At 32.7% G+C, this 60,948-nt stretch overlaps 2 protein-coding genes across 4 annotated transcripts; both read right to left on the bottom strand.

The window, feature by feature from the left end:
- Positions 1 to 596: 596 nt before the first annotated feature.
- Positions 597 to 7,512, bottom strand: LOC139095478 (lysosomal alpha-glucosidase-like). The gene is made up of 4 exons (XM_070646834.1): positions 7,339 to 7,512; positions 6,991 to 7,184; positions 5,148 to 5,679; positions 597 to 4,060 (listed from the first exon to the last, which is right to left on the bottom strand). The coding sequence occupies exons 1-4, from the start codon at positions 7,388 to 7,390 to the stop codon at positions 2,145 to 2,147; spliced, it is 2,694 nt and encodes an 897-aa protein (XP_070502935.1). The 5' UTR covers positions 7,391 to 7,512; the 3' UTR covers positions 597 to 2,144.
- A 6,028-nt stretch (positions 7,513 to 13,540) lies between these two features.
- mbl (muscleblind) lies at positions 13,541 to 48,081 on the bottom strand. Of its 3 annotated transcripts, none has more exons than XM_070646847.1 (8): positions 47,252 to 48,081; positions 42,548 to 44,032; positions 30,663 to 30,836; positions 29,342 to 29,545; positions 21,955 to 22,164; positions 15,517 to 15,558; positions 13,957 to 14,080; positions 13,541 to 13,883 (listed from the first exon to the last, which is right to left on the bottom strand). In XM_070646847.1, exons 2-8 carry the CDS (start codon positions 42,734 to 42,736, stop codon positions 13,843 to 13,845), a joined length of 984 nt encoding a protein of 327 aa, XP_070502948.1. In that variant the 5' UTR covers positions 42,737 to 44,032; positions 47,252 to 48,081; the 3' UTR covers positions 13,541 to 13,842. The 3 variants fall into 3 exon arrangements, with proteins under 3 accessions (XP_070502948.1, XP_070502949.1, XP_070502950.1); XM_070646848.1 differs by lacking the exon at positions 21,955 to 22,164 and adding an exon at positions 19,668 to 19,859; XM_070646849.1 differs by lacking the exon at positions 21,955 to 22,164.
- Between the last annotated feature and the right edge of the window lie 12,867 nt (positions 48,082 to 60,948).

Raw genomic sequence — 60,948 nt, 5'->3', positions numbered from 1 at the left:
ATATCAAAATTGAAGAAAATCGAATATTTTTGATCAAATTCCTAAAATACGGCCTGTAAAAAATTCAGAATGACCCCTCAGTTAACCTCAAAATGTTCACAAAATATATCATAAAAGAATATAACAATAAATCACTATTCTAGGTGATTTAAATGGATTTTTTGTTAGTTAAATTAGAAAATTATGAATCTAGTCCTAACTACTAAAGCTACACAATGCCATAAACTAGTCTCAATGACACCATTATGTCGCCAATTCATATGAAATTTATTGATAAACATTTTTCAATTAAACGATTTGGCGCCAATAATTCAATTTTATGTCACTATGTCGCTCAGATTCATAAACAATTTAACAATCAAAATTCCATTTAAAGCCACAAACAACAACAAACAAAATAAAATCTATAATTAAGTAAAACTTAAATAATTTATCGGAATTTTGAAAATTTCGTTACTCGATATCACAAAGAATTAAAAAACAAAAAACACATTAATGATAATTATAATGATAAATAAAATATATTTATTAAAATTAATGAAATTGAAAATTGGAACAAAAGAATATAATAAAAATTGAATTTTAAACAGGTGCGACTGTTGCACTCAAAAAATGAGTAAAATATCATGACAAATTGAATCATATTTGAATTGAATAAAAATGTCGGTGAGCTCTGAGAGATTATACTCATCCTGGTAATGAATAAAATAATATTTACCTATTTATATAATGTAAATAAATTAAATAAGAATGAAAAAATGAAAAATCTTAAAAAAAAAATTAGAATTTAAATGAGATAAAAAATATTTGTTGGTCTAGTCTTTCAATGATCTTAAAAAAAATATTATTTTGATGATATATTAAAAATGAAAAAAAAAAAACATTTATAAAAATAAGAAAAAAAAAATGATGATACACACTATAAGAATTCTCTAACCCTAGAAATTTCATTTAATTCCTTTTAAGAAAAGTAAAGTGAAAAAAAAAGAAAAAAAAAAAACGATGGAAAGAAGAAAAGTAACTTGAAAAACAAGCACATTCAGTCTGTTTTATATTAAAGACTTTAAGTAAATAAAATTAAATGAGAAAAGAGAAAAAAAATGAATTTTTACTTTATAGAGTCGTTGTTAAATGATATCTAATAAAAAATTATGTTTTCAGATATTTTTTCATCCTTTTGCAGCTTTGTTGGTGTGGTTCATGGCTCTATACACTTTTGGTTATCTTCTTTTCAGTTCATCTAGTGTTACTTATCATCTATTATGCTTTAATGAACCTACTTAGTGTCTATCAAGTCCAATTAAGCTCTCTTATGACTACTAAGGCCTTGCTCAACTAGCCTCAAAACAATCTCAAGCTTACTTAATCTCCAACATGTCACTTAATCATTTTATGAACCTAATTAGCTCTTATTAACTTCACTCAGTCTCCACTAGTCATTTTTAATTGTTTTCGACATTTTTTGATCTTTTTTAGCCTCTTTTAGCCTTACTCAGTCTAAATGTTGTCTTTTGTATTTTTCTTAACTTTTTTTGATCCCTTTCAACTCTTCTTAGCATCAATTAGTCCCTAGATGACCTGTTTAAACATTTAAAACATTTTATGATCATGTGTAGGTTCATTTACCCTTATTATGTGCCCATAGGTCTTCAAAAACAATCTCATCACTACTTGACCCTATAAAACTCCCTTTAGCTTCACTTAATCTCCATCAAAAGCAGGTTTTTATTGCATCCTAGGATTTACTACCTTATTAATAGTTTAATCTTATTTATACATCAGAATATAGTCTGTTCGAGGTAAGTCTATCTTAGGATGTCCTAAAAAATGAGGGTTAATGACACCTAGGGCAAGAATTTCCAATCTCGGTCTCGAAAACTCATCAAAACCAATACTTTGGGTAGTCTAATCTAAAAACTAGCTTAATTAGGTCTCTAAATCCATCACCCTTGGTCTTTCATGAGTCATGACCTTTTTTAGTTCCATTCAGACCTTGTCATCCTATTTTGTCTCTTTCTCATTTTCACTTATCATTCCTAAGTCCTTCATCCATCCTCGGATCACATAAACTCATTTTACCTCCCCTCATTCTCTTTAAGAACTCCTTATCTTCATAATTACTGTACATCATAACCAAACAATCCCTAAATTAAAATACTAAAAATATCATTCCAGTCTACATTGCAAATATTTAAATCCAACGATAAATAATCATTACGATACATTTCCTTAAAATTCCCCAATCCATAAATTTTGGCAAACCGAAATTCACTTGAGGCGAACGGTTCCGGTCCACAAATTTCATTTCTTCTCTCACTGGGATTTTCGTCTGTAATTACAGTTATGTTGAGATGAGTTTCAGATGCTTCAAACTTTAACTCCATCCCCTTCACAATGATTTGCTTTCCTTGTGCATAACATGTGAAATTTTTGGTACACGAGAGAGCAACGATGAGGAGATTTGGTTGTAATCTTGCTTCCTCTGCCGACACTGATTCATGTGCAAGATTAAGTGCAATAATGTGACCTGCACGAATGAAGATTGGAATGTCATGCATAACGATTGAAAAGTGAGTTGAGTTTTGTGGCATTTCTAAGCCTGACCACATATCGAAATACTTTTCTGGAAAATATAGATTGACTTGAACAGTAAGTGGTTCCATTATAGGTGCAATCATAAGTGAGTCACCGAACATCAACTGATGGTTTGAGATTAATACAATCTCGTCGTCGAGAATTTCTGGATAGACATATCTCAATGGTCTTAATAAAGGTATGTCCATTGACATACACATCCTCATATAATTTAGTAATGCATATCTCGTACGTATTGCATGTACCATAATTCGTTGAGCATATTTTGTAAATTTTATTGGAATTCGATCCGAATTAACATAAAAGAGTGGCATGAAAATGGCAAATTGATACCATCGTATGCACAATTCTTCAGCTATATTGTCAATATTATTATTATCATCATCAATATTGATGCCATGACCCCAACTACCACTACCACATACTTCAGCACCATAAAATGACATTCCAATTAAAGAATAGAATACTGATTTATTGATAGTTGACTGAAAATTTGTCCAACTTGCTTTCTTAACTCTCATCAGCATTCCACACCATTCAGACGATGTTTCTCGATATGAGTCTGCAATGCATAACTTTTTACCATCATCATTTAAAGTTTGTTGAAAAACTTCAATCTGTTCTCGTCCATAGTTATTTAATTGATGGATTAAAGGTTCTCCGTTCACAACTTTTACATTTAATGGAATCAAGTTTTCAATTTCAGTCTCGATATTTTTTGGCTTAAATTTGAAATCGTCAATACTGCTAACTCCATTATGATATGGTAGATTTTTATATAGGAAAATGCCATTCGATAATTTGTAATGATGCTGTTGCTTTTGAGACATGAGTATTTCAGCAATTTTCGATGATTTCGTGATGTAATCAAGGTACAAAACTTTTCGATTTTCACTATAAAAACCAATAAAATTAGTCTTTCCATCGACATCCTTAAGAAATAATTCATCGCTCTTGAATGCATCATGTCGTTGTTGCTGTTCTGTCTCATCATCAGTTATCACCTCAATTGCGTTCAAACTCATGTGAATGACTAGCTTTTTATTATTTTTTCTTAGCTCTTCAATCTCATCACGATAGATGTTTGAAATAATGTCTGTATTATTTTGTGACATAAGGAGTACCGTGAATTCACTATCAATACAATGACTGTCAAATGGAATTATCTTTGAATTGATTAGCAATTGACTCAATTCAATTTTTGTACTAGTTTCATTGTATGGTAGATTTGTGTGACAATAATGCACGCCAAAGGACCAAAAATCATCTGGAAAGTAGAAGCTTTTTACAAAGGACTTTATTTGCTTGTAGACATCAGCGTATGTTGGACCAGTGAACAATTTCATTTTGAATGATGCACTGTAATATTGTTTTATGATGATTGTATTTGATTTTAGTATTTGAATCTCCGTTGGACTATCAATTGACTCAAAATGTAATCCATGGTAGTGTTTGGTTTTTGTATCTACAAAAATGGAAGTAAAGGAGAGATTAGAATATGTTGGAAGCGCTTTTGGGTTGATTTAATGATGATCAGAATGAATCTAAACATCTAACTAAATAAGGTCTTTAAATCAGACTTTGTGGATGGTAAGAGAACTCGTGGTAGACCGAAGAACTACTGGAAGGCGGAAGTCGGCGAAAGAACCAGTTGTAGGCGACATCTGAGGGAGGTCATGGATCACAGTTGATCTGTAAAAGCGAATAAGTTCAGTAAGAATGAATCGAAAGGCAAGGATGTTTGAAAATTTGAAACTTAACAATGGTTATTTTAATTATTTTCATATTTAGGCCATTAAATCTTTTATGCTATTATAGCATTAATGTTGATGGATAATTTATAATTAATATGAAAATAAATGCGAAATTTGACTTATCTGATGGATCGTTGGTCGTCTTATTATGTAACGCTTTTAGAAGTGAAGTTGCTTATTAGTAACGCTGGAAGCAGGATGGAGGTCATTTTAGTTTAATACGCAACACTTTTAGGAGGGAATAGGGGGAAAGTGGGTAGATTTGTTTATGGTTTCTTATTTAAGGATTAAAAACCTCTCAGAAAATCCAAATTTTGCCAAAAATAAAGGAGAGGCTGGTCTCCAGTAGATGACATCCTCCATTGGAGGCTTGCCAACTCTGGATGGAATATTACAGATACTGTCGTATTTCAACCTTAAAAGAGTCGCTGGCTTTAACTTGAAACTTCCATTTAGTTTTATTTGTTGAAGAGTCCGAAAGAATCTAACCCAAAATCCCCAAATAGTTCATTGAATCGATTATTTTCAAAAATCTAAATCATTTTGAACCATTTTCCCCAAAACAATCCCAATTCTCTGTCAGAAACAAATTTAAACAGCGCAAAACTCTCATAAATACACCGCCTAATCCCAATCATCATCATCATCCCAGTTCCCCGTCCAAAAAAAAATATAATCTTTAACAATTCAGACTCAAGTGCAACAATGATTGCATCCATTACAATAGCATGAAAATCTACTTCAATTGAACATATATATCAACAGAATGGATATAAAAACAATACAATACATACATACCATACGCTACGACATATGGAATGACAGATGAATGAACATTGTTGATTAAAATCCGATGACCCTCTTTCAAATCAGTTGTATCGAAGCCCATCAATTGTAAATCGTTGCTTCCTAAAAATATACTCCATTCGAAGTAATTCTCACTAACGATCAATGCACCACGCGTTGTACTAAAAATTGTTTCGTTATTTATCTTCCTTTTCACTTCAATAAATAACTCGGGACTGTATACTTTCCAGTTATAATTTGTATTATTTTTTGGACTCTTTGTGACATTATGCGATATCATCGATGGATTCCATAGCATAATTGATAAAATCTCATCACTTTCTTCGACAATATCTAATTTCATTGACTCATACATTAATGTCTTTAATGGAGAGACATCCTTTGTTGGCACAAATATATCGTCTATGCTCCAAGGACGTTCTGATTTCAATTTCAATTGATACTTTGATGGAAGGAAATGATAGCATCCGGTTGTACTGGAAAAGCAGCATGCACTTGCTTTACATTCCATTTCGGTGATATTCTATGCATAGAAAAAAAAAGAATTAAAAATAAACAATTGGATTAAATCCAGCGTGCACATATTGTAGAATATTTTATTTATGCATGCATGTTCATATAGAGCTTTTCAGCTGAAAAGTACTTTGCAGATTGTTAAAAATTGTATCAGTTCTAGGAAGGCAAAAAAAATGTATGAATGGCAATAATCGTTCACTGTTATTTCAATTGTGTATTATTGCCATTCAACAAATTACCGATGCAATATAATTGAAGTATTATCGTCTTTTATGCATGCAATATTCTTATTGGATGTAAAATTAAAATTTTTTTTAATTTTTGGTGGACGGTGTTTAATTTTTTGGAAACAGATTTAAAGAGGATTTAATTGATGGAAATGTGGTTAATTAACAGGAAAATTAGTGGGTATAATTTGATTTTTAAATGAGATTGGTGACCTTGATGAGCGATTCTGAGTAGCACAATGTAGCCGCGAAGAATGCTGCTATGTCAATGCGTAGACGTTAAGCCGTAGGTGTTTCCAGATGGCATAAATGACGGCTGTTTTTAGAATTTTCAAGAACTAACTAAAATTATCAGAACCTATGTTAAAGCTTTCGGAATCTTGGACTCATTGAATATTCTAAGACAGCTATCGACACCGACAAATCCAACACTAGAGATTGAAACCGATATCGAGACTAGATCCGTGACCGAGACTAAGTTTTGACAAATCGATAAATATCGAAACTGAGACTGGGGAAGTCTTGGCTTTAGTACTGAGAACTCTCTTTTCTTATAGACTGCAACACATAAATTGTTAGAAACATAACGACAGTCATGAGTTCGATTCTCATCAACATACTGATTTTTATACTGTATTTTAAGGAACGTCATGTGTTATACTGAATAAATTGACTACTTTATTTGGACTGATCATGCCATCAGTTTTTGATGATATGCTGTCTTAATATCAAGTCTAACTCCTAACTCGAATACCAAACCGGCATGATTCTGACTTGGTTGCCATATATATTTGGTTTAAATTTGATACAATTCCAGAGCCACGTCGGTTTGGTTCCTTATTTTGGTTCAATTAATCGAATTGCGTTATTCGAGCATATGTAATCTGAATTTCCAAATAATCATCCAAAATAACACTGATTCTTAAATAGACATAATTTCAAGTCCAGCAGCTGTTTGTCTAAGTACGACAAATTGTATCGACATTGTAAATTTCACTATAGTGCATCCTCAAATCATCGACGACATTAATCATCCTCAAAATTATTCAACTAAAAACCTATCAAACTCAAAAATTGTAAAGTTTCCATACCTCGCCATTCCCGCACGGAACTTGATAGATGTAAGGATGTGAGCAAATGCCAGAATCATCGATTTTATATTCAGCAACATCAGTATAATAAAAATATAAGTAATCGAGAAGAGGAACTAGCATGCAAAATATTCCAAGTGCAAGAAGAATTCGAAAAGTTCGATTTAGTAAAATGATGTGAATTATTGATGGTTCTGCAAAAAAAGAAAGGAACACATTTTCAATCGAAAAAAATATTGAACAGCGAGAGATGTGGATTGAAATTTATGTAATAAAATAAATCAGTGAGAAGATTTTTTCGTGAAATATTTGAATCTTGAATCAATTCAATTATTCTTGCGTACTTACTTGACATATTCCTTGGTATATGGAACTCGTTTTTCACAGCTTTTCCATTCATATTGACGTTATTATTTTACAATCTAGTCGAGTGTTAAAAATTGTGGAAAACCGCAAAAATTTAGGTCGATATTCCCAAAAAAAAAATAGAACTAATGACGGTAAAAAGAACTATAAACAATTTGCTCGGCTGTGTGAGCTGTTTTGAAGATATCTCTTTGAAACACCCGAAAAAATACAAGCCTCAATTTTATCATTTTCATTGTACAACATAACAACATCAAGATAAGATAGTGTCGGAGCATCAAAAAATTTAAAACTTTCGTTGAAATTGTTTTGATTTTTTTTAGTAGTATAGTAATAGTTATGAGTGGTGGATGAAAGGAAATGGGTCTGTTCAGGGGATTGGGACTTGATAGAAATGTGTGGTTTTTGAAGTTTAATTGGTTTTGAAAATTTAAATTAAAAATTAGAACTTTTGAAAAATTGAACAAATTTAAAAATTGAACTAAGAAAAGTTGAAAAATTTGAAAAATTGAACTAAATTTGAAAATTGAACTAAATTTGAAAAATTGAACAAAATTTGAAAAGTTGAACTAAATTTGAAAAATTGAACAAAATTTGAAAAATTGAACTAAATTTGAAAAGTTGAACTAAATTTGAAAAATTGAACTAAATTTGAAAAAATTGAACTAAATTTGAAAAATTGAATTTAAATTTGAAAAATTGAACTAAATTTGAAAAATTGAACAAAATTTGAAAAATTGAATAATTTGAAAAATTGAACTTAATTTGAAAAATTGAATCTTAATTTGAAAAAATTAAATTAAATTTAAAAATTGAACTAAATTTAAAAAATTAATTTAAATTTGAAAAATAAATTTAAATTTGAATAAATAATTTAAATTTGAAAAGTCAAAATAATATTGAAAATTGAATTAAAATAACTAAAAATTCAAAAGCATTTATTTAAATTTGAAAAAAAGTAAACAAAAAAATTCCAAGAAATTTCAAAAAGCTACCCTAAAATGTGAGAAAATCCAATTCCAAGATAAACACCCCCTGCAACGATCCAAAAAAAAGAAAAATTTAATTTTCATGAATGAGCAAAACAAGCTTGAACAGTCATAAGGCCTCTCTTTTCTCGGAGTTTTATATTAAAAGCTTATAACATTCTTATCCGAGGATATATTTTTGTTTATTCAGAAAACAACCTATAGCAAAACTCAAACGATAATCTCAAAAGTTTTTTTTTTTTTTTTGTTGAATATTTTCCGTCTTCAAGTTAATATCATGTGCAATTTCTGTGGCTGAAAAATAAATAAAGCCTTTAATTTATTTAATTGAAACCAAAAAAATTTTTTTTTATCTTTTTTGAAAGTTTTCAATATTTTTATTTTTTTCCTTCGTCTCTTCTCGTTTTTTTTTCATGTTTTCTTAATAAGAAAATCAGTTATTATAACAAATAATTTTTTATGATATAATTTATTAAATTACATAAGTTTAAGTTAAAGTCATTTTAAGACTGGAACTAGATATTTAAGAATAAAAATTTAATTAATTTGTATATAAAATGTAAATAATTTTTTACTTATTTTCATGATTTTTCCTTCATATTTTTTCATTATAAACAATTTTTTTGAATTTTTTGTGTGTGCCACGTGGACTTATGTTCCTTTTTCAATCTTTAATGGAGATTATTGAACTTAAAATCAACTAAATAAGTTCCCAAAAGTACACAACCATGTTGATATTCCTTTAATATAGCTCAATATTCACACCACAGAGACTGTAATTCCTCGAAAATTCAGTTTCCACACCGACAAGAACTGCTTACAGGTTGATAACAATTTTGTGTTTTTCGTATTTGTTAATCCAAACACTTTTTTTGTTTTTGCTTACAGTTTTGTTCATCATGGACAAATTAGACCTCATATAAATTCATTGGAATAAAATATTCAGTGAGCAAACGAAACAAAATTAATGGAAGTGCTCGGTGGTAAACAGAGGAGTGCTATGATGTTCTAAATGGTTGTTGGATACTAGTTGTGTATTGAAAGCATTTTCTAAATATTTTGGTGTCATTTGAATGCTATAATGATAAGGTTTTCTTGTTGAATTTGTCAATTTGACACGATATTGGGCATGAGACGAAATAAGCCGAGCATTACCCGAGACGAGACGAACTAGACCCGAGACGAGTCGAACAAGACCCGAAACGAGTCGAGCTAGATCCGAGACGAGTCGAGCTAGATCCGAGACGAGTCGAGCTAGATCCGAGACGAGTCGAGCTAGATCCGAGACGAGTCGAGCTAGATCCGAGACGAGTCGAGCTAGATCCGAGACGAGTCGAGCTAGATCCGAGACGAGTCGAGCTAGATCCGAGACGAGTCGAGCTAGATCCGAGACGAGTCGAGCTAGATCCGAGACGAGTCGAGCTAGATCCCAGATGAGTCGAGCGCGAGCGACACCCAAGACTAGTCGAGCGACACCCGAGATCTCATAAAAACCCTTTTAAAGACACCTCTACATCTCATTAAAGCTTCATATTCTGACTCTATCAAAGTCTACCTTATTTTTCAACTATTTTAAATCAGGTCAGTGATTATCTTCAGCTACAAACTTTCAGTCCAACATCATAAAACCACATATTCATCATAAAAAAATTTTCTCAGAAATTTGAGCTTCATATATTTTCGAATAACATGAGTTGCAAGGTTAAATTGTGACAGAATATATGGAAAATGAAAAGGGATACTTTATCACACACAAAAAAAAATTGATATGCCAAATTTTTTACGGTCTACTAGACATTCTCATATAAAATTCATCTTTTTGTTCAACGAAAGTGTGAGATTTATGAGTGAATTAAAGATTGAATGACAACAAGGTTCTAAGTGACAGAGCATTAACCTTGTTTGCTGGGAGGTTATCGGGGTGTAGTTTTGAGGTTAGGATTGTTTATTTTATGTAGTTTGGGATGGATATTCGGGAGATTTTGTGCAAATTTTGAATATTTCTTATTTTTGGGAGATTAGAAGCTGATTCTTTCAATTCTGGTGTATACTCCAGAGGCGTAGCAAAGATTTTGGAGATTTTGGGAGTTTTGACTTGAAGAACAACTAAGAGGGTTTGACCCCAAAACTTCCCCTCAATACACTCCTAGTGACAAGAGCTAGACTAGAATGGGATAAACTTAAGGAAATTCCAGATTATAGTCTGTTTGGAGTCTTAAATTGAAGATTGCATCTGAGGTGAATGACGAAGGTGAAGGAGGTGACGGAGTTCGAGGGGTGGTTTTGAGGTCGTCACCCTCTTGTGGACAAGATTCTTCAACGTTCTTTGAACTAGCTCTTTAAAATTGAATCAAGTAACTCCATCAGTACAATACTCGACTACATTACTAAGTAGCAAAAAATTGCAAATTGATTTACTAGGTTTCAAACTCATGCTCGCTATGCCACAGCGATGCAGTATATAATCTCATTAGTCCAAGCATTCAACTCTCTCCACCACTACGTGATATAACTCGTAAATTTCATTTTTCAGCATAAAACCCACAATTATTCAACTTAAATTCCTGTCAAAAATCAAAAACCGTCGGCATCTGCCAGAATTTTTTAAATATTTTACAGCATCACCTCATAATTAACACACAAAAAAGAGTTCACATCATTGTGTCTTTAATTAACACGAAATCAGGTGACTTTATTGAGATAAAAAAATTCCTCAAAATTCTTTTGTGGATTCTCCATTGTACAGGAATAAAGTGAAAAATATGCAAAATCACTTTCAATTGAATTGTTGATTGTGACCGAATTTCATTAACCTCAGCAATTTTTTCTGTTGGATATAAAATCAGTTTTTGGTGCTGTCGATGTCTTCATTATTTACCATTTTCACACTTAAATATAGTGGAAATGAATTAACATATAAAATAAAATTGGGAATCGATAATTCGATTGAAAAAGGAACCGAGTCGCTGTGAATCTACTGATAGATACTTAAGTGATATTACAAATAAAAAGTCAGAACTCTATTTTTGCTTAAATTTGATTTTTCTTATCTTAATTGTGAAATATTTTTTTTTATCGTACTCTATTTTTATTTCTTAATTTTTTTTTTGCACGTTTCAAACTTGAATAAATTTTTTTTAGGAATGCTCATGATTCTATCAATATAAATTGTCAACAGTCTGATGTTTACTTTTTCTTATCTTATCAATTTTTTACTTTATTTTATTTTATTTATTTATTTATTTTCCTTAATTACAAATTGAATTTTATCATTATTAAAGTTGAAATGAATTTTTTTTTTGAGTGAAATTAGATATCGAAACAAAAATTATTTACATGTTCGTGCTTATGGTTAAATTTTTGAAATTAAACTTGATCGATTAAACATAGGGCAAAAATACAATTTTTAAAAACATTTTCTAACAAATTTATTTTCAACTTTTCATCATTCTTTTTATGTGTCTGTGTAATGTCGCACCGCGGTTATTAAAACTTTTTTTTTTATTATTATTTTAATAATTTTATAATTTTTTTTGTTTTATTGTTAGGTTTTTTTAGATTTTTTTAATCTATTTTCTTCGTTGGTGTCAAGTTTAAATGGCAAAAGTCGAGATTTTTTGAAATAAAATTTAAATTTTTTAAAAAATTTAATAAAAATTGAATTTTGAATAAAATTGATTTTTGAATGAAAAATGTCATTTTTAAATTAAAATTTAAGAACTGAGAATTAAGAATTTATGACAAAAGTTCACAAAACATTGTCGGATGAAGGTTCGATTCTTATTTGGGTTAAAATAGTTCAAATTTCCAAAAACTTCTTTCAATTTCTAAAATATTTAATATTTTCGTTGTTTAGCGACACTAGCCTGTCCAGGATACAACAGGACTATTATTAGCTCCAGAATTTAGCATAAAACTAGTCAAATAGAGCCTAAATACTCAAGGATGTATAAAAATTTGAGAAAAAATGAAGCCATTTATGTCAAAAAATACTAAATTTTGTTGAAATTAAAACTTGAAAAAATATTAAAAAAATATTTTAAAATCTTCAACTTAAAGCAACATAAAAACATTTCCCGACTATTTGACCAGCTTGACTACTGGTATGTAGTGTGTGTATGTGATTTTATGCAAGTGATTTTATTATCATTTATTATTGCAGAACTTTCATTATTTTCACGTCATATTTTTTGTATGTTTTAATTCCGTCTCTCACTTAATAACCACCTACCTTATATTATGTACAATACAATTCATATATTGTATTTAAAAAAACCTTCGTTTCCGGTCTGCGTGTTAATGTGTTAACCATATGAGAACTTTTTTTTTTTTATTTCCACTTCATTTTAATATTTTTTTTTTCATTTCTGCATAAAAAAAATTATTATTATTTTTTGCTTGCCGATGTGCTTATGAATAAACACATCTACAATAAGTGGAAGTGAGAGATGCAATTTTTATACCATTTTTCGTCCATTTCAATATAATGTTTTAATAGACCAATGTATTTTAATTAATTTTTAATTTTATTGTTTTAAATTGTTAATAATTTTTTTTTTTTGAATATAATTTTTTATTGCCACCGTAATCTGATGACCGTTTCGTCGCTTTTTTATTTCCCATTCTCATTTTTTTTCCAATACGAAATATTGGAACCACATCCTATATTCATCCATATCATATGTATAATTTTTAAAATATTTTTTTTTGTTTTATTTTATTTTAATATAGAATGTGTTGCCTATCAATATCAATTCACTGTTTGCATTGCAAATGAAATTACAAATATGAATTAATTTATTAGTTATTAATTTTTGGGGAATTGTTCATAAGTGATGTATATTGACTGGTATATTGACTGCTGAGCTATGACAATAAACTAGTTACTAGTGTGGTATGACACTAGTGTGCCACAACACTAGAGTGCAATCACACTGAGTGCAACGACACTAGAGTGCCACGACACTAGAGTGCCACGACACTAGAGTGCCACGACACTAGAATGCCACGACACTAGAGCGCCACGGCACTTGAGTGCCACGACACTAGAGTGCCACGACACTAGAGTGCCACGACACTAGAGTGCCACGACACTAGAGTGCCACGACACTTATGTGCCATGACACTAGAGTGCAACGACACTAGAGTTCAACGACACTAGAGTGCCACGACACTAGAGCGCAACGACACTAGAGTACCAAGACACTGGTGTGACAATATACCAGTGTGTCACGATACATGTGTGACATGAACCTGGTGTGACACCACATTAGTGTGACACGTCATATGGTGTCTTGGACAACTTTCACCTCACAACTCTACAATAATCTACTTTACTTCTTCTATCAATCTTAAATCAATACACATCACCCATGAACAGCCCCATTAATCATCATTAATAATTATTCCATAAAATTGCACCCATCATCGATAATTTATATTGCAACACTACCTAGTCATTCATTCCCATCACATATCAAACTCAATCTACATCCTTTTACTTCCCTTGAAGTTGGAAATCTTGTAGTTTATAAATATCTGTTCAGGCAAAAGAGAAAGAGAAACAAAAAATTAAATTCAGGAACAAGTGTTAATCATCATTATTACTCACATGAGATGGGTACAAATGGCTGTTGCATATGCATAAGTTGTTGATAATTTGTTGCACTAGGTTGGTAAATTGGAATGCCAGATTTTTCAGCTGCGGACCTTTTATAAGGCACCATGCCAGGAATCTGTTAATAAAAGAAAACATTAATTAGTAACTCATTAGTCAACTGTGTCTGCATCTGTATGTGGTGGAGGTTAATTAAACACGTAAGCATGCACAATTTTCACTCAACCGAGATTTTAATCGAAAAAGGTTTATGAATCTCAATGGTGTTTAAATTTGAATATATTTTGTTGAGAAATGTACTTCAAGCTAAGGACTCAATGAATATTATAGCTTCTAGTATTTTTGAGATTTGGCTTTAAGTGTGTACATTAGATTTTGAGTATTTTTTCAAGCAAATATTCTAGATATAAAAACCCTCAACAACTTTTTTTGTTTGAGGTTAGATGAGCATGTGCTTTTTTGATGTTTGAAAGTTATATGAGTGAGCTGACATAGAGTCCTTAATTTGCGTTTTTTTTTTGAGAAAGCGTTCATAAATGATGCTAATCTGAAGCATGTACTTAGTCAGAAGGGTAAAATGGGGGCAAATTTCCCTAAGGTTACACTAAGCTTGTATTTAGCTATAATATGCACTTAAGACAGTGTCACACTTGGAATTGGTAATTGACAAGCGGTAGCCAGCAATAGAGTCAGCTTCAGGAGCTGATTGAGGAAGGACATATATCATACTTGATCTGTACGGCCAGCGAAGTAAGTAAGTAAGTAAGTAAGTATGCACATAAGAGCTCCAAAAATCCAAGAAAATGAACTATTTTTAAGTTAATCGATCCAAAATCCGTACCCAGAGCAACATGACTCTAGCAGTGATTTGGTTCAAATCTAGCACCATGCTAGAGTCAGGTCAGTCTGGGGCTGGAAATTGTATCAATTAACTAACTTGTACTACTCGGGTTAAAGACAATTAGACTCAATTAGGCCTTCTAATCTTCATTCTTACTTGATTTTGGTTCAAAGTTCAAAAGAGACCGAATTCCTAACTCGGTTTGGAATATCTTTTGAGAATAGGACTTTATGTCAAGGATATGGAGCAAATCGATTCCCTAACAGCACGCCATGTTTTCTAGAGCATTGCTTCATCACCGTATTAATGGTAAGACACAAAGTTACCCTAGCGACAACTTGAAAAATGTGGTTCGCTGCATTATGTCACTCGGGATAGCTTTATGACCATTTTCTAGTCATATTTTGACCAATTCCACATCTTTGCTTCATAAACTGCAAGCTAAAGTAGAATTGAACAAAATAGTAATCGAATATTTGCCCAACTCTAAACTAAATCTACCAACTCAAGCACCATAGCCTTTAAAGAGTCAAATTCACCATCATAAGTGAACAATCTCCTCCAGAAATATAATAGCAATTCATTATGATTCAAATTTAAAGATATGCATATAATCAAATTAGAAAAGACACAAGACACATACAAAGCAGTAACAATCAGATATATTCTATCAAATTAACGATCCATAAATAGTATATAGGACATAAACTTACATAATTTTCATAATATATAGATCCAATAGTTTTCATATCCATCTGAAATTAATAAATGTGAGAAAAATAAAATTTTTGGTGAGATAAAATATGATTTACAATGTAAATGAGAGTGTTTAATTAATCATGTTTGATTGTGAATACTGAATACATAAATAAAGTACAAAATAACGGAAACCATAAGACATCATGTCAATAAAACTCAAAAATAATTACAGGAAAATAGTTCTATTAAGCATAGAGGATATGATGATGGGCTAAAGACAAATTTTTGTTCTGTCCATTAATGTCTATTTATAAAATGTTGGAATTGCGTAGAATTCTAGTAATTCTGTATCTATCAATACAAACGTCAGTGTCAATTTATTTTTAGAAGTTGTTTGCAGAAAACCTACACAAATCTATATCATAAGGATAATTAAGTGTGGCGTTAATGAAAATACGATAATCGATGCGGAAGTAAGTACAGTCATATCTACTTTCAATGTCTATTTTTAGTCGTAAATTCTTTTGGTATCAATTGCATTTGTCAAGTCCTACAGGTATCTACATATATGTATAAGGATTAAGGTTGAGTAAAGGTGTGAGTTTGATTGTAATGCTTGTCAGGAATGCAAGTGAGAATTTTTGTGTAAAGTCAATTAAAGTCAACTAGCTCGATTAAAGTCAGTTAAGCTCGGCTAAAGTCTGATAAGCTCGACTAAAGTGTGCTCAGCTCGACAAAAGTCTGCTCAGCTCGACTAAAGTCAGCTCAGCTCGACTAAAGTCAGCTCAGCTCGACTAAAGTCAGCTCAGCTCGATAAAAGTCAACTCAGCTCGACTAAAGTCAGCTCAGCTCGACTAGAATCTGCTCAGCTCAACTAAAGTCAGCTCAGCGCGACTAAAGACAGCTCAGCTCGATCATAATCTGCTCAGCTCGACTAAAGTCACCTCAGTTCGACCAGAATCTGCTCAGCTCGACTTTCAATTTTCTGAAATAAGACATTCCAAAAATAATACTAATTTTCCTTATTATTAGCCATTAAAGCCCTAAAAGTTTATGACCTTTATGAAGCCTTCCAAGTATAATGATTGCCATACAAAATCGCTGTAAAAATAAATTGACATTTGTCTCAGTTTCAGTCAGCAATTTTTAAAAACATTTTCGCAATTCTTTCAAATAATTATCGAGTTATTCAGTGACTAATTAACGTCGACGCTTACACATAGCATTTATAAAAATCAATCAAAGGATAAAAAAGCATTGGATGTAACTAATTATCTAATTTGTCAATGTTTGTATATACATAATGGGTAATGATGAATGATAATAATGTACAAACATATGTGTAGATTAGAGACATTGATATTAGTTGTAATTGGTATATAAAATCCTAATTCTAAATATTTATTGGAGTTAATCGTTAGCTTTTTTGGTTGTGGGTAGGATTTTGAGTACTGGGACTAGAATGTACTGAATCCTAGGGGTTATCCTAACAAATATGTAATTTAACAAAGGTATTCAATGTTGGGATTGAAGACTCTAGTTGTTGGTCTTTCTACATTGAGGAAGGGGGTGGATATGCAGCTGTGTGACGCATCAAGCAATAGTGCAGTGGTGGCAAACCTTCTTTTTATTGTGAGACACGTTATTAACAATCCTCAATGGATACCACACACGATTCATGGCATTTTAAAATCATTTGATGGCATTCTGTGTCGCGGCACACATGTTGCACACCACTGTGACACGACAAAATGTGTCATGATCAAATTTTTACATTGACATCACCAACAAACGATCCCAAAGCAACTTTAAGCTTATCAAAAATTGCAGCTTAGCAAAACTGTTCCTTCACTTTAATTGTCACACAAAAAAAAATTATCGAAGCTGCTCAGAGGCCTACACTCCTAAATTATTTTAATTACCCCAAAATGTTAGACTATAAATTTCAATGAGATAGTTAGTTCAGGCACAAATAGACGCAAAATGAATGAGTGAATTTTAAGGAGGGAGGCACACACAAAATTTTTGACATGTAACTTATTATCCCATGAGAAAAATCGCACTAAAATATATGATAATGCCAGACATGGTATCGTGTATGTATACCACATTCATTTGCAATTTAACCAAGGATATATAAAAAAATACACAAAAAATTATACGTTGAATGTTGGATATATTCACAGTTGATTTAAAATTCATAAAATTGCATTAAAAAAGACTTGAGCTTAGCGCAGCATAAATGATAATTTTAAAGTAAATATGATGTAGTTCCTTCAAAATAATTTTTGCTATATGCAGCAAGCACGCATTTACATCGAAAAAAAAAAAAAACTCAAAATATTCATCAGTTCTAATTCTCCTATGAGACATAGTTTTCGTATTATTTTCTATTGATCCAACAGATGTGTCGTAGAGAAATTTGAATAATTTCCTCGACTGATTATATTATGAAAAGAAATAGCACGAATGGCAGTTGTGTGTTGGATGTACGCACAAATACTCATATACAGCATAAACTAATAAATGTGATTGAGTTTAAAATAATTGATGTCATGTTAAGTAAAATATTTTTGCATATGATTATGCAAATCTATACATAAGAATTGCTATTCAGATCGATGATATGAGAATCTAGTTCCTTTTTTTTGTTGTAAAGTTTAAAACCGAAAGATAAATCTTAGGGTTGGTGAATTTTCTGTGTCAATAACCTTGGGATTTCAACATATTGCATTTATTGTTTTAAAATTGAAATTTAAAGGCTCTACTGAAGATTAAATTAAATTTAAATTGCTGAGAGATATTTTTGGATTGTATTCAGCAGTTTTACATTGAATTTATGAGGGACAGAATGGTTGGAGCAATGTTTCTCAATTTTTAAGACGGGACACAGTTAACAGCCATATCTTGTTTAAATTTTAGTTGTTGCCACACTTCTCGCAACAAACTAGTTTGGTAACTAGTGTACCGCGGCACAAGTGTAGTAACTAGTGCACCTACCAGGTGTGTCTAATTTAATATCGGGAGTGGCACTCTATAAGCTCTTCTGCGTGCCACTTGATTCAAAACATAAAAATTGAAAATGCTCAAAATTTGTATGAAGTTTTCGACTTCTTAAAAAATCTGGACATTTTGAGGCTTTGTTAACTGTGTGAGGTAACTGATGTGTTTGAACACATCAGCGTCTCGGCAAAAATACAGCAGATTGCCACCCTTCATTTGATTAATGAATATATGGATTTTTAAATTAGATTAATATCACGGCTCACAAAATATTGTGCAACACTGAGCAACTCTGTTGCGGATCATAGTTTAAGAACTACTTTGCTAGGCAATCGAGTAGGAATCAAATCCACGTCATCACAAAAGAGAAACCTACAGATATTTGATCTGTTCCCCAACCACTCGGACACAGAGACTTTGCAGTCGCACTGGTAGTTACGCCTCCATATGGTTCAATGCCCCAGATTAAACTTCAGTCCGACTACACAAATCAATTAGTTAACAATTGATACCTACTGAAAATATGAAATTTTAACCACTTCCTCCCTCTTCCCCCTCCTTGAATTCCTCTCATAACTTTTCCTACTCAATTCTTATTTTGCTGTCCATTAACACAACTTAATGCCCTAATTGAAATTCATTTTGATTAATGCAGTCCAAAAAAATCGTTATGTCTAATTTCACTTCAAACTTTTACATTAGAATGGTAATGACTTTAATGTTTGAGTAGGAACAAAAACAAAAAAAAAAAATTGTGGATCTAAAGGGTATAACAAATGAGAAAACATTCAACAACTATATGAGTTTTAGGATATTACAAAAAATGACATTCATATATATAGTAAATTAAAAATGTTGGGATTATAGAAGATTTTAAAAGGATTTACACTCATATCCTAACTTTCTAATTCTCAAAGGAAATCCCCTTAAAAGCTTCATTAAAACATTCCCATTCGAAGTGAATTTGCTTTAAAAATTCATAAAAAAAAAGCCAAGAGGAATGAGTGGAGGAGATGAAAAAAATAAAGAAAATTGCAATGGAGCATCGAGTTGTGAATGAGGAAAAAGGAGAGAAATTACACATGAGAGAGCAATAAAATCGACAGGAGAAATAAATAATATTGATAACAGTAATAATAAAAATCAATAAAAAAGGAAATACCACTTGTAGAGTGTCAGCTTTTCGCTTTTTTCCATTACGCCAGCCAACAGGATTAGGGTCATTATTATTTAATGAACAAACAGTAGCGATAGGCAGTGAAGCTGAGTGAGAAGCAAAGCAAGTTGAGGAAGCGTAAGAAGATATTGATGAGCCTACAGCTTTTAAATCTGATTGTAATGCACTCGATCCAGTCTAAAAAAAAGTTCGTTTTTTTGTGTTTTTGCAAGAAAAAGTAAATGTCATGAGCAATAGTATTAAGTACATTAAGTTACATTTAATGCATCAAATGTGCATGTTACAGAACAATCCACACATATAAATCATTCTGAAGTAGAGCAATTAATGATTCCTACATATAATGACTCTCAATAATTTCTCCTACATAAGAGTAATGAATATACCATAAGATGAAAATAACAAGAGATATAGACTAAAATGAGAATGAAATAGGAAAGGAGAAAATACAATTTTATGCATCGTCACTTATAATATGTACTTCAACTCAATTTGATCACACATTCCAATTAAAATGGATTAGGGATTTTTCAATCTGATTTATTAACTTTAGATTTATTTTCTAAGGAATCTGATTTTAAAAGAAGTTGAATGAACGGAGAACAGGAAGGTAAGGTTAATGTGTCTGTAGATGTTGATTGTCGATGCATTTAAGGAGCATGTTAATCGTAAGCTGTTGAAATTTGAATATGGAATTGTGCCATAATAATGACATTGCATAGTTTAAGACGTTAACTGCTGTTGCTGAGCTTTAAAGACAGCAAGAATACAAAATTTGAGTAGTAAAATCAGATTCGGTGTGAATGTGACATCAACCTGACATGACACTGTCCTAGGGTCACATTTTAAGTGACATGTGCTATCAATAAGTGTCTTGAGCTCAGTTTGATGTCCTGCGCTCGAATAAAGTTTGATTTTTAGACAAATTTTGCTAAATCTGACTCTACACTAGAATTACACCGTTATAGCTGAATTTTGTATATTTTTCAAAGTTGTTTACCTCTCAGAATGGCTTTTTCAAGCTACAAAGAAATGAGAATCCTCAAAAAATTCAAAAATTACTCCCCAAATTGATCACCAGGGTCCTAACATTTTTCAGAAACTTAATGAAGCACGTAGATCACAAACTGACATAAATCCTCAACAAATCAGATAATTATCCAATTTTAAGGAATCAATTCTCAACTCAACCATTCAATTCCACATGAGAATCTAAGAAGCACAGTGAAATGTGCAAAGCTAGCATGAATGAATTTTCAGCATGAATCTTTTGAATTGAAAGTTTATTTCTTTTTTTTTTTTTTTCGCAAAGAAATTCCATTAAAAAAAGTTTCTGTGCTCCATATTTTTTCATTCAATTTTACTTTTTTTTTTTCGAATTTCAAAATTGAATCCCAAAAGTTTTTCCTAAAGGAACTTGAATTTTTGCTAGAAGTTGCGAATAAGTTGTAGCATTTAGGGTTACCTGACAAGCAATGAGCATGTTTACCTAAATGAGCGTGCTTATGAGGATACACAAGAGGTTGAAGTCGACTCAAATTTTATATGGAGTTAGGTTGACTCAAGTCGACTTATTAATACAAAATCTGGGTCGACTTGAAGCTCTGGTATACTCAATAGTTGTGATAAAGCATGCTTAATTGAGCTGGTACACTCATGAGCATGTTTCTTGTCTGTTCAGGATTTGGAAACTGGGATTGAAACTTTTTGGAAAATATCAAGTTTTGATCAAGATTACGGAACTGATGAATGAGATCTTAATCATTTTAGAGCATTTTAAACAGTTCCATATCCACTAACATTCAAAAACCATGCTTTCATGTTACAGAAAGACCATTTCGTTACCTAAAACCAGTCTTTGCATGTTAGGGATCCTCAAATTTGATGGAGATCGCAATTGACCAACTCCTATCGTACTTAAGGGTAATACTTAATGATTAACAAGATAATGACAGTCAATTTAGATTAATTATCATAGCTGTCGCACGACAACCAATTAATTAAAAATTGCAGTTAAACTGCAAGTGCCCCCAAGTCATGATTTAAATGGATGCAAAATAATAAAAATAAATTTTTTTTGGTATGGAGGAAGCATAATTTGATGAAAATGACAACAGTTAAATTAACTTAATAATAAAAAAAAAATATAATTAAAAAATAATGAAAAAATGCGTTGCTAAACGAGACAGACAGTGAGAATGAGTATGAAAAAGTCAAAAATTAAAAAAATGAGTTAAAAAAAAAAAATGAAAAGTTTTTTAAGAGCTATTACCGCGCGTGATTGAGCAGCCTTTATTTGAGCCTGCAGGTGTAAGGGAGGATGAAAATAGCGACAGGGTGAACGTGAGCATCTACCCTTTATTGCATCCATGCAAACCGTCACTGAACCATCATCGAGTTGGATTACACCATCTTTTGGATGAGCAAAACGGCATTCAGACTCTGCTCGCTTGCAAGCACCACGTATAAATTCGCGACAAACCTTAAATATTTTGTTTTTTTCAGTTACTTAATATTGCTTCATATTTATGATTATTAATAAAACATGAAAATAATTTTTTTTTTGTTAAAATAGAGTAAAAATGAAACAGAATTATGGGAATAAAAATTGATTCTTTTTTTAAGGTTTTTAAAGTCAACAAAACCTAATTTTGAAAAAACAATTTTTCTTGACTTGATTTTAATCAAATTTTTATATATTTTTTAATCAAGGAAAAAATGTTCGTTGTTACTTGTTTGAGAAAAAAATTTGAAGCAAATAGCAAAAAGCATGGACTCACTTCTTGTGAGAGAATTCCATTTTAAATAGTTACATAAATTCATTCAAAAATAACAAAAAAAAAAGGTTTTATCGAGTGCGGATCATATTGGTGTAGGCAGATGTTCTGGAGGAATTCTTTGAGTACATTTGGGGTAAATTAATGGAAATTTTGGAATTTTTGGTAAGAATAAAGTAGGTTTGCTCAATTTAAAGGTGCCATTAAGACCTAATCTAGTTTTTGACCCCTGTCATCCCTTAGATGTCCTTAGGCTACTTCCCTGTCCCGTGAATTCACTTTTGGATTATTGCTAAATTACCATTAACATTCCAAATTGAGAAGTTCTAGAAGGAAATAGCTAGCTTCAGATGTCATCAATGTGAGTCATTGTCTCCAAGTGCGACCCAACCAAGGAAGTGAGTAAGAAAGTCCGATCTACATAATATATGAGTACACTGAGCTATCCTGAGCAACTCGCACCATTACTTAAAAATGCCAACTTTTTAATTAAGAAAATACTTTGTAGGAAGAACATTCCTATTCCTTATTGCTTAAATTCCAAAGAACTTTATAAATTATAGCATTCATAATGACTATCCTTGACTTTATGCTACATATTAATATTCTAGGAACTTCAATTGCAATTTTCATTTTGCCATCTTTTTATGAAAATTTTCAAAGGAATTTTCTACTTTTAACCTCAATAAAATTTCAATAATTTGCAACTAAGTCAATTTAAATAGAAGGAAGAATCAGCAAAAATTCTCAATAATTAGTTCCACAGAAAATCAGTGCCATCCACCAAATGATCCTTGAAGCGCAATTTTAAATTTGTTTTGCCAAAAAGTCTTTAAGCATTTAAAAAGCATAAAAAATAAAAAGTAAAGTAAAGCGTTTTGAATTCAATCATGTAAATGCTCATTTTCATCATTAGATTCGCGGTAGTTATACTATACAAATTGCGGTGTTACTTGAAATTTGCACAAAATCTGATTAATATTAAATTCAATTATAAGCTTTATATTTTCATAAAAACTCTCATTTACAGACGTAGATTTTTTTGTTATTTAATTCGCTTAGCAACAATGCAAAAGAAAAAGCAGCAGAAAGGAACAAACATAAAAGAAAATGATAATAATTAAAGGAAAAATATGAAAAAAGAGTGAGAATTAGAAAAAGGAGAAAGAGAATGAATATCAAATTAACATCAACAAGTGCAGTTCTTATTTTTCTTTTGTTTCTCATTAAACAATGTTCTTATTTTTTTGGTGAAATTGCAATTAAGAGAAGCAGCAAAAGCATGTTTTTTTTTTTTATATTTTATTGTTTTTATTATGAGCTGTCGACACTTTTCTTTAAGCAGCATTTGATGTTCATTTTTGAGAAAAAGAGATTTGTTTAGATTATTTTTCTTTGAGCTACAAACTTTGTGGAAGTTCTTCACAACGAATGCTTTCTTTTTTGGTGTATAATGCTTTTCATTGGAATCTATTGTAAGTGCTTGTTGTACCGTGTTAAAGAGATAATTCAAGAACAACGTAATTGTACAGTCTGATGAACATGTACTCGGAATTATGAAGCATTATTCAATTTGTCTCGCATTTACTAGGTAATATTAAAGAGGAGAATTGTAGGTATGGAATGGATTCGCTTTAAGAGAATGAAGTAAGCACAATTGAGACATATGCTTTAGTGATACATGTGTCTGAGCGACAGAAAAGCCTCGAGTAAGAGAAAAGCCTCGAGTAACACAAATAATGAAGGCTCGACCATGAAGCTTACAAGTCTCCATCACGCATACATTTATAAACAGCTTCAAATTATGCTTTCTCGATATCGGGACCGGGAAATTCCGGAACAGTCCTGTCACGAGTCCTTGCGGGACCGGGATTTCGGGAAAGCATACTTCAAATGCTAAACTAAGAGATGCCCAGCATCACAGTTGATCTGTACGACCAGCGAAAATTGTAAGCAGTAAGGAAATAATAAAACAGAAGTTACCTCCATGTGGAAGCCAAATGAAGGTTGCTTCTATTAATAAACTGTTAATCCTAGCATAAAGCTCAATTTGGCAATCAATTGTAGGTCACATTATGTTCAGAGTCTGTTATTGAACGTGTATTGTCTATGTCTTCTCTTTTGTGTTGCTCGGGACCATTTCCAAATTCTTAAAGAAGTCTTTTTTTCATTTATATCGCTCGAAATACATATGGTATACAAACCAGATGACACTAGGTTGAAGGACGTAGCAGGGAATTATGCAAGTAGGCTTGAACGGAAATTTGTGTTGTATAAATGACTTGCCAGATCTTGAAGAGGCTTGTGCGACAAAGCTTCCCTCCTCTTTATCTACGGTCTTGGTAGGAAACTAGGTGATAGCCATACAAGATTCCAAAACACATTTTGAAATTCTCAAAAAATTCAAAACTATTGATTAATTTTGTTCTTGAATTCCTTACACACATGCTAAAAAATAAGCATAAAATTGTTTCTAGATTCCTCAAACATTTAAAATTCATATTTTGGCTTATTCGCGACTCATCAATCCTCATATACGCATAGTGACAACAACATCATCCCCATTGAATTAAAAATTACGTGAACAATATGTCCCTAAAATGTTGTGTGATTTGAAATAATTTCTAAAATGAAAAAGTCATCTACATGACGGCTATATTTTGTATATTATCTAAATTTCTATCATTTTGGTGATATTTGTACGCGAATGAATCTACAGTATTAGTAAAACAAATAAAACTGCATGTGATAAATTAAAGGCTTGTCGATTTATGCAAAAAACACTTGTTTCATTAGCTGCATATACATATGGAACCGACAAAAAGTATATTTTTCACCTTTAAATTGAGCTATTATCCCTGAGTGATCGTAAATTTTTTTTGGGAGCTAATTTTTTATATGTTGGGAAAATTTATTACTGAAAATAATTTAATATCGAAAAACCATTGAAAATGAAATTATTCGTTACGGATGTGCTCGTAAAATGCTGATTTTTTGTTGCTGTTACAGAGTGAAAAAATTCGATTCTGGAATTTTTCATGAATTGAGTGAGAGAATTTGAAACATCTAGGATGATGTGGATCTATTTATGTTAAATTGTGAAAGAATGAAAAGTTTCTGTAACAATAATCATTGTATGTAAATTCAAGGAATGAAATCTGTTCAAATATTCTGATTTAAAGGGACAGGGGTGTATCTATTGTGGAATATAGATTGTATTGGATGAGATAGAGTGAATTTAATGGTTGAATTAAGGGTATAGTCAAGTAAGAGGCTTAAATCAGACAGGTTTGACTAGTTGTATGACTAGTTGAAAGGGATTGACATAGAAAATGCAATAACAATGTCTCCTAGCTGTAACTCTGTCATTGGACCGAATCTTCACTGAATTCAACTCCACAACATAGTATGTAATCCTGACGACACCAGATATTAACTAAATCTGACCTCAAACCAAAGTCACACTGGCTTGGATGTTGAATTATCTGCAATTATGTGCTTAATGGATTTTAGGAATCCTTCCAGCATGGTTTGGGGAAATAATAAATATAAGTTATTTGATGTCCTCTCATTTTTATGGACTAGACTCCTCTCATTTTGAAACCTAGTTAATCTGTCCTAGTGTAATTCATAAAATCTTCTTTAGGGAATACCATAGTGCTTCTAAATATTTCATTGTCTCTAAATTAAGGCACCACTTCTAATAAAAGGTTGATGTAGTATATAGTGTCTAGTATACATTAGGGTTAGGCAGATAGAATACAGCAGGGTCATGCTAGGGTAGTTTTTGGGAAATGCAACTAAAATACCTCATATAGCATTAGAAACCGGTCTTAAGGCACTCAAAACTCAATTTTCCTTCAAAAATGAGAAAATAAAACAAAATCTTAGACATTCCCCTAAATTCATTCCTAAACATCACAAAATTTCATCTCCTTTTATATCCAAAAAATTAAAATCTCTTGTCTGGTTACACTGAATCTTGTATCTCATCTCTAGAAACATCTCAGAATATACAAATAAAAAATAACAAAAATAAACGTTGTTTTTCGCTCATTTTTATGAATTCTGATATTAACGCACGTTGCGCAAACAACATCTTTTAACAAAAGGTTTGGCTGGAGACATGTAGAAGATACAAAAAAAGTAAACTATTCTATATATGAATGGGAAAATGCCACCTTTTTTTGCTATCTGATGTGAAGTTTTTGATTTAATTTCGTTTGCATCGTGTGCTGAGTATAAAGGTTCCAAAATGATTAATGAAGAAGCTTTCTTTTTTTGGGAATATTTTATCAGAATCATCAGAGACAGGAGACATAAATTTTTTTAAGTTTTCATCCATTTAATTGAAATGTGTGTCAAATCATCGTTTTCTCATCGACTCCAAATAATCGGAAACTTTAATTGACAAAGTTTTCCTTACTATGCTCGTTCACAATAGTCTTCAATTCAGTGAAGCGAATGAAAATGGGATTACTTTCTACCATTAAATTCTTGATTTATTTTTTTTATACATAAATGTATTCTCTTCTCTTCAATGGAAATCCAAAAGAGGGAAGAAAAAAAAATTGTAAAATGAAATAAATAAAATTCTTTTATTTCTGGTTTTTCTTTTCCCTTTTTTGGATTACTTTTTATTATTTTTTATGAGAGACAATCGTGCGCAAAAAGCAAAAATATTTATAAGTTATTGATAATATTAATTGTTGAAGGGGGTAGAAACCTTATTCGACAGCAGAAATTAATTTACTGTGTATTATTCATTAAAATTTAATTGTCCCGAGCAATACAAAATATGATTTGGAATGAGATCATTCTGTAAGGTATCTGTAACAGGGAAGGAGCATGCTGTAATGGTAAATGGTACAGAAATACCACTAAGGTACCTAAAAGCGGTTTCTTTGTCTGTTGGGGTGTATCTATGATCTATGGGAGCTGATTATGTTGAAGCCTTGCTAAAAGTAGGTTTGATACTTTGTCAAGCTTTATAACTAAACAAGACATTGCTGCAAATTCCAATTTCACGTCCAAAACTACCGCCATCACGCTGTTGGGTATCTTTAAGTCATATTGAAGTTTGGATGCAACTCTTTGTCGTGTTGACATGACTAGTAACCCACGATTGCTTACTATCAAACACATTCGATTTGAAACCGTAATTCAGCCTCAAAACAGGCTCAAAATATCTCCGAACAGCCAAAGAACCTACTCACCAAACCAATTCCGATCTCATTGTTCCTCAAAACCCACCCCCTTCCTTCACTTAATTCCAAAACATTTTTTTTATAGTCAGCTGGTTTCTGTCTATTATGTAAAGGTAATTCTCAAAATCTATATAGGTATTGATATTGACTGTGAAAAGTCTAAGAATAAAATTTATCAATCGACTGGAAAGAACAGCGATTACATAATAATTGTAATTGGAACATAAATTGTTCACAGGCATAAACAGAATATCAATTTTACTGAAAACCAGCTGTTATTGATTTCTTTTTTTGTCGGTTGATTCCTTTACAACTGATATGGCTGTTGTTTTTCTAGAACAAAAAAATTGCTGACTTACTACGTATTATGGATAAAGTTTAGATATCGTCATGGTTATGGTTAAGAATTTTATTAGTTGTGATAAATTATTTTGATGAAAAAAGCAATAAACTAGACTCTAGTCGACATGACTCCGGTTGACTCGACTCTAGTCGACTAGAATTTGCACGAATCTGCTCTAGTCGACCCATCGCTCGATTCAACTCGACTCGACTCTAGTCGATGCTCGACTCGACTCTAGTTGATTCATCTTCGCTCGACCCGACTTTAGTCGACCCAGCTTCGCTCAATTCGACTCTAGTCGACCGACTTCGCTTGTTTTGACTCAAGTCGATCCGCCTTTGCTCGACTCAGCTCAAGTCGACTCAACTCTAGTCGACCCAATTACGCTCGACTCGACTCTAGTCAACCCTACTTTGCTTGAGTCAACTCCAGTTTTCAGTATAAATTCTCTCAAAATTCGAGATTAATTACTATATTTATCAACTGTTACAATAACCTTTAACTGCATACATATTGACTTTAGTTCCCATTCATCCAATATATCAATATTGTTCCTTTAACCACAAATTAATTTACTCTCAACTTACAATCATGATCCCAAACCATTGTAGCATTTATTGTATTGCTCGGGACTGTTTCTACCTTTCCACTTCTATCAAATAATATTATTATGACTTTTTATTCAACTGTCAACATTATTATAATGTTTATAAGGGATGCATCAAACAAAAAATATAAAATTGTAAAAAATAGGAATAAAAAAAAAAAAATTAAAAACTTGTGTACTGATTGTAATAAAATAATTTTTTTTTGCATAGCTTTATCAATAATTAAATCAGATATTAAATTGTGATTTTTGTCGAACATATCCATAAATAATTGGCGTGAATAATAATTGCTTTCCTCGTCAACCTTACGGCTATAAAGTGCAAGTAGTATAGAGTAGTATTTTTTTGGTTTAATTGTGTAGTATATTTATGAGTGCAACAATACAATATGTACAAATTTCAGTACATATACATTCACATTATAATTTGCAATAAATATATTTCAACGATGAAAGCAATCATAAATTTAAAAAAAAAAATCAAATTAATATTTTTTTTTTTGTTTTTTAATATATTATATATGTATAAAAAAAGGAAGAATAAAAACGATATAACAAGGAACAACATATTGAGAGTGTGTATTTTTTATAAACAATACAAAAAAAAATATTCGAATAAGTGATGGGGCATAAAGGGAAGGAATGAAACACATAATTTTTCCGGATTATTTATATACACATCATATATCATTTATTTTTTTTGGTTAGCATTGAAAAACACTCACCTCAATTCTATCAGATCGTGGAAGTTTGTGCTGTTGTGGGGGCATTGAAACGGGTTGTGGAATACATGGGCCGAGTTGTGGTGATACTGTTGCTGTTGCTGTTGACGGATCGGGTCCTAATATTGTAGGTACTAATTGTCCAGGAGCATAATATGGATTGTATGGATTACTAGCAGGTACACCAGTTATGTAAGCGTTTGCAGTCTGTTTTGAAATTGAAATGGAAACGTTAAAAATAAAGAGCATTTAAATTGATCAATTTGAGATTTTTATGGTGGGAAGAGGGGTATTTTGTCCAAAAAATATATAGAAGTTTGGGGAAGGTCCAGAAATTGACTCCCTGCAGAATCATACCAAAACTAAGGGATCATTCAATTATTACGTTAAGAAGGAGAACGGAAGCGGGGTTATTGTGTCTAAAAATCTAGGAGAAGGGACGGGATCAGTTGATTGTCAACAAGCTTCTCAGATTTATTCCTGACGAAATATACCAAAACTAATGACAGTTGACTTATTACGTTCAACAGAGTAAGAAGGTAAGAAGGTATTTTAGCCAAAAATATAGGAGAAAGGTGGGAATTCGGGGTTGATCTACATATTTGTCAGGTATCTTTCAATAAAAATCTACCAAAATGAAGATGTAGTTCACTTATTGCATACAAGAGGGGAAAGGAGAGGGGTGGATAGATCTGATTTAGACAATAGAACTGAATCGTCCAAATGTCTCGCCGTTAGGTCATTGAGAAGTAGATCAGATTTTTGCTGACAATTGTAGTTTGGCAAGAAACTATCAGCATGCTTTGGCTCGTATGTAAACCTATCCATAAGTGCCTACTCGCTACAAATGCCTAGTGAATGATCCCCAATACATTTTAATTATTTTTGTAATCAAGAAATTCAAAATTCCAACAATTTTATGAATTTATCAAACTATTTGCATCCTGATCATTATGATCTATTTGCAATACCATCCATGCAGCACATAGTATTTTAATCCTATTAAAAATATTCATACCCATAAAAGATACTTTACCAAAAATATTCATATTCAATCGACATTTTAATTAACTTTAAAATGTTTACTCAATATATATTGGAACTCTTTTTCTATCCATTAATTTGTTTGTATTTTAAAAAAAGATATTTCCAAACAGCATAGAACAAGAAAAAACTTTTTTTGTAACTTTAATTCATTGGTTAAATATTTCCTTAAGAGAAATATTTGAAAAGAATTTCTCCCCAAATAAAACTTTCTAAATTATCTAGTCTTTTGGTTTTAGAATAGAGGAAGTTCTTATTATTTTTTGAAATTTTTACATACCATAGGCTGTAGTTGACTTGTTATAATTGGTTGACCATTTGGTGCTATTCCCATCTGTTGCATTAGTGCATTTTTTAATGCTAAATGATTACGGCCGTTTATCAGTAATTGATCCTTTAAATGTTGGGGCGGATGGTAGTACTTGCATGGCGGTTTTTCACGATTACATCGACCCTGTTTGGGGAGATAAAGGAAGAATTTGGAATTTAATTGATATTTTAATTAGAATTATTTAATTTAAAATAATGATAAAGAATGTTTTGGTGATGGATGAAGGATTCATTGGACTTAGATGCGTAGTTAAAATGGCAGCAGTTATCTAAAGACAGATCCAACTTCCGACGAATTCTAAATGCATGTAGTTACGGACTTATTGAACCCTAAATCTCATCTTCAAGCTATCTACGTCTAAGAATGACCAACTAATGTTGCCTTAATGGCACAATTCAGTTAATCAATCCACAATTCAGCATCAGACTTGAAATTAAATTTCAAAATCTTGCAAAAGTTCCTCAAAAACTCCATCAAAAAATCAAAAAAAGTAAAACTTCAACTCAAATTAATTTGAATAATATAAACAGCATCCTCATCTCTCACTTCGCAGAACCTTAGTTAAAATAAATGAATTTAATTAAATGAATGAAGTACTCTCTTCACATTTCATGATAAGTGAACGCTTAGTTCTTGTTTAAAGAACTTTTTTTCTTATATTTCTCATCAGATTCCTGATCTTTAAGATTGCATGATTATGCACCACAATTTAAGCAATTAAAAACTTTACTGTTGAACTCATTACCGCCTTGTGAGTGAGAAAAATTGCAATCTTATGTATGAAGTCCGTACTTTTTTTTTTCTTTAGAAATTTATGTGAGTTGTAAATAAAATGTAGCAAGTGCTGTCTCAGCATATCGAGGAATATTCTCGGTATGAAAATCATGATTTATTTGTGTTTTTGTTGGTTCTGCTTATTTTGTCGAGTGTAGGTACCGAAAAAAAATTTAATAATAAAAATTTCAGCCATATATTTGAGTATTTCATGTCTTCCTTATGCAAACCGAGGTGTGAAAAAATGAACAGCAAAATGATAAAAAAAACTTAAGATTGTTGAAAAAAAAAGAAACTTTTTCATCATAAGTTTCATTCCGTTCCTGCCTCGTAGCGAAATTTTCTTATTTTCAACTCTCTCTCACTGCCTCACATCCAACAAGCACCCGAAAAAAAAGAGAAAACTTTCTCATCTTGTTATGAGTTTTATGCGGTTTTTAAAGTTAGATTGCACGTAAGTACACAACGATGAGAACAGAAATATGTATTAATGTACATACTTAACATTTCAAGCGATTAAAATTTTTTTTTTTTACGAGATATGCACATATGCCTGCTTTCGCATATGACTCATGATTACGACTACACATGATATTTAGCATAAGAAAAGTTTTGTTGCCGCGATGACATGAGAATGAAAGAATTTTTTTTTTCGTACAAATTAATTTTTGTTACAGCTTAAAGCATTTTAATTAATTGCGAAAAGAAAAACATGAAGAATTCACAAGAGCTGGTTATTAGAGATGATTATGTATCTTGTTATACAGGCTTTTATGTTTGGTGTAGTTTTTTGTGCACTTTTTTATGGTAATGCAAGGAGAATTAAAAGCATTTACGTTTTTTTGGTGGATATTTTGGTGTTAGATTAGGTCAATATGGTGGGTTAGGGGATCATCTGTCATTGACAACCGAGAGAAAAATGCGTAGAAATGGCAGGACAATTCGGTAATAGACAAGCATGTCTCTAGATCCAGTCCCTCGCTCAGGCACCAGACTGGATTGACTCTATGCGCAAACTCTAGTTCAAGCCAGATTTGATGAAATCCAGCCTTAAGCTAGAGTCAATTCGCCACCAGACTAGCATGACTCTTGGCTCAAGCCAGCGCTCAGACTTGATTTGATGAAAACTAGGCAGAGTCAGATTCGGCACTAGACCAGCGTAACTCTGAGATCAAGTCAGATTTGATAAAATCCAGTCTACTCTAGAGTCAATTCGACACCAGACTAGCATAACTCAAGGATCAGGTCAGATTTGATGAAATCCAGCTTCAGACCAGAGTCAGGTCAGCATGAGACCAGATTTTCAGCCATCATACGCCATGTGCTTTCAGAAACGTCTTTAATGCTGCTCCTTAATATCTCACTAAACATTCCCTCTGATGATTAATAATCAAAAACTCCCAGCTTTAAATCCTTCACCATAAAATCCACCTAACTTCCAGTCATAAAACACAAAAACCAAAAGCGACAGCGAACACATCACAACCTCCTAAATGTCCACAGCATCCAAATCATGACTCTTTATTATAACAATAAAATAAACTTCAAGTGCAGATCAGCGAAAGAAAGTACAGACAATTTTTCGCGCTTCACGCTGTCAGCATGATGCCTCCTTGTCACATGAACAAGTCTCCCTAGAGGCATCTCAGCGAAAAAAAAAGTCACATCAATGTCACAATTGTTCAGATTCAACCCCTGATAATAATTTCACTATTTATTTATTTATTTACCTAAACCTCTTTTAACGGTTCCACAATCTCTGCAATTAAGCCACAAAAAATGCACCAAATTGCAAAACAATTTGCATAAATAAGCACAAACTGCGTCAAGAAATGAAAAAAGCTGTGGCAAAACAAAAACATTAAAAATCACGGAGAAGAAAAATTATTCAGTGAAAATTCAAACATTATACTTCTTTTCTTATTATTGTCGCTTCTGTCTACCATCCATCATCATTGCGAATGAAATTTATTAAAAGCTTTTCTACGAGACGTCTCCCTCGTTATTTTTTCATTTTTAGTTCATTTTGTTCAGGTGGAATGGAGCTTGTGTTTGTAATTTGTCTGACCGAGTGCCTGCTTGTTCGTTTAACAGTCTGTTTTGCTGTTTGTCGGTCTTTTTGATTGTCTATTTGTCGATCTGTCCTATTTGTGGTACCTGTACTATTTGTCCTATCTGTCCTTTCCGTCTTATTCTTCATATCGTTTGTAACTGCCCTATTTGTCTCTATATGACTATATCTGTCCCAATATGGCTCTTTTTGTCCCTATTTGGCTCTATTTGTCCCTATATTGGCTCTATCTGTCCCTATATTGGCTCTATCTCTCCCTATATTGGCTCTATCTGTCCCTAAATGACTCTATCTGTCCTTTTATGGCTCTATCTGTCCTCTATACGACTCTATCTATCCCTATATTGCTCTATCTGTCCCTATATGACTCTACTTGTCCCTATATGACTCTATCTGTCCCTGTATGTCCCTATATGGCTCTATATGTCCTTAAATGTCCTCATATGGCTCTATCTGTATCTAAATAACTCTATATGTCGCTATATGACCCTAGCTGTCTCTATATGACTCTATCTGTCCCTATCTGTCATATTTGTGTTATTTGTCTATCTGTCCTAATTTTGTCTATTCCTGAGTGTCTCTCCGAAAATACACATAATGAGAAAAATGCGCTTTACAACCGCAAAACCCACCGACCATCCAACTACCATCATTTTTATTTATTCTCACGTTGAAAAAAAAACCTTTTTTTGTGATGAGAATTCTGAGAAAAAAACTGTAGATGGGTAGTATGAGAGATGAAGTAAGGAAATTTCTCTTAAAGGTAAATCACTGCCAAGATAGAATAATCCACTTCAAGTATATTTTTTTGCTTTCTGTTAAACAGAATAGAATTGGTTTACTTAAGTATTTTTTTTGTACTGTACATTCACTTGAAAAATGAGATGAAAATGTCGAGAAAATTCAAGTCAATTTTGTATAAAGTTTCAGCACCAAAAAAGTTTTCAACTAAATTATTGAAATTTTTTCGTTTTTGTTTTAAAAGCTTTTGTTGTAATGTCCCACTGGCATGTCGTTCTATATTTATTGCTGAAACGCCGCAGTTTTCTTGGAAATTATTTTAAGCTATTTTGATGGCTATGCCAACATCTTTTCTTTATCTCTTTTATATTGCTCTCTAGCTTGCTTTTATTGCGATGCTCATCAAAATTTTTTAAAATCTTCTAATTGTATCCTCTTTTGTATGGATGAGGGGCAGGGTTGGGATTACTTAAGGGGGATGTGTGAGGTTAGGCTCATTCCCTAGCGACTGGGTTGGGAAATTTTTTAAGGAAGGTGCTGAGTTGAACATGTGAATTTTTGAGGCAAATTGAAGAATTGTTTCCAAATAGGAGAGGAATTGACTACCAAATCCTCCCGACCCTGCTGAATATGAACCAATTTGGGAATGAGTAGGGGTTGGTAGATGGAAAAGTTACACCGAATGGAACAGACTGCGATTAATCGACCTAATGTCTATTTAGTGCAGTGTATGGATGCGGATTACATACTATTTTGTGCCGCATTTAGCTTAACATCTCCAGACAGCACCTTCTACCCTTCCGGAGCATAAAACAGGACTCAAACTCATTTTATATAGGTTTTTTGTCCTTAAAGGTTCAGATTGGATTATCAAGTCTATGGAACACAATGAATGAGATAATATAATAATTAGTCAACCTATTTCTGGTGAGAATCGAACCTATGCCTCTTCACAAATGAGAATTTCATGTATTTACGGTCTGTCGTCTAGTCACTTGACCTCAGAAAGACTTCACTCTTCCCCAATCTTCTTCAAGCAGATTCATCTCCTAATAGCTCGATTATCGGGATTCCACTCTGTCCCAACACCCAACATCCCCTCTTTATACATCTACACATCCCATAAAAATCACATCAACAACTCTGATTTCCTACAATAATATTTATGTCGCATAAAGAACAAAAACCCTTCTCTTTCCCAACTCCAATCTCCATCCATAAAACAACAACAAAAATACTGCAGTAATATCCTTCAACAACTAATTTTGCTAATGCTTAAACAATAATAAACAGAAAATGTGATTAAGACATAATAAAAATAGTTGAATAGAGTATGTACGTACTAAAGTAATTCTAAGACGATGAGATTCATGAAAAAAAAAAAGTTATTTTGTATTTGCAATAATTGTCCTCATAACACTTCTCATAAATATCCATAAAATTTTCGGGGTAATGCATAGAGTACAATGAGAGGCCAAATCACATACAAAATAGCAAAAAAAAGTGAAAATCATCCCCTAATATTGGCTTCGAGAGCTGAACTGAGTTTGAGTTGAGTGAGTGTATGAGTGTAATAGACGAATGAGTGAATAATTATGTACCACATAATGCTATACGTACAAAATATAAAAGCTTATAGTCGGGGGGCATTAAAACTATATATTATACATAGCATGTATATAAATAGACTCAATGGAGCCACATAACCGCAATAAAATTGCAACAATCCATAAATATCGTTTCACTCAAATTATATTCATATATAGCAAGGCAAGCTGTATAAATATGAACTCAACTGGCACAGCTTTAATGTGCCTTTTTTTTCCTTTGCTCTTTCAGCTTATTATTGCCGCTTTTTATTATAGCTATTGTTGTTGTTGTTGCTGTTGCCGCCACAAATTTATGTGTGTAGAGCTCTCACTCACTCTCTCTTCAATATTTTTTCGTTCTATGTATACACACATATACACGAGTGAAATGAATAAGCATTTCGAGGACACACAAGAAATCATAAATGAAATGGAAAATGAATAGAAACAGGCAGTTCTATATTCGGATATACATCCACCCCACACCCACCCCTCACATTTCTAAAATTGTAAAGTTTAAATTTTTAATATCAATTAGCTTAAGCAAATATATTCATGCTGTCAAACATATGTTTGGAATCGATTACTGTAGACGATGATGAAGGGACATACGAATGATATAGGACATATGAAATGGAAATAAAATAAACATTTAAATAAGTTTATAAGCACAGGAACGTGTCAAACTGAAGAAAGTCAAACAGCAAGCCCAAAAATTGTAGTTTAGTTTATTTCGAGCCACTTAACATACTCATTCCTCATTCTGGTTTCCCTAAAAATAATAATAATAATTCTGATGGGGATTGTTTGAGAGTTGTGTGACGGTGGAAGGGATGTGCTCATGAGAAATCAATAGAAAATGCATATTTGAGGGGTAAGATGTAGAAAATCTCAAATTTTTGGCTTTGAATGAATTTTTAATGGCTGTCTTGGTTCCGACAGTCCGTCAGAATACCTCCCAGTAGTGGTGTCCTACTGTGTAGTGAGGTTTGGGACATCGACGACCTTGAGATGGAACCTTGTTTTGTGATTACGAGATAAGGAGGATTGTGAGACCGAGATAGGGAGGGATTAGGTGGAATGTGCGATGTGGAATGGTCGGTAATAAGTGAAGAGCTGCTGATTTATAGCAGTTGTGGGCATCCTATGTGCTCGGCACTCTAGTGTTTCATGAACCTTATGTCATATGGGGCTTAGATAGAGACTTTCTACGATGATGTGTCAGGAAATATAAAAGGTTATGCACCACTGTATTATATGATCCTTTCACTAAACGAGGTAGTCTATCTGTCTGATCTTTGGGGTCACGTTGACCTAGAGGTTCCTCTTAATATCCTTTAGAGTGTCCAAATTAACGAATTATTATCCTTGAAGTATCAAGAGGTTCGCTTCCTACTTTAAAGTGTAGGTCTAAAGGGTGTGATATAACAGATCAATAATCGCAGTGCCTCCAGGTCATAAGGTTGGGTTCTTCGAGTATTATATATAAATCTATGATATTAAACATTCAATACCAATTCAAATCCTTTGAACTAAAAATCCTGCTAAGAATACAAAGCAATATCCAATATACCCATATACCTCCCTCCAAACCGAACGATAACCCCTTACATCACATCCACACAACCCCCTTTTAACATAACATAAGGAACATTTCCATTTCATTAATACACATTTTCTGTTGAAACAATAGAGAAACGAGAAAAGGCGAAAAATGTACTTCAATTAAATTAAGTTTCTACTCATTCCTTTATTCCTTGTTCCTCAAACATATTTCACTTCTCCTCTTCCTATTATTATTTTAATTTAGATTTTTGAAGACGAATTAAAACACAAAAAAATAAGCCAGCCAACAACAATAAGGAAACAAAGAAAAAAAAATCGATTATATACGAACTTGACAAATATTTGAGCTATGCCACAGAATTATCGCTTACAACTTGTAAAATTTCATTGTATCCTCTTCATGCGCTTGCGTTAATGATATTTCTTTTTTTTTTCTTTTTTGCATTCTCTTTCTTATGACTTTTTTGTTGTTTTTGTTGTAATTCAACGGTTATAAAGGATATTTTTATTTATATCGTATACTACTCGGGTATATCCTTTAAAGAGCACATTTCTGTTCTATATTGAAATTTTGCGGAAAAAAATATACAATAATTTAAGGTTAGTGCTAAAGCACATGAAAGCAGTCATTGTTCCTTTATGCTGATGTGTAAGGTTAAATAATTGCAGTAATTCTGTGTAGCTATATAGGAGCGTGCATCTGCAAAGTAACTGCTGTTGTAATATTTTTAATAAATACTTTAAGTAAATAAGAATGGGTTGAAGTAGTTTGAGGATTATTGCATTAATGGGTGATTGAAGCGCGCATTTTTTTATGTTGATGACTTTCAATTTGAAATTCACACTTGTGTCTCGCTGATGCAATGTTGTGTTGTGTTTGATAGAATGTATACAACGGGTTTGTGATTTTAAATTTACATTTGTAATGATATGCTGGGAGATGCACTTCAGGTAATTGTGGAGTAACCGAGAATCACATGTTGTTTTGAGGATATAGGACGGTATAGACTCTATACAGTTGGTTGTCTTCTTGTTTCTTTGTAGTATCATGCAACCTTAGATGACAAATCAGAATAGAGTTCTAGGTGTCAACCTGATCGGCGCTATACTGCAAATTGCACTTTTTGTTGTAAAAATCGGTCGAAATCAGCCGTCATGGTGCCGTTAGGACAATTTTGCGTCTTATCATTAATACGGTGATGCAGCGGTGGCCTAGCAAACACCCATGATATTCACACAATCATATGTAAGCGAATCTGTTCTAATAGAGAGACTTAATTGGCAGCATAGTTAGTTAAGAGATCGGAATTATGTAGTAATCTCTGTGAAGACTTATGTTCGATTCCTTTTATAAGTTGAGCTCTCATTTGGTTCAATCAGAGCTTCAAACTTGTAAATTGACTAGGTTGAAGTCGACTAGAATATTGTATGAAAATGACGGCTTGAGTCGACGCGACTTCATAAGAAAATTCGAGTCTAGTTCAAAATTAATCGAATTCAGTGCAACTTAAACTATGTTCAGCGACACACATCTGTGTGAATGTATCTAATATTCCTTAAACGGCAATCGTGAGCATTGCTCTCAGCTCATTCTGCTTACGCTCATTGCATGCTAAGGATTGTATATGCACATAACTCCAAACAAATCCATTCCAGTTATGACTGACATCTTCAGATTCCTAATCCTATTTAATCTCAACTAATATCAACTCCTGCGGCTCTATGCACAACTCTAGTGTCTGTTCAATCAAGTAAATGACAGTATTTGTAATTAATCTTATACTGCACACTGCATTGCTTCTCAGAATAAAAAACTATAGAGTTAATCAAGTGAAAGAAGTAAGCCGAGCTAGTTTTTTTTTTCAGATTAGCCTGATAAATTATGCAGTCTTCTTCCCGCCTTGCATAAATTTAGCTTTATATTCATTTACTTTAGTAAGTTAATCAGTTTATTTATTTGTAAATATGGAAAGCCGGCTATAGTTCAAGTTGATTGATTTTTGAAGGTAAGGTAGTTAAGTTTGCTTGATTTTATGGATTCAGGTGAATTTTGTGACAGATAGGAAGACTGATGCTTGACAGGCAAGTGTCCTGAGCAGCACAGATACCGTTACGAAGTCTAGTTGACTGACAAGACACATAGGTTCCCGGATTCATAGTTATCGCTGTTTCTGGTCGATTTCCGTACTCAAATTGAAATGAGAGGAAAACTGCACTTCAAAACTCAATCAGATCAGCTCAATACCCAAAGTGCCCACTCAATACATCCTCAATACTCTCAAAAAACAACGCTACAACCCGAGTTCATTGAAGAGCGTAAAATTAATAAATTAATAACATGAAACATTCCTCAATTGTTTGAAGAAGGTAAATAATAACATTGGATGTTAAACGGAGGGGCAATAATAAATTGCAGTTTATGCTCTCAATAAAGCCAAGTACTTTATTTAAAAGCTATTTGTTATTGTGCATGAAAAATATGCTGCCTTTTCATCTTCAACATGTTACGATAAATACCAAAAAAAATGCGAATTTCTTTTGTACAATCCATACATACAATCTATATAGAGATCAACAGTGACAATAAATGAATGGGAAGTGGTGGCAATCAGAATCTTGTATCCGGATACTAAAGAGGAACAAAAGAAGATTTGATGCCTATATGATACGATATAGATGGTATTGTACGATGAAAAGTGATAAGAAATGAGATTTTCCTGCATATATATATATAAGTTGCATGTATAAGCAAGAATGGTAACATCAGCAACATCAGGCATCAGCCGTATAGGGAAATAAATTATCCAGCATCGAAGTATTATGCGATTTTCCTTTCTCAGATGAATATTCCTTTTTTTTCCTATTTTGGTAAAATAATAAATGAATTATTTTAATATTATGCTAAGCACGTTTTTCTCTTTCTTTAACTTTTTTTTTTCTTCCTCTCATTTTTTTTCCTTTCTGCATCCCTCCCCCTTATATATCCTCTTATTGCTTCACGATTTCATTTCTTAGAAATAAGAAGAGATGAAAAATTTTATTTTATAAAGAAATCAGGAAAAAATTCTTTTTTTTTTTGATCATCATCATTCTTCCATGTATGTACATGAATGTATATTTGTCATGAAATGCTCATTGATGGGAAGAATATTCAGGGGTGGTCAACTTTGAGGTTAGAATTCTCAAATTTACCAAAATTTTGAGGTTAAAATCTCAAATTGACAGAATGTTGAGGTTAGAATTCTTAAATTGATAGAATTTTGAGGTTAGAATTCTCAAACTGACAGACTTTGGAGGTTAAGATCTCAAATTGGCAAAATTTTGAAGTTAGAATCCAAAATTAGTAGTTTTAGGTTAAAATCTCAAATTTATAGTTTTCAGGTTAGAATCTTTAAATTTATGAATTTTGATGTTTTAATTCTCAAATTGTTAGAACTTTGGAGTTAGAAACTTAAATTGGCAAATTTCTGAGGTTAGATATCTCAAATTGACTGAATTTTGAGGTTAGAATTTCAATTTGGAAGAATTTTGAGGTTAGACCTCTCAAATTGACAGAACTTTGAGGTTACAAACTCAAATTGAGGTTAGAATCAAGTTAGAATTCTCAAATTCGTAGAACTTTGAGGTTAGAATTGACAATTTTTTAAGGTTAGAATTTAAAACTGACTTAATTCTCAAATTGACAGAACTTTGACGTTAGAATCTCAAGTTGATAGAAATTTGAGGTTAGATTTCTTAAATTGATAGAATTTTGAGGATAAAATCTCAAATTGACAAAATTTTGAGAATTCATCATTATGACCATTAAGATCCACAAGCCTCAAGTTGACCCACCCTGTCACAAGAAAAAGAACATTCATAGGTGTTCAACATCAGCATCGTCTCATTCATGTTATTAGGGAACAAACGTATTAAACGAACATGCAAAATGAGAGAGAAAGAGAGAGAATATGGAAAGGAATAAAAAAAAGAAAGCAAGACAGATGAGACAGTATTTTTTTTTTTGCCGTAGCAAACACATTTTTTTCGAATCGGCATGTCACACATGTCAACGTGTGCCGCACAATGAGAAAAACACTTTTTAACCTTTATCTCTGCCACTGTTTACTCTTTTTCTCAACATTTTTTTGTTGTTGTGTGTTTGAATTTAAAACCCTCAAGCTTTTTTCCATTCTATTCATAGTCACTCGACTGTGCTATATATACACTCATAGAGTAAAGAGCATAGTGAGTAGCGAGAATGGGAAACAAGAGGAACAAAAAAAAAATTTGCATATACAATTAAACTGAAAATTGCTGTTTGTTTAAAATTATCTACTGTAAAATGAATCTTTTGCTATTGTCATTTTTTTTTATTCCTCTTGTACTGTTGTATGACGGTGGCATGACTGAGCTTATGCACACGAGTAGGAGATTCTTCAATACTGATACTTTGACATTCTGTGGTGTTTATGATTTCATGTATGAATGTCTAGGGATGGTATGGATGTTATGTAACGGTTAAATTGTTTATGCTAGTTGTTCTTCATCCTTGATTAGTAAGGATTCTTAATTTAGACGATAATCGAGCCCGAGAACGAGACGAGTACCGAGACCGAGACGAGTACCGAGTACCGAGACCGAGAATCAGACGAGGGCTGAAACCCGAGAACGAGACAAAGGCCGAGCTCGAGAAAGAGACGAGCACCGACTCTGAGAACGAGACGAGAACCGAGCCCGAGAAACAAACGAGGACCGAGTCCGAGAACGAGATGAGGACCGAGTCCGAGAATGAGACGAGGACCGAGTCCGAGAATGAGACGAGGACCGAGTCCGAGAACGAGATGACTACCAAGTCCGAGGACTTAGACCAGGAACGAGACCGAGACGGAGACTGAGAGAATTCTTCATCAAATCTAGAGACTGATCCTGAAAACTGTTGAATAGCCCGTCATCACCGGTTACCTATCATCCACACAACCCCTCAAATGAGTTATCCTTTATTCATATTCGAGAATGAGATGACTATGATGCGATAATAAAGATGATAAATTGTCTGTCTAATGACATAAAGGAAGTACCTGAAACTTCATATCATGTTTAAATAAACTCACCTTGATGCTGTCATAGCAAGCTGTCACACGACCGTTTTGGACTTCAACATTAGCCGCTGGATGTGCGAATTTGCACTCGGTATCCGGACGTGAGCATTTATTTCGTTGAAATTCGCGGCAAACTTCGAGTTGTAACCACCGTGAATCTTTACCATTTATTAAATTGCTCATGTTTACCATTGCTGCCATTAGATTTATATAAAATTGTCTATATCACTCAATAAATTGATTTATTTAGGATTTCTTCACTTTTTCGGAAGTTTCTAACTGAGATGAAAATGCTGTCTGCGATGATTATTCTTCAATTTAGGTATGATTGACCTTACTTATTAATTAATAAGTATTTTATTGTTAATTATTATTTGTAAATATATAAAAACTTGTTCTCTGTCCAACGCACTCAATTATATTCACACTTGACAACTTTAGTTAATTCTATTATGGAGCTTCAAACTTTATATTATTAATTGGTATCACTCACTAACTATCAAACTTTTTTTTGTTAAATTTATATTAAAATTTGTCTTTTTTTAGTAAAAATGATTCTGTTCCTTGTTTAAAATTGTCTCAGTTCCTCTATTTCAGTAGATTTACTTACTGATGTGTATTTTTAAAATAAAATGAACTTTTTTATTTGTTTTGTCTCTTCCTTATCACAACTTTTCGATGTGCTTTTCACATTTGATATTTATTATGTCTTGAGTGTATCTGGAGGTTGACGTCCTTTTTTGTCTAATCTGCTTCTGTTGTTGAGTTATGCGTGTTTAATTCCTTTACACAGATGAATATTGTTAATGCTAAAGTCAGTAGCTGTTCACAATTAGGAAGGATTTGTTATACAAAATTTAATTGCCGTTCTTCCTCAATTTCAATGGAATTTCAATTCTAATTCCGACTATTGAAGGCTGTGGATAAATTTAAATTTCAATTGCGTGTCTGTTCTGCTCTCAGACTTTTATTTCTCTGATGCTACCGTAAAAATATATTCCTTAATATGATTTATGCTCAACCTCAATTTCTTCTTCTTGTGTTTATTCGATATTCCTTAAACGTCTTTTTTTGATTCCTTAGAAATTCCTTACTTTGGGGTTATATACTTATAGTCTTATATATTTTATGTTGTTGACAGCACAAAAAAATAGAAAAAGGAGGACGAAATATTTTGACGGAAATATGTGTTGTGTGTATGGGGTTAGAACAAGTCAGACTAAAGTTAAATTCCACAATGCACACGATGAGAACAAATTTCTTGGTTGTTGGAAGTGTGAGGAACAATTAAGATCGATTTTCGTTTCTTTCCGTACCTTTGTAGGGCACCTATGTGTATATAAAATGATGGCACTGATGGCTGATTCCTATTTATTAATCTTTTATGCTTGTGCTACCACAGGAAGAAATTGTTGAATTTTTTTTTCTGTGCTTTAAGGATTCTCTCGTTCACAACACATGCAATATATTCTCCTATATCCTTTACACTGTGCTCATCTTAACGAGAATATCAGAAATTAATGAAAAAAAGGAAGAAAAAGAGAAGATAAAATTGTGTGATAAAAATATTAATTAAGTCATGTCATAAATAGGAAGAATGAAGTAAATTAGATATGTCCTTGATAGAAACAGAGAGTCCTCATGTCTAGCAATTTCCTCATCCGATCAATTTGTTTATGAAAAACAAAACTATTTAAAAAGTTTTCTTATTCTGTGTGTGGGGTTGTCTATCTATTGGGATTTTGATGTCGATTTGGGGAAAGAGATGTTGGATTGGTGATTTTGACTGATGTAATGTTGGGGGGATAGTGATGAAATTTTTTTTGGGGTTACTTATTAAATAGTTTTGGAATGCTACATATACAGGTCTTTACAAGAAAATTGAAATGTGTGACTAAGACATAGCACACATGCTGATATTGGTAGCTTGAAATTTAGAATAGAATCAAGTTTGGAATTGAAGCTGAACACAGTTGTAATCTGTGCGTTGCCTGTAAAAAGTTAGTGCAATCTGTAAACAGGCACTGCCCACGAACAGGCAATTCTGTTTTTGCCTGCGAACAGGCAATTCTATGACAGATCTGTCATAGACACCTGCCTGCGTCTGTCACAGACACCTGTTTTTGCAACTCTGGCTAGATCCATATTCAAATGGGCAGCTTTACATTTGACTAGTTGTTTATCTATGGATGACAAGTTACATCAGGGTGACTCCGGAAGGAACACGTCAGAGAAAATGCACATCCAGAATAATGTGAATCCGACTTGAGTTCAGATTCAAGAAAATCTAACACATACGTCAAAGACCAGACTGATCTGAATTTCAGAAGGTCACATTTCCCTTAGTCTGGCCTCAAGCTAGAGTCAAAAGCTGATTGGGGTTTCATTTTTCGCTATGTCTATGTCGTATTTCTTAGAATTGCATCTGTAAGAAGTTGCTCTTAAATGACATTTTGTGCGATTTCAAACCCTTTTCGAATGTGATTTACGAATTAATGATAAAATCTAGTTTTTCATTAAGGAAGCTCTAACTCGAAAAAGACAGAGCTTGGTTATAAATGTAAATAATCCATCTCAGGTCAAGAGCCGGTCAATCTTGCCCAAGACCAAATTAAAGTCAGTCTGACGCTGGATTTTTTGACATTCTTACAACATATGCCTTCCGGGTAAACATCCCAATGACATTAGTCATCCTTAGAATTATCCATATAAGCACCCAAATATAAATTTCATATTAAAATCAAATTCCATATCAAGAAATTTCAGAAATAATCTTAAAATTGGATTGATTCTGTCAATAAGCCGGCTTAAAGCTGATTATTTACAGAATTTGCGTTAATACCAGATTTTCATCAGCCTAAGAATAGCTTTACCTCAAAACTGTTTAGACACGTTTCTGTAATTTTAAATACTCGGAAATCTAAGTCTTTAGATATTACTAAATACCCCAACTTTTAAGCTGAATAATCTTCTTTTGTTATAAATTCATCCTTTCTGAGAATTGTATGATTTTAATAATTTTCAAAATCAAGTAGCAAAGGGTTGATAGACAATAACATAACTTTTCCTTATTAAAACCCAAAGACACAATTTTGACAAAATTAAAATCATCGACAAATCCATGGACATCCCCAACATCACATATGAAAATGTCTTAATTCAAAACATCTTAATTTTCCTTACACAACTTTGTTCCTTTTCATACATAATGTAGTTTTTTATGAATGATAATACTCATAAAAATAAATTAGGGTATTAGAGATACACGAGATATCTTTAAAACTACACACTTTGTTTCCCTTCATATAATCTTTCTACATTATTAATTTTAATTTCTTATTTTTACCAATAAAAAAATAAAATAAAGTCTTGAAAATAATTTTTTTGTTCCTCGTCTTGTTGAAGCGTAAATCATATTTATATGAAAATTACACGTGCTCTGAGTAGCAACTTGTAATTTAAAAGAATTTCATATACGAGTGTTGGAATGAAAATTGGAAAAGCTACTTAATTGATCATATATTTTCACGACTTGTAAGCTTATTGATGGGGATTGTTCAGGAATGATGTTTGATTGTTGAAGGAAATTTTTACTTCATTGACAGAACTTCAAGTCGACTCGTATTTTGTATGAAAAAGTCGACTTAAATTGACTTGACTCAATATAAGATTCGAGTCAACTTCGAGCTCTGCTGATTGGATACTGTTTCATTTGACAAGTTAGTTTAATTCTAAGGACAATTAATGTTAACTAGATGTAATTTGTAGTCCTAAAAACTACACATTCTGAGCAGCTTTATAAAGTCGACAGGAAGCCGCTACGTTGCCGCGTTGAGAACAAAATGTTGTATGAATACCCAACCGGCTATGTTCGTGACGGCTGATTTTTATGATGAAAAATTAAATTTGCTATATCTGCAACTAACAACTGGTCGGGTCACTTTCATTAATGCAAGCTATGTGCGACTATTCAAGAGCTAGTATAGCATTGATGAGGAATCGAAAAATTCAATATTTTGACGGAAATAAGGTTCAATTTTAGAGGTAAAAGGAAGATGTCGATAGGAATATTATTGCACTCATAAAAGGAAATTCGTAAGCGGTGACCAAAGCTAGCTTCAGGCGATATATATGGGATTATGGCAACATATTTGATCTGTAGCAGTTACTAAACTAGACTTAGGGGTGTAGAGTACAGTAAGGCTCCTTATTTTGCAGCTGTTTTAATAATAATTCATTAAAATTTACTAAAATATTTAGCAAAATGCTCTGCCGTACCCAATTCCAAAATGACCACTTTTCCGACAATCCAACATCATTTATGAACAACCCCCCCAAAGTCAATTCCCATTCCATTTCCTATTACATACATCAAAAAAATAGGTAAAATGTAGCAAACCTTCATAATATGAAATGAAAATTATATACACGTGTCAAAAAAGAAAGAAATGTTCAACCATTCTCAGTTAACGAACCTTCCTCAACGTACGAGTCGAGGTAGCATAAATGAAGAAAAATAATAATATATAAAAGGAACGTAACGTAACTAATAAAAATACTCGAAACTATTTTTTTCATTATCATTCTTCCTCGTAGGACATAATTTTCTAGACCTCATCAGCACTTTTTTTTTCGTATTGCTATGCAATAATCATAATTTCTAGATGTCCACAGTCGGCAAAATCTTGATAATAAAACTGAATAGTAGATACTTACTAGATCTGCAAGCTATTTTGTCCTTCTCAACGTCTGTCACAATGATTTCGCGAGGCAACAAATTTCGTAATTATTTTTTGGATGCGAAGCTTTTTCTTTTAGTTTTTTAAGGGATATTGCGTAGATACACACGCACTTTAAAGATTTTGATGGGGGGAGGGAATGAAGGAATGAAAAAGTACAGATGGTATTTTTTTTAAAAAGGGCGAGAAAATTGCGAAAAAAAAAGCTATTTATCTGTTATTTTTATTACAACCACTACGGTTCACTTTAGGTTTGGAAAATTCATCGATTTCACTTTTATATTCTTATTTTTTTTCAAGTTTATTTCCACTCCACTGTCGGTTCCTTTTTATTTTATTATTGTTTAGCACTGTGTCGGTCTATGCGAAAATGTATCGACACTTTTTGTATTTTTTCTTTTATTTCTCTTGCACGTATAAACTGAATATACTTATTCTTCTCACATTTGATAGGCAGCAACTACGCACTGTGCTGGATTTTTTTTGGTTATCATTAAAGACAAGGCAGGCAGAACTGAAATATCTATGCAAATTGATTTTTTTTTTATAGATTTGTGGAGCGCTTTAGTGAAACATACAGCAAGTAGTATAGAATAGAGACTGGGAAAGAGGAATAAATAAATAAAAGTTTTTTTGTGTAGCTTGCTTGACTGTTTTTTGTGTTCCAAAAATTTCCTTTCCTTAGTTTTTGTTGTCTTTTATTCAGTTACAAAAACAACAAATTTTTTTATTACTTTTTTGATTTTTTTTTTTCTACTTTTCTTTTATTTATACACGAGAGCTCATGTTTTCGGGTGTCTGATTCGTTGTAAGGCTGAAGCAGGACTAAAGTGAATAAGTGAGCCGCATGACATGTCCTCGGTACGATGCGAATTTCTTCCTTTCTTCACTTTATATTTCACGTACACTACTTGACTGACTCTTTATGCTCAATTCTCAATATGAAAAGCATGAAAGTATTCCTTTGTCTCCCCCAAAAATGCAGGACGAATGCTCACTTTTTTTGTGTTGTGAGTCTCCCAGTGAAATTTGGGGAGAAAATGCTCAATTTTTTTTTCATACCCCAAACGGAAAATTTCTCTCAATTCTCAATTTTTATCCATCTCCGTAGCTTAGTATAAAAGTTTTTTCAGCACTAACACATGGATATGAGCTAAATGTATATTTATTATCTCAGAATGAAAGTTTATGTCTTCGGAATGAAAATTGAAGAGAAAATTTCGCAACATGAATACTAAAATTTGAGAATTTATATCAAGCTTTTTGTGAAAGTAAAGGCAATAAAAATGAGTTTTGTGTGCTGTTGCTGAGCGAGCTCTCAGTTTGCTCAATTTTTATGGATGGTAATAAAGGACTTGTGATGAACATGATGGCAAAAAGAAAAAAGAAGAAGTCGAAATGGAAATGAGGAAGAAAATTTTTTTTGAGTAGATTGAATGGAGAAGAAAATTAGTTTGGTTGTAATAAGTTTTGAATTTACGCGATAAGACTTGGCAATGGATGGAAACATGAATTTTAATTTTGATGCGTTATCCACGCGAGGTTTTGGGGTTGTTTTGAGTTAATTGTCGATTTCTAAGTGGTAGGGTGTAAATAGCCTTGATGCAGTGCATTCTGGGGCTGCTTCGAGTCACTTATCCACTTGCTTAGCTGTACAGATCAGCTATGATCCATGAATTTTCTCAGTTGACGTCTAAAACTGCCTTTATCACTTGTTGTCCTTTCAGAATTGTCAAGTGCCAATCCTTGAGTTACAGGTAGCAATTCCAAACATTTTACAGACATCATCCACGAATAGCCTCCACCAAAAAAATCCATATCCCCGTTGGAAAATCACGCCGCCTCTGCCACAACATATTGTATATAATATCGATAAAATTCACACTGTTCTGATTGCTTTTGACAAATGAGTTGACATTATGATCTTTCCTTTTCACACAGCAACTTAATTTACGTTCATTCAGCAAATATGGGGGCGATTTTTTTTCCATAGCTATATATAGCACAGCCAAAAATATATTACTTCACCCTTCTCATTTTCCATGCTATTCTCAATTTTTTTTTTTGATATTTATTTATTTATTTTTATTCACATTTTGTCGGGTGAGTAAGTCAGCTGTTGAGTGAGAAGAAATAAAAAGTGAGAAAGATGAGAAAATTCGAGAGAAAATTTTTATGCTTTTCATTTTCATCAAAAAAATCTTCACTTAATTATAAAGCGATTAATCATTGTAATCATATTTAACAATCCTTAACTGAAGAAGAAACAAGTGAGCGGTTGTGTGGAGTGACAAGACGAAAAGTTTAGTAATAATTGAAGTCTCGATTTTTAGACATCAAATTATCATTATTGAGTAGGGTTGGTATTTAGGAGGTGATTTTTGGGGTCTTATTCCGAATCCTTACTCTGTTTCGGATTTTTTTTTTGAAGACTTTATTATAATTTATTCAAGATTTATTAATATTTCCTACAGTTTTCGTAGTATAGCATATTCCATACTCTATTTTAGTACTGGTTGTTTTAAATGAGACGTAGAAAGACACACGAAACAGGACTTTAGTTGACAAAATCCGAGTTGCCCTCTAACACTCGCTTGGTGTCTGAGCAGAGTATAATTTGGAGGATCGAGCCATATACAGACAAATCTGCCAGAGTGAGAATAAGGCCCCAGTAGCCGAGTTATCTCCTCGAACAGACCAGATACTGATTGATACCGAAACTAAACTGCCGGCCTTAATAAATCCAGAATTTCTTTCAAAATTTCAATTCAAAAGCCCTAGGGGCAAAGGACGTAATCTCAAAAGCAAATTAAACTTAGAGCAACGCTAATGAGCATGCTCTTCTAGTATATTTAATATGGACAAGCTCTCAAGAATATCCGTTTTGCCTTCTACAGAAAACTTTTCCTCTAGCTACACCCCTGCTTCCGCTATACCAAAAAACACAATTTTTTTTGTGTGTAACCCCCAACAAATTAATCATATTGAATAGGCATTTTAATTAAATAATTGAGATAATTTACTAAAACGGTAAACAAATCATTAGTGGAAGTGAGAGAGAAATTTAATTCAATGATTAAAGTTTTGAACAAATTGAAGGCATTATTGATGGTAATATCAGTAATAAATATCGAGAGAGAAAAACTTTATTTTTTTTATTTATTATAAATTATGTTGTGATATATGCTAATGAGAGTTATGTAGCCTAGTTTCATGAACCATCAACAGAGATGATAAAATGTTGATGACCTGAGTGTGAGCGAGAGAGGAAGGAAGAGAACTGTAATATCATTGGGTTAATGACTAATTGATTGATGATGTTGTTTATTGATGTATTTTTATATTTATGTAAATTTTATCACTTAACATTTTTAAGGGATGTTGGATGGATGGGGAATATTTTGGGTAATTGTGCCTTTGAACTTATTTAGTTGATTTTATGGTTGGAATTATTTTGGAATTAATTAACTTTTTGATTGACTTACTTGGCTTTTAAAGCAGTTTATTTCCCAATTTTAATCAAATTACAGCTTACTGTCCAGCATATTTAAAGAACATCCACATACTTTACCATACAAAATTCAAAAAACAGACAAAATCTCCCCCATTAAACGAGCTTTGCATGCATAAAATGGAAATGCTTTTTTTTATCATAAAATTCCAAATATTTGTTCTCGCGATTAACCGATTCAGCTATAAACGTTAAAATAAATCGGAATCATGTCAATCAAAGTCCCATGAAAATGTCAGTATCCATGAATTTTTGTGAAATTTATTGGAGGGATTAAAGAGCTCGAAATAGCTCAAAAAATATGGATGATGACTTTCAATCTTTTATTAACGACAGTGAATGTATTTTTGAATATTTTTTGGGGAGGGTTGTAGGTTGGGTTGGGGTTGTTGAGTGGAAATGCATTTTTAGTCAAGATAGTCAATATTAATGAGACTTTGACTAATTTTCAAGGATGGTTAAGTGATATTTTGCACATAAATCCATGAATCCAAGATGAATTGTTAGAACTTGTCGTTAAAACTTGTTTAGGCATTCCTATTTGGCAGCCGACGTAGAAATGACCTAAAATGAGCGATAGGTCTACGTAACTCAGACCTGAAGCCGCTAGTGTGCAGCTGAAATCGTTAAAAACACCACAAATCACATGCCATGCTCAGTTTCGGTTGTGGCTTACCACCAACATGTGCCATTGGACTAAAAAGGTTGCACAACCCTGATTTAGACTTAAATTCAAAGTAAAAAACCCAACAAAATACCAAAGATAAACGACCTTATTATTTCAAAAGTCAGACTTCTTCAATTATCCATCAATACATTTTCAGGTCAAAGTTTGTTTAAGATATTATAAAGAATCAACCACAACATTGTTTACTTCTTCTTGCATCCATTAACTTTCTATAAGATTCTCATCGTGATGAATTGCCTCATTTCCCAGAATTGAGGATATTTTTTTTCCTCAAAGTGGCTACAACATGTCTAGCTATTTGGTCAATAAATTCCTTTTCACAAAATGACCATGAATTGCTGCACAAAAAAATTCCTTTTTTAAATGACACAAAAAGTCACAACAAAAATTTTAAAATCGCTCAAAGCAATAAAAAGCTTTTTTGTGAATGTTTTAACATTTATTTAATCATTTAAACATTATTTGATTTTACACTTGAATTTTACATATTTATTTAATGTTCGAATAATAACACAAGAGTGGAAAAAGTGTGCGAAATTAAATTATTTGGCCAAAAAATAATGAATATCACTATCAAATGGGTTTGTCAAATTTGTTTTTAGAAAATTTTACATTCAATTTAATTCGTGAGTTAAATTAAATATTGTATGAGGTGTGCGCATTTTCATGGAAAAAGGGTTTTATATTTGGCTAAAAGGTTGGTGTTTGTTGAGTCTCTTTTTTTGGACAATGAATTCTTTTCTAATTATACAATTACACATTTGATACACCTGGAGTTGCTAGGAAGAACAGAATCATAATTGAATGATAATTCTGTTTGCAGCAATTAAAGTTGAATTTAGAATTTGATTTTTGGGTAATAATGACATATATTTGAGATAAACCCGAATAACACAGTTCGGTTAATTTATTCAAAATTCGGTTCTAGTCTGCCATGACTCTGGATTGATGCCAGATTCAATTAAAATCCGAAGAGATTTTGACTTGCTATTTAAGACATGGATCACGAAAATTGCTGTTCAATTTTTACTCAAAATCAAACTTTCATTGTGAAGAAGTGGAAGCCTCTTGAAGGCTGTTAAAATAAGGAAAAACCACCATACTCGCGTACCATACAAGCGTGAATTTTACAATATATTGAAGTATATAGATACTGAGTCATATCGACTTGACAGCGAATTTTCAGCCAAAAACATGAATCTTACTTCACATGTATATATCAATGAGTTATAAGTAGGTAAAATCGTGCATTTTATAAGAATCTGAATCTTGAGAATTTATTATCGAACAGGTATAGTAATAGCAATTAAATTCCAATGTGGATTCCTGATATCTCTACTTAATTAAAGTCTCTAAATCTGAATAAAAATGATCCTTAAGAATCTTGATCCTGCTCTTAGCACACATCAATTCTAAATTCTAAAAGAGTTAATAAACTCTCCAAAAAAATGCCAAAACATCCAAAAATTCTCCCAAAGAAAATAAAACAGCATAAAAAAAAAGTCTCATGGAAGGTATTAAATTATTTCCACTGAAAAGAAATGGATGAGAGACATCCATTCATCGGATGACAGTGACACGTTCTGTGCTGTTTAACACAATTTAGAGTATTGACATATTTATTGAATTTCTATCTTAAAGATGAGGCAATGACATAATAGAATATATTCTTACTTATATAAAGGGAAAAGACGTTAACAGCAGCAGCAAAAAAAAAAGAAAGAAATGAAAGGGATGTGAAAGATACATCAGCACGTATGTATACCATCGAACATTCTATTAAGCTGCGAAACAAAAATTGTGCCTCAAAAATCATTAAACAACAGTTTTTTCTTTCCAATACACACAACAGTAACTTCTCCATCCAATGAATTTCCATTATCAACCATTATTATTGCTACTTCACATTGAACTATGTGTCGGTGCTGTACATGTATAGCGTAATTGATAAATTGATGAAAATTATATTTGTGCTCTATTTTCCAATTTTTACGCTTTGAGTTATTGCTTGAACATTTTTGGAATTTATTATGATTGGCATGTTGGTACACTGTATATGAAGTAGGACTATATTTCAAATGAAGTTGCTTAATACAATGCCATTTTCTTTCTTTTTTTTGTGAGGATTATTGCAAAGACGTTTTTGTCCACATTTATATTTATTTTACTTTTTTCTCGTCTTCTTGAAGGAACTTCCATTGGGGTTGTTTGAAAATGATGTCAGGTTTTGCATAGAGATGTGATTTATGGGTTCAAGGTTTTAAGGGAGAGCGGAACGGAGGATATAGAGGTCTAATAGGGAGAGTGTACAAGGAGAGAGTCATTAGGGTTTGCTGTCAATCCCTTTGCACTCGCTCCTTCAATTTGGATACAATTCTTAGATCTACTTGTATTTTTTAAGACAAAAATACTAATCATGTCCTTCCTCTTTGTCTTCTCTCTCCTTCCGTTCTACTACCCTATTTTCCTTCTTTTCTTTATCCTCTTCTTCCCTTGTTCTTCTACCCTCTTCCTCTTCTATCCGCTACCCTTCTACCCTCTTTCTCCAGCTTTTTCTTCATTCAGCTACCCTCTTCCTCCTTCTACCCTCTTCCTCCTTCTACCATCTTCTACCAGCTACCCTCTTCTACCCTACCTTCTTCCTCCTTCTCCCTTCCTCTTTCTATTCTATTCCCCGTTCTCCTTCTAGCCCATTTGCCCCTTCTGCCCTCTTCTTTCGCCTTCCATTTCCTCTATTCCTCCCCTTCTGGTCCAACTGTTTGTTAATCTGGTCACTAAAGCCATGAAATTAGCATATAAATATTTAACTCCCATCCTCTTATGTCCATCATTCATGAACAACCCCCCCAAACATATCCCTTTATTTCAATTGCTTCATGCATGCAAGACTAGAGACCAAATATTGAGGAATTTTACTATCCCTCTGCCTACATCACATGCCGTGAACTAGATCATCAATTTTCCTTTTCCTTAATCTATTTCTTTCTTTTTTCAGGTCGACTGATGTTTTTTCTTTATTTTCTTTCTGTGAAGGAAAGAAAGGGAAAGAAAAATTTGAAATTCAGTTAAAAATGGAATGTCAGTCGGAATTTCATTTTATTTTTTAATGCCATTTGAAGAAAGAAAAGGAACAAAAAAGTTCTTCTCAGTCTGCATTGCATTGCAGAAAGTATAGTTGAAAGAAAGGAACAAGTATGAATGTTATTGCAGGCGGGTTACTCGAGGATTTTTTTTTTGTGGAGTATGCTTGGATTTATAATGAGCTTTGTTTAAAGTTATTAAAAAAGGTAAATGACTTGATTGTTATAAAATGAGGAATGAGTTGAATTGGCAATGGGAATGTACTTGTGTGGAGGAGATTTGAGGTAATTTTTATGTGAATTATTTCCTTGTTATTTCCTTTGATGAGAACTTTTATGTGAAAAATGCTACTTAGCTATACATTTTTGAGGATTTTATGTGGATTTTCATGGAAAAGTGCTAATAAAGAAAAATTGGAACTTCTTTCATTTTTCATTTGACTTGATTGTGGAGGAACTGAGAATTAGCATATACTAGATTAGTGCCATTAAGTTTTGAAATAAATTACTCATTTTGATAGCATATAGTTGTTTCATCAATAAATTTATTCCTGCTACATCTCTCTATAGAAGTTCTAAAAGGAACAGTATGTGCTAATTTGTAATAATGTCATCAATCTCCCTTAATATACGTGAATTGACGTCTGTAAACTGCTTCTCTTAACTTGTTTGTCAAGCTCTGAAGGCGAACATTGCAGAACTCGTTGAAATCCATCTCCAGACCAGCATGATTCTGGTCTCAAGTCAGTGGTCTCACTTAGTGCTAGATTTTTGGTCATTTCAGCATCGTGTTCTTTTCGGAATGTATATTATGAACAATAATACTTCAATCTAGGACTTTTGATAGAGATACTATCAAAGATGACCATCACATAGCTCATATTGCTCTAAGGATTCTCTTAAGCCATAGCTTCTATTCCAAGGACGGCTATACAAACTTATTCTACAGATTAAACCCTAGAATAGTATTTTTCATACTCTTTTGATCATGACTCAGGCTTGCGGATAGTAGTTTGAATTAACTCTTTCTACCTTAACATCAAGTTTCTTAACATCAAGTGTAAGGCATGAACGCGAATGTAACTTCCAGCTTCCTCTTTTTTCCTACTAATCACTGACCAATAATATTTTAGACATAAGAATAGGTTTAATTTATCTATATAACTGCCCATAGTCCCTTTTCAAACAATAAATGCTCCAACCCATGAATTGATGGACAACATGATCAAATAAACACATCCCATAACATCTCTTTCCAAAAATGTAAAGTTTTTTGAACAAAAATTTGCCTTTCGGTAAAAAATTTAAATAAAAATCACGTTTTTCATAGAAGCAAAATAATAAAAAATTGACTGTTTGAATCTCTCTCTCGTTTTCAACCACACAACATACCAACTCATCTTCTTCATGCTCCCATTGTACAATACACGGAGAGAATAAAGTTTTTGAATGGTCATAAAAGTTATCTAGATTCCGTTTTTTTAGTTAGTATTTATAAATATTTACATGTAAAACATGAGTATGATCCGTAGCTTTATATAAAGTATAATTATATGTTTAAAATTACCCCAAGTGTATGTGCTGTGTACAGGGGAGAGAGGGATATGATAAAAAGGGAAATAAGACTCCGACTGTGCACATAGTATTATGGAGAATATAGATATCATTTTAATACGGTAAGAATGAGAAGAAAAATGTTGAAAAATGCCAGGTCGTTTCTTTAATAAGGTTTCTGCATAATGATTTCCACAAAATCACATTTCTCTTCACAACCTTTCGTCTTCATCATTAATAATAATTTTCTGTTCTTTGTTTTCCTCTCCTTTTTTTTATCATAAATTTGTTTTAAGGACCAAATCCGATGATTCTTTTTTCGTGCATTTTTGCAAAACTGATTGTTGTTGTTTGCAGTTAGTCGGTTTGGTGTTTGTCTGACTGTCTGGTTTGTGTCCGTCTCTTAACCCGATTTTCAGTCCATCTACTAATCCGAATGTCAGTCCGTCTCTTAATCCGACTCTCAATCCGTCTACTAACACAATTGTCAGTCCATCTCTTAATCCGACTATCTGTAATTTCTTAGTCAGTCTGTCAGTTCGTATCCGACTGTCAATCCGTCTACTAATCCGATTGTCAGTTCGTCTCTAGAATCGACTGAAAGTCTGTCAGTTGTCAATTGGTCTTAATCCGTCTGTCAGTTCGTCTCTTAATCCGACTATCAATCTGTTTCTTAATCACTGTCAATCCGTCTACTAATCCGACTGTCAGTCCGTCTCTTAATCCGACTGTCAATCTGCTTCTTAATGTGACTGTCAGTCCGTCTCTTAATCCGATTGTCAGTCCGTCTCTTAATCCAATTGTCATTTCGTCTGTAATTTCGTCCGTCTAATTAATCCGACTGCCAGTCCGACTCTTAATCCGACTGTCAGTCCGTCTCTTAATCCAATTGTCATTTCGTCTGTAATTTCGTCTACTAATCTGTCAACTCGTGTGCCAGTCCGTCTGTTAATCCGACTGTCAATCCATTTTTGGCCGATTGTCAGTCATCTGTCAGTTCATCAACAACAGCAAAAAACCAAAAAATGCGCTTCAATCCCTCACAATCAACATCTATACCAGTTTGTTATCTCTTCCTTATTATTCCACCTCTATTTACCAGACCTCGTGAATTTTAAATTGAAACATTTTTTGAATGTCAATTAAATTGTTTGATAAAAATGTTCTATGTGCGTGGATTTAAAATATTTATGAATTGCCATGCTGTACTTATATTATCATATCCGAATAAATAAAAATAAAATAAAAATGTGCCGCTCATATCTTCTCATTTCTCTTTTTTTACATTCACGAATATCCCTCCTCATTGGAATTAACAAAGATTAATTGAAAATGTCGGATAATCGTGAGTTGAATACGATTATTATTATTGATGATGATAATTTCGCTTCTTGAGGGTCTAAAAATGTAATTGGATGAAAGATGAGCTTATCAATTAGGTCTTTTTTTTAGATGCACATTTTGAAATATTCATTAAGCACAGAAAAAAAGGATACAGAAATTAATTTACGAACAGTCGATAAAAGGTGTCAATTTTTTTGTGTTACTCCATTAATTTTTAATGCGATTCCTATAGGCCGATGAGAATTTTAAAACAGATGTTCAACTAATTTATGTATTTTAATGGTGCAATATGATTTCACTCAATTTGACATCTTCAAAAGGAAATCAACGCCTTTGATGTTTAATTACTTGTCACTTTGATTATTCTACGGAAGGTATCAATTACAGTAGATTTATTTGTGTTTGTATTTTATGGATCTGAATTCTTTTATTTGGAATTTTAAATAATGTCAACTCTTTTTATTGCAAATTAAGTTGAAGTTATTAAATGGGTGTAGGATTGGGGAAGAGTAGAATTTTGAAAATCGAGATAACGACAGGCGAAGAAAGGCGAAGACAAGAACTAAACGAAGACAGGTGAAGATAAGACGAAGACAGACGAAGACAAGACGAAGACAGACGAAGACAAGACGAAGACAGACGAAGACAGACGAAGACAAGACGAAGACAGGCGAAGACATGACGAAGACATGACGAACACAGACGAAGACTGACGAAGCAGGACGAAGACAGGACGAAGACAAGACGAAGAAGGCAGACGAATATCAGACGAAGACAGACGAAGACAAAACGAAGACAGACAAAGACAAACGAAGACAAGACGAAGACAAGACGAAGACAGACGAAGACAGTCGAAGACAAGACGAATACAGTCGAAGACAAGACGAAGACTGATGAAGACTAACGAAGGTAAGACGAAGACAGACGAAGACAGACGATGACAGAGAATAGCAGACAACGACAGAGATTCCTTTCTAAATTAAAAATTCCTTCAAATCCAAAAACGAGTCAACAATCTAGTTTCATTTCATCATACAAAGAATATTCATCAAATCACATCACATGCAAGAGCACATCCACACACATATGAACATATATAAAACCCGGAGTATATCAAAAGCAAAACATGCCAATGAAAGCATATAAAAACATAAATTATAAAAGAAAAGAAACAATTCTAGCGTATAAAGTGTCTGAAAGTCAACTTGGCTTTACTATTTTTTTCATTAATAAGTCAGTAACGAAAATGAGAAATGTAGGAAGGTGAAGGAAAAGAATAAAGAAAATGATGTGTATCTACAAAACATTGCAGGAATTAATGATTATCCGACAAAAAAAAGCTAATCAGATAAATGTAGAGTAAAGAAGAGTTTAGAAATGAGGAAAAGAAGAAGTGGAAGTAGAATGAGCAAAAACATTCACATATCCTTCCAATTTTCTATAAACGATGAAAGTTTTTTTTCCTTCTTCTTCATCTATTTTTTTTTCTTCTAACCTTACGTTCATCGCCTATTCTTTCCATTTCTTTCCTCATAATGAAAAAAATATATCACGTTCATGCATAGAGATAAACATAATGAATCTCTCCTATTTTTCTCACATATCATTCGCTGGCTTATTTATATATTCCGGTCTGAAAGTTATTAGCCATAAAAATGAAGGTTGATGGAGGATCGGAGGGGGAGGGGAGAATGGAGATGATACACGAAAAAAAAAGTGAAGCATAAGAAAGATGGAATTATGTATACATAAATTTCTATTTTTTTTTGGTTTATTCAGGGTTGTAGCTAGGGATGTTGAATTCAAGGAGCCACACCATGTCTTGAGTCACATCATGTCTTAATCCACACCATGTCTTGAGCCACACCATGTCTAGAGTCACACCATGTCTTGAGCCACATCATGTCTTGAGCCACATCATGTCTTAAGCCACATCATGTCTTGAGCCACAACATGTCTTGATCTACACCATGACTTGAGCCACATCATGTCTTGAGCCACACCATGTCTTGAGCCACAACATGTCTTAAGCTACACCATGACTTCAGCCACACCATGTCTTGATCCACACCATGACTTGAGCCACATCATGTCTTGAGCCACACCATGTCTTGAGCCACAACATGTCTTGAGCCACAACATGTCTTAAGCTACACCATGACTTCAGCCACACCATGTCTTGAGCCATACCATGTCTTGAACCACACCATGACCATCATGACTTGATCACACATGAGCCACATCATGTTTTTGAGTCACATCCCTAAATACACTATACCTCATCCATTCCTCAATACAAGAGCTCAAAGTCGACTCAACTCCATACAAAATCTAACTCATCTTCCACCTCTGCTTCATCCAACCCTGACTATCTCTCAATTTTTCCATTGACATGACGCAACGAGTAAATGTAAGTAAGTAAGTATTAAATAGATGCTGAATGCTGTATCATGTTTTAATTTACGAAAAAAAAAAAATGTAATATGAGTAAGTAACGAAGACGATGAAGAAGATGATGAGGAAGAAAATTCCTTAATTGCTCGAGCAAAATGTGTTAAACTTTTTTTTTTTTCATCTCCTTCTCGTACGTAAGTTTAATTCACACTCCTCTTACTTTTTCATATTTATGCTACAATATTACTCCTATTTGTATGTAATCAAGGATAGAACTCGTTTTTATTGAAGTAATAAATTGAGATATACATAAAATGAATATGATATGGCTGTGTAACAACACAGTTAAAAATATATATACTCGCTGTTAATAAATGTAATTAATTAAAATAATGTGATTATGATGAATAATAAGCAAATATGAGTAATATAAAGCCAAAAGTATGTTTAGTTGAAGTGGAAAAGACATGAAAATTTATGTTAACAATTTTATCGATTTTTATTATGAATATGAATAGCGGATTTTGTGATAATTTTTAATTAAGGTTGTATTGTTTGAGTGTATGGCTGATTTTACTTTTATTGGAAACTCTTAAAATTTCATGACTATTTGACTAACTTCATAAAATAAAATATCTAATCAATGCGTCGCCAGATACCACTTACCATACCTCATGCCATATTCCATGTTTTCATACCCCTTGCCATACCATGCCTCTTGCCATACCATGCCTCTTACCATACCATGCCTCTTACCATACCATGCCTCTTGGCATACAATACCTTATGTCATACCATGCCTGTTGCCATACCATGCATAGCGATACCATGCCTTGCTATGCCATACCAAGTACCTTGCCAAACCATGTCTTGCCATGCCATACCATGAGCCATGCCATACCATGTGCCATGTCATATCATGTGCCATGCCATACCATGTGCCATGCCATACTATGTGCCATGCCACACCATGCCTTGTCATACAATATCTTTCCATTCCATGCCTTGCCGTACTATACCTTGCAATACCATTTTCCATGAAATACTATGTACCATGTCACACCATGCCTCTGTCATTCCATGCCTCTTGTCATACCATGTCT

Source organism: Chironomus tepperi, unplaced genomic scaffold, assembly GCF_022539635.2.
Source record: "Chironomus tepperi strain 1889 unplaced genomic scaffold, CSIRO-AGI_Ctep_v1 contig_364, whole genome shotgun sequence".
NCBI lineage: Eukaryota > Metazoa > Arthropoda > Insecta > Diptera > Chironomidae > Chironomus > Chironomus tepperi.
This window is presented reverse-complemented; position numbering and strand designations above follow the sequence as displayed.

Coding starts and splice junctions, on each gene's coding strand:
- LOC139095478 (XM_070646834.1), bottom strand. CDS start 7,390: ATGAATGGAAAAGCTGTGAAAAACGAGTTCCATATACCAAGGAATATG. Junction 7,185..7,338: donor TATACCAAGGAATATGTCAA/GTAAGTACGCAA, acceptor CTTTTTTTGCAG/AACCATCAATAATTCACATC. Junction 5,680..6,990: donor TTCCGTGCGGGAATGGCGAG/GTATGGAAACTT, acceptor TTCTATGCATAG/AATATCACCGAAATGGAATG.
- mbl (XM_070646847.1), bottom strand. CDS start 42,736: ATGGCAGCAATGGTAAACATGAGCAATTTAATAAATGGTAAAGATTCA. Junction 30,837..42,547: donor CTTGCTATGACAGCATCAAG/GTGAGTTTATTT, acceptor CTCCCCAAACAG/GGTCGATGTAATCGTGAAAA. Junction 13,884..13,956: donor GCCATTTGTACCCATCTCAT/GTGAGTAATAAT, acceptor TTGCCTGAACAG/ATATTTATAAACTACAAGAT.